Raw genomic sequence first — 72,089 nt, forward strand, 5'->3', positions numbered from 1 at the left:
TTAGAGTTACCACTCTCTGCTCTTCTGCATTGTTTCATAATGAATCCTAGTGACATTTTAACTATTTAAGCATTTAAGAGAGAAGATAAATGGTGTGTAAATCCATTTTTGCAAAGTGCAGCATACATTGTGGGACTTGAAGGCGTTGGGAAATCTGAGGGCTGTGAGAAAGGATGCCCATTATTAAAAGTGAAACCTTCATATCTGTCATAATTTTATCGCATTTGCTCCTCTTAAAATTCCTCTCAAGGACTTTTTCTTAAAAGAGCCCACAGTGTTTACCTTCATTCACGCAGCATTCGTTCATTCACTTTGCACTTTTGTGTGTCAGATGCTAATGAAATAGTTGAACAAGACACAATCCCCTCTTTAAAACAAAGTTTTTATCTACTACAGAAAAAAGATAACTACATCAAGAAAGGCAATGCAGTATTCCAACTACTGTCTCAGCTTTTTCCCTTGAATATCCTGCCATTTAGCCAAACTGTTCTAGCGTTAATGTGGAGCTGTGGGACAGGACTTTTAGCAATAACGGCTAGAAATAGATTCCTTCAATTTGTCTGATTTGACATACTGCTACAAATAGGGTCTGTACCCTATCCAAATAGTTTAGTTGAGTCATTCAATATAGTGTATGCCAACCATCCTGGCACCAGACGTCCCACATGCAGGCCCTGCGTTTGGAAATCACAATTACGATGGCGGCGAGGCGGTAGGAGAAGAATGTAGTTGGGTATCGAGCGTGTGGCTAGGTCAGGAGCCAGAGATGAGACTCTTTAAGAACTGAGAGAGTGGGAACCGGGAGGGAGGAGAAAGGTCATGAATGAAATACAGCAGCAGGATAAAAGGGGGGTGGGGAGATAAAGAGAGATGGAGTGACGAGGGAAGTGGTTCCTAAAGGGGGGCGGGCAAGTGGTGACCCACAGGTGGGGGCTGTTGCTCATTGCCACCCCCATCTCTCATTATGGGGTGCTCCCAGAGTGGAGTCTGCCCATGACAATGACAGCGGTGCTGAGAAAGCCAGAGTGGGACGATGCCGTCCCCCCACCCCCGTGACATCCATCAGAAAGGGCTAGCTTTTGAGCACTGAGAGAGGGGGGAAAATAAGCAGAAGTAATTTATTCGGGATCTTTGAGAGGATAATAGCCAATTATTTGTTTATAACACTGGTTAAATTTTCATTAGGCAGATTAATGGAATATCATGTACTGTCAACATTGGACTGAGGGGTGGTCCGTAAGAGATAAACGGGCAAACAGGCGCCGTGTCTCTCTGAGTAAATTAGTTTTTGCTTTCCTGTTTTTCATATGAAAATGGGAAAGGTGGGCAAGGTGGTGCATTTTAAAACAGGTCTCGAGATGGGCCAAATTGGTTAAATATGAAAGCAATCCTGGTAATAAATACATTATAATAATTTAGCATCATGGCCGTAATTTTGATTTCATGAAAGTCTGGGATAATGTCGATTTTTAACCTGCTCTCTTAATACACATTCCCTCTCCCTGAACTCAAACGCTGCATGCTGTGAGGTGAAAACATATTACTTTGGGGGGCTGATTTGTCTGTGTAATGCGCTCAGCGTTCTTCTGAGTTGAGGCATTGTCATCCTGGATGGCAGGAGTGGCTGCCCACCCCCGCTGTCACCAGGATCAGAATTCCCTGGGCTCCAGGAACAGAGGGAGTTGCTTAACACTCTGGAAGTAGACTGGGAGGTTTGTGATCAATGATTTATTTGATGCTAAGTCTCCGGGTAGGGTTGAGGCTCTAAATGGGCTGGAAAAGGGCTAGGGTCTGAGTCTTGACATTATTCCATGTAAGAATCAGTGGATCAAACTTTAGAGTCCAAAATTCTATTAGCAAATTGCAAATGACTCTCTTGCTCTCTCCCCTCTGAAATTGTACATTTCCTAACAATTGATATTCTGCAGTTTAGAAAATAGTAATTGGCAATTAACATTTTTAGTTTAATTAGCATTGGAAAGTCATTAAAGTTCCCATATATAGAAGACAACTAAGAATATTCATTTGCAGCTCAACCCTGGATTTTTAAAAAATGTCATTACTTAGAAGGCAAATGATAGAATGAAATTTCTTTGTATCATCATAAAAAAAAAGAGGGAGGAAGGAGAGTTAGAGGAAGAAATGGAAGGAAGGAAGGAAGGAAGGAAGGAAGGAAGGAAGGAAGGAAAGGAGGAAGGAAATGAGTAAAGAACATTTGCAGTGATGTGGAAAAGCAACTAAATGCGATCCGTTATTCTTTTTGTAGGATGCCAAAATTTGCCACCTATATGTCTGATAAAATCTCTTTCAAAAAGGTAAGGTCATTACTGTGACTTTCCTTGAATCATTTTACTGGTCTGTATAGTGACTTCTCTTCATGATAATACTATGCCCCCAAAATAATTCCCAGTATGATCTGGGTAGAAAAGTATATTTGTTTTCTAAGAAAGAAAATTGGTGGAGCTTTTCCTACCAAAGACACATCCCTTCAGTTCACCCCGGTCCACTCTGAGGCCCCATGGTGGGGAATCTGCTTCCTGTGCACCTCGGCCTTGAGGGAGGTGGAGGGGGTGGCAGCTGCAGGGGACTGGTCGTGCCAACCCTGCTTTCCCTTCTTGCTCACTCTTCTCACGGGCAGTTACCTGGCTGGACAGAGAGCTGGGGACCGATGTGGCTGGGGAACCAGGGACTTACGGGGAAAGCTGGGCTTCCCAGCCTTCCTTCTGAGCAGTTCTCATCCTTGCTCAGTTGTAGATTTGAGGTCAGAGAATAAGGACCCGTATTGGGAGGGGATAAATTGCTCTGAAATGGGGAGAAGTGGTGCACTGAAAGCCACATTTGTTTGGAGGCTGTATGAAGTGGCAAGAGCCCTTTCATGGCTGCTGGCCAGGACAATGACCTTTCAAAGCCTTTAGGGAAAGTCATTTCTTCAATATCCGACATCCACGTGTCGCATATGGATCTCCTCACCACGGCATCTTGGCCACAGATGCTTCCACAGTTGGGCAGCTTTGGACAGAAGTGGTACAGCGTTCACGAAGAGTTCAGTTGGAGGGCCAGGTGGGTGTGGGACTGTTTTAAAGTCTCTAGGTACTTTGAACAGTGTAGTAAAACTGCCGTTAGATACAGCACCCGTGAACCTCGAGTCTTAGGGTCTGGGCTGCAAGAGGCCCTCTTAGGAAGGGGTTATTCAAGAACCAAAACCCCTTTGGCTGGAGGGTCCCAACAGGCCCACCACACAAAGAACGATACTCTGCTTTGACTAATGTGTTAAAGGCAGTTGCAGGGAAGAACGTATTGCTGGCCTTTCCTAATTTGAGATAGAAAAGATATTCTCTGGGCTATTGCATCCTTTTAGTGAAGGCAATTCACATTCTTTTGGTGGTTTATCCTACTCATAATGATCAAATCCTAGAGTCAGAACTTCTAATGCAAACCACTTTTCCAGCTGTAATTGGATCTAAGGCAAATGCAACCACCAAGTGGCCTAAGACTCCCTGGCAATGTTCAATCAGGATATGATATCACTTATGAAAGTGATATCTTACTATTGGTACTTCTCCCAAGAGCAGCACAAATTAGAGACATACTCAAGTGATTCTGAAGCCTCTCAGACAACATGAGAGCATGCCCCTGTGAAAGTGGGAGTTCTCAAACACAGTATGATGCACATTTCATTGTGGTCATTTAATGGAAACTCTATGCAAGGGTTCTGCTGGGTTGGGCACGGGAGAAGATCTAACATTTAGGAAACCACATTAAATGTGGTCCTTAAGAAAATTCAAGAACTGATAAGGCTAACGGCATCTGAATGCAGACTTTGGGTGACGATGGGATACATGGTCTCAAAGTGAAAACACATGGACTTCCTCACTGCATCCACTCACACGGGACCCTGCTGTAAGCTCTTGTGCACCCACACTCACACGTTATACACAAACACACACATGTGCACACACACTCTCCAGATTCAAGGATTTTCAGACGATCTCTGAGGGTGCAGAAGTATGAGCCCTATTAAGGAATGGCTTCAGCTTCCAAGGAGATCTCAGATGCCAACATAATAAATATCAGGTGAGGGTCTCAGCCCACAAATTCAAGCCTGTAAAGAAATACGATTTCTGTATTTATGTTTCATATATTTTAAACATCCATTTTCTACATAATTTCTGATTTTAGCATACTCCAATTTGACCTCCACCCTCTCCCATTCCTGGGTTTATACTATAAGTTCAGAATCTCAAGTGGAGATGTGGAACATCTGGTCTACTTGTCATCAGTCTACAAATGTTACAGCTGAGACATCTACTGTTTCTCCCGAATGGCTTCTTTAGGCCTGAGATAGCATCCTTGGGACATGGGAAATTTTGCCGGATTGTCTTTGGTTTTCTTTGCCTAGACACATCCTACAGCCATCTCTCTCTAGAGTCTTGCTGTCTTCTAAGAGGCATTCCCAGGAGGTGGGGCCTCTTTCCCTCCTGCCACAGAAAGAAGTCCTGCCTGTTACTTTAACTTTTTAAACCTCAATGTCCCCATCTGTACAATGGGAAGAATAATAGCTATGTAAGCACTCAATAAATATTAGAATTTTAAAAATCATTATTGACAGATAAGTTTGAATGGCCATAAATAGAAGCAAAACCACCTAGTCTCAAAGGGCTCCCTGAGTCATTAATGCTATGCGGTCACATCCTTTTATATTCAATTACTTCACTGGCATTATTAGAAACAATGCACCTGCTTACTGAGAATTCCTGAATGCTGCTACAGTCTTCTTTTATGACTCTTTATGTTTTAACTTTCCATTCAATTATACTATATGTTGTCGTAACATTAAAAATTATGAGTAAGTGTATAGCCCAAATACACTTGTGTAACCAACACTCAGAGCAAGGAACAGACATAACTGGCTCCCCAGAAATCCCTTCATGCAGTAGGCTAGTCACTGCCCCTCCTCTAGCGGTAACCAACCACTGTCTAGACTTCAAACAGCATAGATATTAGCTTAGCTTTCTTACTATAATACTTCATATACGTGGAATCATATGCTATGCACTTTTTGTGTCTGGCTTCTTTCACTCTGTAAGATTCAACCATTTTTTTTTTATGTCTTTGTAGACCATTCATTGCAGTCTAGTACTTTATTATAAAAGTATACCTCAGTTTACTTATTTTCATTTTAGGACATTTATAAGCGACAATCTTGGAGCTTGGTGTCCCTACCCGAATGAGTCTGTGGGTTACTAGTGAGCCCAGTCATCACGATGCAGAGGTTTCTGCTTGCATGGATGGCTCTGGGTATGTTGGAACTATTTCCTCTGCACCTGAAGATGGGCAGCGTATTATTTCATCAGCATCAGTCCTCCTGCTGTGTCTCTGAGCCTGGCTGTGCACAGTAATCCTGGCTCTTCCACACAGCAGCTCTGTAGCTGTGATGAAGACCCTGGAACATAGTAATCAATAAAGGACACTAACGTTTATGTGATGCCTACCATGTGACATGCATGTCCTGGGAACTTAAACATGCTGCCTCATTTAAGCCTCACAAAATCCTGTGTCATAATTAATCACTTTGTCTTCGTTTCATGCATCTATTGTCTACTATGGAGTCTACCATGTCAACTACCCAACCCCTGTGCTCAAAGCTCACCGTTGGGTGAATGAGACGCAGGGACAAATCAGCCAGCACAGTAAAGTCAGACAAGTGCTTGGAGAGAGGTGAGCAAGGCACTGTGCAAGAATCCAGCATGACTGTGGGGTCAGAAAAGGATTCCAGGAGGAAATGACATTATTCTTTCCATTCCCTGTTCTATATTGTGGCTAAGAGTAGCATGTCCAAGACCACAGAGCTAAGCAGAAAATAAAACCCAGCTCAACCTAGCCCCAACATGGCTTCTGCTTTTTCCTACTCTGTGTGCCACCTGACTCTTGGAAAGAGTCGTCCTAGTCTAGCTTTTCCTAATCCATTGACGGAGTCCAGCGTGGGACATAGGGAGGAAAAGGCATTTCCAGGAGGAGAGAAAGCAAAGCCCAGATGATAGGAGGGAGCCGCAGGGAGCAATGAAGCAGACATCAGCCCCGCGGCTTGACTCAGCCCCCTCCCTTCTCATTTTGAAAATCAGAAAAGTGGCTGAGAATCCTAAAAGCCTGTTATTGGAACTGAAGTTCCACGTGACGCTTCAGATACAACTGCAGAAACAGTGGTGGCAAATTCCTCTATAGTGTTTGGGACTAGAAATGGAAAAAGAGAAGGACTAGGTTTGGAGTTGGATCAGACTACACACGTATGCTCCTTATTCTTTTAAGTTTCCGACTGTAGACATAATACACTACTCATCAGAAAGATGTCAAGCAATGCTGTCACTTGAAAGAAGAAAGTAAAAATCCCCTAGAATACACCTCCCACCCCAGAAATGACCACCGATAACCACTGTTAACAATTTGATGTAGAGTCACCGAGATCCTCGATCTCCTCTCTCTCATATATATACATATACACACACATATATATAAAAATACATATATATAAATTTCATCTATCTATCTATCTATATGTCTCCTTATATGTGTAATGTTTGGTCAATAAAGCAGAAAGCCTGTCCTCCGGGTGTTTCAAAGCATGGCATCTGAGTCTCCGAAAGCAAGGGACTGCCAGTGGTCTCAGCCCCATAGGTGATGTCATGGAGATGATAATCTCCAAATTGCCTCTAATCCTATAATGGCTTCCAAACCACATATTACACCACACGTGACAACCCAATTACTAATACCACCATTTTCATGTATGCAAAGGACAGCTAGTTTTTCAGCCCGGCGATTAAATGAAAGCACAGCTACAAATTAACTGGCAATTTCAGTGCAATATGAGGAAACAGCCATTCTTATCACATTTCAAGGAAAACCATAACCAAACAGCCATGGTGAAAGCATACTTGTCAATCAGCAAGGAACATGCATCTCCGGGGCCCCAGACTGTGCCCTGAAGGAGGAAAACCCTCTGGTTTTTCATTTATTCAGAAGGCTAGCAGGACCAACAAGCATCAGAATTCCAAGATTGCAAAACTAGCAAAGTACAGAATTTCTGAACCAAATTTTTCCAACTCTGATACTTAGAATAAAAAATATTGGAGGAAAAAAATAAACACTTCATGTCACTATCAGAGCTGGGACTATATGTTAATAGTCACTCTCTGACGGGCCTTGCAGCTCATCTAGTCCAGCCAAGACCCAGAGACGAGAGGGTGCTCGCATACAGCTGGGAAGAGCCCAGCCTCTGCCGTGACCCTGGACTTCTAGGGCATCACCCAGGGGGCTGCCAAGACAGCCCGAGGGCTGGTGATCAAATTTGGAAAAGCAAAGGAAGGAAATGACCTTCCACAGGAGAACAGCTCCTCCAAACTCCTCCTCCACCCCCCAGATGTCAGGATGGTCCTCACTTGGCTTTTACCAACCTCCCTTTGCCTGCTTGAACCAACAGTTCCCCAGTGGAGGCGTCCACGTACTCCTCCGCAGTTTTCCAGCCATTCTCCACTTTTCACCTACATTTGTTCTCACCTTTTACGGCTCCACCATGAAATTGTCCCCTTTGTCATCCCCAGGGAAGCCTGACCATTCCTTCCCTCCCACCTAGTGCCCTTTAAAGAGATGCCTCTCTTCCCCATGAGATAATCAGCTCTGATGACCAGGGCTGTCTTGTGCTTGCCCTTGTGTTCACACAATCCATGGCACATGGGAGGCACTCAACAAACATTGTCGCATGAATGAATGGTTGAATGAAGAAGGAAGGAGGGAAAGAACTAATTGCACATTCCATTTATGTGTCCTGGCCTGATTAAAAATCAAGTGGACATGACTGCCTTTTCACAGTCATCTTCTAGTCTAGAACTTTCTTCTTCTAGAAGCTTATACAGATGTTAGACTTCAACATGTTCTTCTCCCTTAGAAAAATATGGTGGCCCTCCGGCTGCAGGAAGGCGCTGTGTTCTTTGCATAGTGGATGTATAAAAATAGATTTAAACTAGAGATGGATGGTCCCAGATGGATGCGGTTGGGGTGAGGAAGAACATCTTGAACTATTTTTCAAACATTTCAGTTTCGGCAAAAACCAAAACATGTTTTGCCAATCACTTTCCCTTAATTTTAAAACCCACGGATTTCAAAGGAAATTTAATCTGAATGTTTCTACTTCATTTACTCCATCTCTTCAAAATGTTCTCCTGAAAAAGTGAACTAGAAGTTTAAAGGACTTTTTATAGTTTGCTGGTTTCTTTTAAGCAAGGAGCCACTTAAAATTTTGGCTAGGGTCAGGGGAGGGGGGTCAAAAGCCCTAAATTTTGAAGTAAAAGAAAAAAAAATAGTGCAAGTTGATTTGAATTTGCATGTAGGAAATAAGCAACGTGCTTCTCATGCTGAAACAAAGAAGAAATGGTTAAAGTTAAAAATTAAGGGAAATATAATTCTGTAAAAGGTGGATAAATTCTACATGATCAATCAACAAAAATAAAGCTAGAAATTATTACAGACATTGGTTCATCTGCAATAGAGATTATTACAGGGATTCCAGATATTGGTTTATCTATTCACTTTGGTTCATTTGTGATGGAGTCTGAGTGTGTTTTGTCAATAACTCCTTAATCAGAAGTGTGCATGACCATGACTGTGGTAGACAAATCATGATGAAGCTGGAAAGGGAAGGGACATAGCAGAATGGTAGGGGCACAGCTCTCTAAACGCCTTATAATCTGCCAATTATCCCCTGCCTATCGCCCCATAACCTGATCCTTAGTGACACTTGGGCAGGATTTGTCGACAATCTGCTTCCTGGTGTGTTTACACAGGGGAAGCCACTCCCCTGCAGACCTTACCTGATAAGCTTTTGTTCCACCAGATCCTTCCACTGTGTAAGTTACAAGCTGGGAACAGCTTGGGCCCCTGGGGCATGCATCTAATTCATCGGAGTCACTAGGGGGAATTTAGTGCACAGCAGAAATCCAGTCAACACCCTCGCTCCGATAGTTAATATACTGTTTGACACCACTGTGGCCAACAGAAGAATCAGTCCATCTCTCCAGACCACCCACGCGACTAATAGCTAATAACTAACACATGGAGAGACCATAGCTAATGATGTCCCTGGGTTCAGTGGTTCCTTGTGTTTTTATTTCTTTTTTTTTCCCCTCTCTTTATTAGCATTCACTCATTCAATTAACAATCATGGAGTGTCCACTGCATGTTAGGTGCTGTGTTGGGCATTTTAGAAGAGATATAAACAGCAGGGAGCTCTGGCCAGTGCTCTCAGGGACCCCACAGGCCCATGGTGTCGTATTTGCACTCTCCTCCATGCACTGCTGTGGTCAGTGCAGTATGTATGGGGGGGCGGGGGTGCCTTCCAAATTGGGCACTTCTGCAACTGGAGAGAAGCCCAAATGGGGAGGCCCGTTTTGCTTCCCAAAGGAGTGAATTATTTAGTTAGCCTCTTAGAACCAATCAGCACTGACATATTCATTCAAGGAGACCTCAGCAACACGCACATTCCATGGGTTTACTTAGGGGTAAAATGAAAGCTGGAGGCCTTCTTGAGGTACCTTCTGAAACACCATGGGGGTGCTGGGACTATGAAAAAGCCAATATGAATAAGGAAAAACATGAATCATCAACTCCTCAAAAAGCTGACGAAGTATCTCCAAATGCGAACAGATAACAGAGTTTCCCCCATCAGTCAAGCATCTGTCCTTAGACCAGAAGTCATGGACTCCTAAGCGCTTGCCAATCCTTGTCCCGCCACATTAACTTGCCTCCCAAACAAAGATTCCAAGAACCACACGTTTTTAATTATACAAAGTAAAGGTTGATGAATGATTCATACAACTAATCTAAACTTGGGCCAGGTTAAAATAATACTGTGTAATAACTTATATTTATACAGCTCACAAGAGCACTTTTCCTCGGAGCTTAAAGTAGTTTTCAGATACTATCTCGTCTCTTCTCACAACATCTTTGTGAAATAGACATGGTGCGAGTGTCCTCCTTTTCTTCCACGGACAGGGCAATAAAGGGCCAGAAAATTTCAAACCCGAGTCCAAGATCACACAGGACGGCAGACACAAAGCCAGACCACATCTGCACTTAGGAGAGACGTCGCCTCGCAGGACAGTAGCACTGGCGCTTGGACCAGGCCTCCTCCCTGAGGGCAGAGGAGGTTGGGACCATCACAGCCCTGGGCCATGGGATTCCCTTTGTCGTAGCTTTTCCAGGATTCGAGGAAGGTTTGAGGTACCAAGGACAGTGCAGTAGACACCGGCTCCCTCTCCAGCTCCCTCAGACCTTAATGGCTCAGTCTGCTGCTCTCTGTGTCTTGGCTGCGGGCTTTCTCTCGAGTTCTGGAAGAAAGGTGTCTCGCCCACTTCAGGCAGCCCAGAGTGCCTGAAGGTTAACTTCCCCCTGAATAGAATTTCATGCAAGTATCTGAGCCTGTTGTTTGGGTGGAATGACTGGTAGCGAGGTGGCCTGAGGAGTGACCCTAAAGCTTCTCATAATCTCCCTGTGGGGTGCACTTCAGGCCCCGCTGTGGCTGCTGGCTGGATTACACACTTTCGAGTCGCCTTCCCAGCCCTGCCTCACTTCCCACCAGAGGACTAGCCCAGAATTCTTGCCTCCCATTCTGCTGCTGGGGGAATTCGAGCTATGACAGTTACCCTCTCTGACATCATCCTCATTGTCATCAGGGGCCACCATCCATGAACCACGCCTCTATAAAAACCTGTATCTGTACCTCTCTTGGGATGCCAATTTCCCCAGTTTCCCAACACGCCATGGGAAGAAAAGAGTATTATCAAGGCTGGGACGGGCCTTGAGCAAAGAGGAATGAAAGTTTAACAGAAGTGTGCTCTGAAAGCCGGAAAATCACTTCAGATTTCATTTGGATTTCTTTTTTAAACGTCTGGTGAGGACTGCATCAGGAAGTTAGAAATGAGTGGACTTTTGAAATTCATATCTTCATTCTTTTTAATGTAGTTTAGAGGAGTTTTTTATTCTGCTATGGTATGGTCAATGGCACATGTGAGAGCTACAAGACTGTTTGAATTTATTTTTTTAGGTATGTCAACCATATGTGACACACTGGAGACGTGTAAGTCCGTACGATGAGTATATTTGCCCTCTAGTGGCTTAGTGGTTATTTGCAGGATGTAAATTCACTTCATTCATTCATTCATTGTCAGTCAAGTAATCACAGAGCCCTTACTTTGTTCTAGATGTAGTGTGAAAGGCTAATGACATAACCGGCTTGTCCCTGGCTTCACAGAGCTTACAGTTTGGAGAGGGAGATACATATGAAGGCAAATTAACACTAGTAGTCAAATCATTGGCAATTGATTGTGATCAGACCTAGCAAGGAAAGCAACAAGGTGCTTTGAGAGAAGAGCAGGGCATGTCTGATCTGAAGCAGGACAGACTCAGGGAAGATCTCTCTAAGAAGTGATATTTGAGCCAGAATAGGAAGGCCGAACAGTCAGGTACAATGTGGGGTGGGACACTCTTGGCAGAGGGAACAGCATATGCAAAGGTCCTGAGGATGGAAAGAGCTTGAAACACATTCTTGGAGAAAGGACAGCCTCGAGGTTAAGAATCCTGGCAGGCTGGGTCCAAAGCATCCTATCTCTGTTCCTAGTTCTGTGACCCAGGGCAGGAAATTCCGTTTCTCTGTGCCTCATCTACAGAATGGGGTCTGCAATGATAGTGTCTTGCAGTGTCCGGCACTCTTCGAGGACTCAAAAACATTTACACTGTTAGAGTTACTTCCCGGAGCAAGCAGGCTGAGTTGGTATAGAACTGGCCAACTCAGTTCTTAGGAGACCAAGGCTTAGGAGACCATTCCCACCACACCACACACACACACACACACACACACACACACACACACACTTCGCAATATTCCAATGCTGCACTATCTTGAATGCCCAAATTCAATGTTCTTTAGAGCCTTCTGCTCAGACTGTGGCCCAAGGGCCAGCAGTGCCAGCACCACCTGAGAGCTTGTTAGAATTGCAGAACTTCGGGTCCCACTGGGACCTTCTGAATCAGAACCTGCACTTAGTAAGAACTTAGAAGATTCTTCTACACATTCAAGTCTGAGAAGCACTACTTTAGAGGCTTCAAACACCAGGCTACCCAAGGTCGCAACACCAACACCACATGTCCTTACAGAAAGTGCTGCCAGCTGACATCTCTTCCTTATTTTGGTCTGGACACTGTCACCTTGAGCAAACAGATGGAGCCTAAGCTCCAGAGAAGAAAACTTTCTCCTCCTGTGTACACAGAGGCCAGAAGGCTGGGGACAGGCACTTCACTGGAAGATTTAGGCACTGGATGGTAGAGTAGGCAAGGGGAAAATAGTGATGTCCTGGGAGATAAAAATCTAGGAGTGCAGCTTTTCTTTTTTTATATAACCTCTGATTTTTATGAGAGTTCTCTCTAAAAAGGACTCCTTAAAAAGTGACTGAGAGGTCTCCCTTCTCTGATACGTTTGGTCGTCACTAAAATGAAAGTTCTGTCCACCCCCACCCATCCAAAACTTGTGATTGACATCACTGTGTTGTGATGTGATCATGTTTCATTATGTTGCTATGAACATATTTATTAAAAGATGGTGAGCATGTGAAAAAGTAATACAAGACTGAAAAATATAACTTTTTTAACTCATCTGATTTTTGATCTCTGTTTTATGAAATAATCCATGGCTTTGGGATGCTTCTAATATTATTTGCAACACAGAGAACTAAAACACAAAGGCTTATAAGCTGCTCATATTATCTGAACATCAAGCAAGAATTTTTAGCAACCATTTTCCTCTTAAATGTACAATTTAGATTTTGTCATATTCGTAATTACTTTGAACATTTCATACACACAACACAAAAGATTTGGATGCAACATTTTCTTTGATAGCCCTATTATGCTCAATGTGAATTCTAAATCAAATCTTGTTACCAAACAATATTGCACATTAGAGGTTTTCAGAGTTTATTTGCAAAAAGTAAAAAAGCCCACAATTATCTCAAATGGAAACAAATCAAGGATGCATTCTTAACAAATTTGTATTATGTTTGATCATTTTTATGATAAGATTTAGGTGCCCTTAGCAGAGAGAAATTGGATGAAAAATAATTTACCAGCTGGACACTCTCTTCTTTAGTCTTTTAAACAAATGTTCTGAATAACATCCATTTGATGATGGGTCTCTACCTATGTTTAAAGGCCACTCATGGGATGATTGAAGGATTTCTATTAGGAGCTCTTAAGAAAAGATCCCTCCATCTCACCAGGAAATAAATCCAAGTCTCCATGGCAGAAGATGTCGAGAGCTTCCAAATTGTTTAAATTTGAACATACTTGACCCTTTCCTCTCCTGACCTCATGCTGGAGTCTTTTGGGGCAGTGCAGGGGATGTGTGCACGAGGAGGCGGCTTGAAGTTTCAGAATTTATTCATTAAAAAATGTGCATCATTCAATTAAGGGAGCTGAAGAAAAAGGTGGGAATTATATTAAAACATAAAATATAACCCTGTACAACATTTTAAGAAACCTTAAAAACTGATACAAGGAGATGTTGAGAAACTTCCCCCAAAGTCACACCATCTCATTCAGAGGACCACCTCTCTAACCGTTCATTCCTATAGAACAGTAGCTATCTTACTGGGTTTGCAGTTTTGTGAATGTGCCTGCAGCTCCCTGAGGAAAGATTGCCTTCTCTCATCCATCTTTGTTCTTTTAACATCTGGCTCCAAGTGAGTGGTCAATAGATGTTGGTGGATGGATGGATGGATGGATGGATGGATGGACGGGTGCGTGAATTGCAGCCATAGATAGTAATTCCTCTAATGGGTCTGGGCAAAGTCAATCGAAAACCTTCTGAAAAGGACTCACCATTTGAGATGCCATTAAGAACGTTCGTGATTCACTGGAGGAGGTCAAAATATCAATACTAGAAAGAGTTTGGAAGAAGTTGATTCCAACCTTCATGGATGACTTTGAGGGCTTCAAGAATTCAGTGGAGGAATTAACTGCAGAAGTGGTGGAAATAGCAAGAGAATTGGAATTAGAAGTGGAGTCTGAAGACTTGACTGAATTGCTGCAATCTCATGATAGAACTTGAACGGATGAGGAGTTGCTTCTCATGGATGAGCAAAGAAAGTGGTTTCTTGAGATGAAAACTACTCCTGGTGAAGATGCTGTGCACATTGTTGAAATGACAACAAAGGATTTAGAATATTCCATCAATTTACATGATAAAGCAATGGTGGGGTTTGAGAGGATTGACTCCAATTTTGAAAGAAGTTCTACTGCGGATGATACACTGTCCAACAGTATTGCATGCTACAGAGAAATCTTTCATGAAAGGATGAGTCAATGGACGTAGCAAACTTCATCGTTGTCTTGTTTTAAGAAATTTCCACAGCCACCCCAACCTTCAGCAACCACTACTCTGATCAGTCAGCAGCCACCCACATCAGGGCAAGACCCTCCATCAGCAAAAAAGACTATGATTCACTGAAGGCTCAGATGATTGTTAGCATTTGTCAGTAATAAAATATTTTCAGTTAAGGTCTGTATGTTGTTTTTTAGACATAATGCTATCGCACACTTAAGAGACTACAGTATAGCATAAATATAACTTTTATATGCACTGCAAAACAAACAAAAAGATTGTATGACTTTTTATTGTGGTGGAGTGGAACTGAACCCGCAATATCGCCGAGGTATGCCTGTACTGAGTTGGCAACACTCAGACATTCCTCTACCAGGGTTCATTCAGCACGTGTTTAAGGCAGCCCCGGAGTGTATGATTTTTCAGCCAGAAACTGAGCCTCAGAGAGCAGGCTCCCTCGCGGGGGACTGCCTTTTGCAGCCAATCACGACAGAGGTTTACTCTGCAGCTGAGTGTAATTTTAATTCTGTTATGGAAATTGTATGAGTACCATGCAATAGAATTCCAAATGTTTTGCTTTGTAGTAAAAAAAAAAAAAAAAAAGGACCAGAAAATAAACGTGTAGGCTTCTTAGGGAAAACTTCAGACGCCAAAAGAATGGAGACTATTTGAACTTTGGACAAACAATAGTATCCGAGCCCAAGATTCCTCCTGTGGGCAGCATACTCTCCCCCGCAGCCCCAGGAACGTGCCTGGAGGACCTACACCTGTCCTTGCTGTCTGGTGAGACACTTGCTGCACAGCTGGCTGTTAAAGACCCAGGTGATCAATAAAGCCACAGCCACCGCAATCCTCCTCCAAAAGGCCCGGTTTCTCCTTGCACAAGAAAATGTTTCTAATGTCACCAAGTATTCTACCATAAATGATAGATTAATTCCTGAGATGGGGACATAGGAGTCCCTAGCAATTCAAGGATTACTAAAAACTCTGGGGCATCTCTGCAAAGAGGGACACAAGCTCTTCACTGACACTGACATGTGTTAGCAAAAAGGCCAAAGCAGGTGTCTTGCCTTTCTGATTCCGCACAAAGGAGAGGATGCGAGCATTATGATAACAGGCCGTTCATGCTGCTGTAGGCTATAGCTGTATGTTCACACTTTCATAATAAACCTATTTTCAGGGGCTTATAATTCAACCGTAAAAATCTGCTCCATGCACAAACTTGGCAGAACAAAATCTCAGACTCTGAGCTCAAAATCCCTCCCTTACTTTAAAATATTTTTTAAAGATGTGTTTTGGATGAGTTTAAATTTACAGAGTGCCAAAAAATATTCAGGATTTGAACAGCTATTTTTCTTTAGTTGATATCTAGAGACAACTAATCCATTCCTATGTAAAAGGAGTCTTGGCTTTTTTTTTTTTTTTATCAGTTTTGCCTGAATGGTTGTCGAGTTGGAAAGAAGTTAAACACCAATCTGAAATGAATTAGAGAGCATTAGACAATAATTAAACTGAAATTAGGGCATCATTTATTCATCAAGTCATCACTAAGAAAAGAATCCAATTCTCATAGATACCTTTAAAATATTTAGATCTTAATCTTAAACACCTTTGCAAGTAGGGAGAGAATGATGGGATTGTTTCTGCTCAGAGGGGTTTGCTGATGACAGCGACTGAATTTTAAATGCTGCCGAGCTCTGCGGGGAAAGTGGACGGTGAAGCTGCCCCTCCGAAAGCTGCCTTCCACTTGTGTGGACAAATGGAAATGATGCTCGTAGCAGAAAAAATCTCCTATCTCTCTAGGGTGTCCTTGGTCACATCCCCAGGATCAGGTGGCACAAAATTAGCAGGTGGGTGACATGTGCCCCTAGTTGCCTCCTATGATGTCACTGCTGCAGGCAACTGGAGTTTGTCCCACTGGATGCTCTGAGGAGCCACCTAGAATGTGCCTCAGAATTGTGTCTCCAAAGGCAGAAAGGCTGAGTCATTCATTCATTCAGAGAAGGCAACTCATTCTGGTTCCTGAGCCTGGTTTCTCCCTCTGAACAAAGCAGGGGTTTGCAAAGCTCAGATCCCAGGGCTCAGAGAAAGCCTCAAAACAGAAAAGAGAGCGGCAAGAGCCCTTGAGGAGGGACCCTGTCAGCGCACCGGAACTGTCTGCCACAGCTGCAGCTGAAGTCAGAGACACCCAGAGGGCATATGGCCAGGAGGGTGCCCAAGTCGTCCTGGTTGGCCCAGGACTTTCCCGAGGTTAGTGCTGAAAGTCTCACTTCTCAGAAACCCCTCTGTTGTAAGAAAACTGGACAGTTGTTCACCCTAGTGATGGAGGGACAATGGTACCTGCTAAAGGGGGCTGAGAGCCCCCAGGGCACTGTCCCAGGCCCAGTAGGGGCTTTGGAAACTGTTTTCTAACAAGGATGAGTCCACTTAGCTGCAGGGTTGGCTTTTGTGAGTTGGGGCCAGCCCTAAATTGCTAGGACAATAAAGGTGACACTACTTGGGCCTGGGGTGTGGTTCCCACTCTGTCTACCTTCCCCTCCTGCAATATTCAACCTCTAACCCGAATGAATGCTTGGAAGATACGAATGACCATTGGTTTGGAAGAAATGCAATTCCGTCTTGCCCACATTTCCCCATTATCCCTGTCCTGTCTCCCGTGGGGCTCTGCCACCTCTCTTCTGGGGCCTCCCCAGCCCACCCCGCTCCAGGGCTCAGGCTGCCACCACGGGTCACACTGAACCCTGCCCAGGTCACTCTGCTCCCTGATCTGCACACTCACCTTTCAACTCAGTCACCTCCTCCTTGAAGCCCTCTTGATATGCTCCACCCTGCAAGAACTGGCCACCACCTCTTTTGTGCCCCACCCCACCGTTATACTGTCCCCTGTCCATTGGAGCCTCCCCACTCTTCTGCCACCTCCACCAGATGGGAAGCGCCTGGAAGGCAAGGACTGAATCTTAGCTCTTTTCACCAGTTCTGCCTCTCTAGGCGCTCAATATAAACGTGTCAATCGATGGATGCATGAACGGCGAGTGCTCCCTTTTCAAACGCATCTTAGATAGTAAGTGTGTATTAGGACAAATGCAGATCAGTGAAGGACAAGGGCCTGGATATAATTCTGGAGCCCACGGGTCTAAGAGAAAACACCAGTGAGACCTCCCTGCAAATCTGCCCTGCATTTCAGTCTTCTCTGGGGTAGCTAGAAACTGTGGCTCTTCCTCCCCAGAAGCTTTGTTGATTTTAATGGCTCATCAGAGTGAGGGCTGGAGGGGGCCCTGCAGGGCTTTACAAACCCCTCCTTTGTTCAGGTGGAGAAACCAAGGCACAGGAACGAGAAATGAGTCGCCTTCGGCACACAGCCAGTGAAGGGAGCACGCCTGCTGCTCGTTTGCTCACAGACCCCTATTTCTTTCCCCAAAATGATGCTCAATCCCATAGACACTCAGGATCGCACAGGACTTTAAGTCACCTGGACCTCGCTACTCTAAGTGTGCTTCCCAGACCAGCAGCAGCGCCTCACCCTGGAGCTTGTTAGAAACGCGGGATCTCAAGCCCCAGCCAGGAATCTGCATTGTAGCAACACGCCCTGGCGCTGTGTGTGCACCTTAAAGTGCGATTCGCACTGAGCAGGTCCCCCGGGGCTCCTGCGCATCAACGTGCCCCACAGGTGATTCCAGTCACCTGAGGAGCTTTTAGAAATACTGATGCCTGGGCGCGTAAGTCCGTCCCAGGCAGGTATGGCCAGGAAATAGGAAGTGCTTTAAGGCTCCCCCAGTTTAGACCAACAGGCAAGAAAGTTTCAGAACTACTAATCTGGCCCGTCGTGTCCAGTAAGTGTGTGAACCGGGCCAGTGGCAGCAACCTCACTACTTCCGTGGACAGCCCGGTGCATCTTTGGACAGTTAGATGTTCTCCCTCCAATGGTAGAAAGGCCTATTTTGAAGGTGATCCCCTGGCTGACTTCGCAGTCACTTGCTTTGGTCCACGTCACAGAAGAGTCAGTCGCCCGTGGAGGGGCTGCACACCTGACACAGGTGCACCGCGCTCCGGTTTACCTCATATTTGCGTGATGTGACTTGCATGGGTCATGCTGTATTTGAGGTACATGATCTCTCTGGTTGGAATTACCCTTTTTTCTTAGAAGACAGTTTTATTTCTAACTCCTGTGCATATGGAATGGCCCTGTCCTGTAGGAACTAACTAGAATAATGGTGGGGGAGGCATTTTATCTATGGTTTTAAGTTTAGCGCTGTTTGTGGTTTCTTTGCTTTCAAAAACACTATTTAAAGTAGATGGATTTCCTAAGAGAGTCTTTATTTTTGTGTAGAATCTTCTCATTATGTCACTTTGCTTTCCTATTGTTATTAATCATTGATGTGATTAGAGCTTCATGACTTATCTTGAAACTAACTCGAAGAAAAGCTTATGTGATGGAAAATACATACAGTGAGACTCAGTTGGAAGTGAAAGTGGGTAAAAATAGCACGCTCTCTTTCTCTCTCTCTCTCTCTCTCTCTCTCTCGTTCTTTCTTTCTTCATTTAGTGGTTTGCTGGCTGTCTTTCCATGCTGTCACTTCAGTTGCTGAATTGTACGCGCTTCCTCGTGCGGGACGTAGAAAGAGAAGACAGTCCCTTCTGGAGAGCTGAGAAAGTCCCCTCAGATGATTAACAGATGAGAGCTAGAAAGTGTAGCATTTCAAAGCTGCCAAACTTTGCAGAATATTTTACATTTTAGTGGATTCATCTGTTTAGCAGCCATTGTTGCATTCCCCTTCGAGACATGTGCTTTTGGTTTGGGTCTTTATTGGTTTTGTTCTTTATTTCCACTCTTCCCTTTACACAGGCACATAGGAAATCATGACTGAAATTATATTCATAAAGTGGTATATGGTGTGAATCGAAACAAATATGCCCTTTCTTCTGAGGAAGAGACAAGTCTAAAAACAGTTCGGGGCGAGTGATCGTCACGCTGCGCCGCTGCTCTCCATAGGTGTGGAGGAGGCGACGGGGACCAGCCCTGATTAAAGACCGTCTTCCACTGCGCTCCACGAGACCGAAAAGGGTTCCAGAAAGTTTAAACCACGGTAATAGCCATGCAACTGCCGTGGGGGCCACGTTGATAGATTTTTTTTTAATTCAAGCATAGATCCAAGAAAAAGCTTCTCCATTTCCTCCCCCCAACTTAGAAATGTTTTAGGCCATGTGGAAACTCGACTCTTTAAACATATTCATTTGTGCCGGGCTAGGCATTAGTTTCAGTGGCTCCCGTAGAAAAGTCCAGGCTTGTCCTGTGTGTGCACATGACTTCCACGGACACAGCAGGCGGAGGGAAGGGGCAGGAATTTCTGCTGGGGACAGAGATGTTACAGAGAACTTGGCGAGAGAGATCCCTGATTATGGTAGGAGGAAGTAAATAATATATCTCTGTGTGTGTGTATGTGTGTGAGCAAGAGATAGAGAGAGAGACTGGCTATTCGAGATTGTGCACCAGTAAGGAGGACTGGACATTTCTTTTTCATGAGCAGCGATGACAGTCATTCAACTACATTAACATCCTATATTGATTGGCTCATTTGGCAGCAACAAGAAGTTCACAGGCCAAAGTACATGCTAATCTCCATCTCCACTCCATACACTCTGTGTAAAATAGAACATTATACCTGCTGCTCATAAAATTAGCTGTCAATGTTCCTATTCCCTGTTCTCCATGAGCACGTCTACCCTGCAGGCTGGGTGGTGTGGGCGTGCTCCAGACTGCAAAGGCAGAGGCTGGGGGGTGGGGGGCACGAGGACAGGGTGGGGTAGAGGGAGAGGCCCTTTACGTGAAGATATGGGGTCCCCTATAAAATAAAATGCAGGGCTTGGTCCCCTCGGTTTATGGTACCTGGTATTTCAACAGCTTCTCCTTCATCTCCACACCACCCCCAAATAGGCAAAGATCATACTGAGTTATCATATACAAACACAAATGCACTGATGATAAATGTATGGCTTGATGACATTTTACACAGGTCTGTCACTTAGATGGTGACATAGATCATGTTCACCCCTCAAAAGTTTCCCTCATGCCTCTTCCCAGTCAATACTCCCATCCAGAAGCAAAACACTATTGTCACATCTGTCGCCTCAAATTGATTTTGAAATGACGGACAGTTAAATATCCTAGACAGAGGCAACCAAGATAAATAAATTCATTAATAATAAGAATAGTAATAGAAACCATTGATTGAGCGTTTACCATGTGCAGGCCCTGTGCCAAGTGCATTATTTTAACATCATAGTTGATATCCTCATATTGACAGTATGAGGATGGTATTACTATTACCCCCATTTAGTAGGTGAGGAAATTTCAGCTCAGAGAAATTATATCATTTACCCAAGATTACATAACAAGTAGGAGGTAGAGCCAAGATTTGAACCCGGGTTTATTTATCCAAATCTTGAGCCCTGAACCACTATGCTACATCACGAAGAAGCACCATGCTGGGGGGAGCTCAGATGAATATAGGAAAATATTCTATCAAGCCACAGACCTGAAATATTAAATATTATCTTTAAATTCTGGACCAGATATAGATTAGGTTAAACCATATGAAATTATTAATATCTGTGTATATCCTTACCTCAGCTCACGTCTCCCTCCACACCAAGTTTGTGACAGGTGTGCTTCTTGAAGATCTGCCCACTGGGAGGAGTTCCCTTCACGTTATTTTCAGGCTCACCAGTGAGTGAGAGTATTCATTTCAGCTTGCCATGATCTGTTGATACTGGGCTGACTCATCTGTGAGCCCAAGAACTGGGTTTTTCCTCCCCATCAGCTGTGCCTAGGGAACTTCCCCTGTGGTCACAGGTGTGAGCTGGGGAGAGGAGAGGTAGCTGGGGGATTTTTACTTCATCTCCCATCAGTCTCCTAGAAAATGTTAATTCCCTGGCACTTCAATGAAAATGACAACCTGGGAGCACTTAAGCAGGGAGGTTGCAGGGATGTGGGCCAGCACAACAGTGTCTGCCACGCTAGCAAAAACCAGCTACAAAATGGAAATGAAAAAAAAGTCCTATTCACCATATTCACCAAGAATAAATTTAATAATAAAGGCATAGAGCCTATATAAAGAAAGCTATAAAATCTTATTGAAGATCTTAAAATAAGACCTGAAAAAATGGAGAGACATATTATGTTCCTGGTATAGGAAAACTTCATACTATAAAAACATCGGTCCTCAAATTGACTTAGAAATGAAATGTAATTTAATTCAGCATCCTAATGCCTCTTTTGCAGGGGGCTGGGAATGCATTAAACTATTTTAAAGTTTATAAAGTAATAACTATTTGAAAATGACCAAGACAAGTTCATGGATTTTTCTTACAAATTATGGAACTCACTATACTATACTACATATTCTCATATACACACATACATATATATAAAAAACACTGAACTACACTGTAAATAATATGTCACTGACAGAGGAATAAAGTAATAGATTGAGAATAAAATATATTCAGAAATAGATGAGTCTATATGGGATCAAAATACATGTAAAAGGTGGCATTTTGATTCAACACGAAGAGGATCGTTTGTATACTAATTGAGGTCAGAATAACTGGCTGGCTATCGGGGTTGGGGGGAATGCAAGATCTCAAACCTCACGTCATAAACAAAAATAAATTCCAGATGAAAAACTCAAAAACTATGAGTTTGGAAAAAGTTCACTGCCTCCCACCCGAGGAGTAGGTGTGCTGGGCTCTGTCCTCAGGCAGGGAGTAACAAGGGCCTCATTGCTTCAAGCTTTGAACTTGAAAGCTTGAACTTAAAAGTTTCCCTAGCAAACTCCAAGGACTGGGATGGTGAAGGAACAGGTACTGTGTCCCAAAGCACTTTGCTGAAGTGAGCCAGTCCCTGCCCTGGGACAATGCGTGTTTTTATCCCAGCCTGACCACATTAAACTTTGTGTGCCTTGGCAAGTTACTTAACATCCCCAGACCTCAATTTCCTCACCCATAAAAGACTGTAAAGATTCAATGAGAAGATAAAGGTAACACACCTGCAACAGTTCCTGGCACATAGTAAGCACCCAGTAAGCGCTAGCTATTATTATTGTCATTAATGTGGTCCTGTTCTCCTCTGTCCAGGTATCAAGTAAAACCAACTGGTCATCACCAGAAAACATCCTCCCCCAACATTCTGGGCATGAACTGCTTCTCATCTAAGCATCACTACACAGGCACTGGGCCTGACAGAAGCAGCTAAGCTAGAGGGTCACGGCTGCATCCTTTCCCAGTAGCACCTGCTCTCTAGTATTTATTATAGTTATTATTGTTCCACCAGCACCATGACTTTAACACGTGGCTATTCATTTTCCATTATAATTTTTTTCAAAGGCTGCTATCTCATTATTTGTGAAAATCCAACCTAACTAGGTCTACCTGGAGCCTATCATTTGCTAACAGTTTTTATTCCTTTTTTTCCGTTAAAGAAATTTTCTCCACTAACTTAAGGAACAAACAGTGTCTTGGTTGACCCTATCTAGTTAGACTAATCCTCATACCATATCATTCTCTTTTCATTAAATTTTCCAACAGTTTTCCCAGGTCCAAGCTGAGACTCCTCGGGGATCTGTGAGATCTCAAAAAGATTTTTTATAAACTAATCAGAAATTCTAAAACCTTTGCTTTTACCCTATAACTGCAGACCCCACCCTAGTGGGAGACCAACTGTGGCCCCTTATACATCCCAGACTTCTCCCCACCAGATCTGAGTGGTCATTTCTTAGGCAGTCTGAGCGGTGCCCATTCTTATGCTGAATTGGGAATTTTAGATTCTCTTTGTTCTCTTAGATGTCATGATCTTTATACTACCATAGATCAAGTGGAATCGTAGCTAAAATGTCAAATTTACATCGTTGTGTTCATTCTTCTTTTGACAATTCAACCATGTAGCTATATTTATGGCCATTTTGTAAGTTATCACTACATTTCCAGAGGAATGAGAAATGTGTCCCTCACTATGCCACACAAGCTTATGTTCCAGGGAAGAAACTGGAAAGCAAAAAGGCAGACTGATAGGTAAATGGTCCTTTAACCGCAGTGGAAATTAATGGAATTCTTTCCCAGAATGAATGACAATGTTATTTTTCAGGGCAGAGGCTGCTGGTGGTTCACCCAATATTCACCCTTTCCCTTTTCATACTAATAGAACTTTATTTCTCAGCCTTCCCTGCAGCCAGGAGTGGCCATATGACTAAATTTTTTTAAGTGTATGTAGGCAGAAGTTACTAGGTGAGGTTTTTGTCCTTCTTTCTCCTCTTTTCTTCCTGGGATACAGATGTGATGGTTGGAACTGTAGCAGCCAGTTTGCAATTATTTACTATCTGAACATTTTGAATCTCAGCCCAAGTTCCCTCACTTATTAGTTGAGCAGTTAATCTAAATTTACTGTGCCTTGATTCTGTAGAAGTAGTAGGGTTAGAGGTAATAATAGTAACCAGAGTAATTCTATTAACAGTAACAATTATAAAAATCAAGTGAGCTGAGGGCAAAACTAGAAAGCACTTAAATGCTATTATGAGGAGTTTGGATTTTATTCCATGAAAAGAACATGTTGAATAGCCTTAAGCAAAAGAAAGACATTACTCCATCCAAGCTATAAGAAAGCTCTGGATGGATTCAGTGCTGGAGATGGAATTAACTACACTTGATACCAACTGTTATATTGAGGGGCAAAGAGCATTAAATGAAAGGAAGGATGATTATTTGCTCAGAAATTAACTAATGTCCTCAGTAACGTTTACCAAAAGGGTAAAATGGGGTGGGAGAGTTTTTTTTCTTTTTCTGAATTACTCTGTTCCCAAGAGGTTGATTATGCCTTGAGTAGGGGTTCTATTGCACTTGTCCTTGATATTCCTTTGCAGGGTGCTCTGGGCTTGGCTCTCTTTGAAACCCCCTAAAGCAGGGTTTTCCTGCACTTTCAGTATAAACATAGAGAGCAATTTTTTTAAAAAACTCTCTAGTTGGCCACTAACTTACCTTAATATTCTGAAAAATTTTCAAATTCCAACTACAGCAACTGCAACTGATTTAGACATCAAATTACCTGGGTTATTGGCATTAATGAAAAAAATATTATTTTATAGTCATCTTTGGCTTCAAAACGGTGGACTATAAATTGCTTCCAATTTAGAAACTGCTGCCTATTCCACCTTCCAGGAAATGGTGTGTGTGTGATTTGCTGTGGAAATGTTCTATATAAAGACTATAAGGCCTTGATAGACCTTCCCAAGTTAAACTGCATAAAAACCATTATTGGGCAGGAGTTTTTTTTTTTTTTCCATACTTATTTTGATATAATCAGAAATCCCAAATTACTATTATTATTGTTAATTAAAGATTGCCCCAGCTGATAAAAAGCCTAAAGAAGGATTTCAGCAAATCACCAAATAACACATGCTGCTTTTGCAAATTCATGTGTTTTCCGACGTTTGTGCTTAGACCACTTTCAGCCACTGGGGCACCATATGCTCAATTCCTTCTTCCATTCTAGGGGGCCGTCCTACCCGATTCTCCCTGGTGGCAGAGCAAACCAATTAGGTGCACTCCAAACGCTCACTCCTAAGGCCTGTTATTATAGAAACCAGAAAAGGGGAAACAGAGTCAGTAAAGGTTTATACATGGACCAACACTGGCCAACTAGTAGTGTCTTTCGGGAAGCCCATGCTGAGAATTCTGAGACTGTGTGTGGATTCAGAGGGATGACGGATCTGATTGGTGAGTGGGGCCTGCCATGGGCCCAGGAGTGAGGAACAACCCCTTGAAGGCCAGGATTTACTGTGCCTGAGGACCCTGAATCTCAGAGGAAGGCAGCAGGAAGTGGAAAGGCTATCAAATCAGCTGTTTATTTATAACTGATCTTGTTCCAAAGAAGGTTTAAGGCAACTTATAAAGATATGCATTAAATACATGTTAGAACCCAGGACTGTTAGATCCTGGGGCACTCCATGCTCAGGTGTTTACTATCCTTTCTTTTATAAAATATTGGAGGGGATGAATGTTGTTCATTGCAAAATAAAGAGCGACAAACCCTATTTGGTAACCTGAATGTTTTTTAAAAAATCCACAAACATAAGAATCACAGTCCTAGAAAATATATTTAAATATTTCAGTGGATACCTTCTTCTCCCCCAACCCTACCACTACCCCCATCCCTCCTTAAATTAAAACAAAAGTTGGCCTCACTCAGTAAGGTACATCATGAGTCAGAACTCAGGAAGTGAATCCAGCCTTGGATCCGTGCATTTTGATAAAAGGTAGACAGTCATGGAGTCAGGTTAAATAACACACGGTGTCCCATTATATAATGTGCTAATTTTTTTAAACAAATGATGATATTCATGATTAACAACCCAAACTGGCCATATACAGAAGAGTTTCTTAGACATGTGCTAGACATGTGATTCTCAAATTTTAGCATGCCTTACAATCACTTAAAAGACTTGTTAAAACCTAGATTACTGTCTTAACCCTAGAGTGTGTGATTCAGTAGGTCTGAGGTGGGGCCTGAGCAATTTGCATCTCTAACCAACTCCCAGGAGAAGCTGATGTTGCTTGCCCAGGACCACAACTTGAGAGCTACTATTATAGATAGAAATTGCTAGAGAAAATGTGAGTCACAAAAACATTTCTTGCAAAGAAAAAAAAATATATGTTTGGTTTAGTTTGTCTAGAGAGTATGTGTACCGCCAGCACGAATAAATCATTTGAAAAGAATGATTTGCAGGGATCCTATAAAATAATTTGTTTTTAAACAACATCATATTAGCTGAGAATCCTTGGGTGGGAGGGGGACTCCCGTATGCTGGAGCTTGATGAGTAATTCCACAGGGTAGTGGTCCCTCTCCCACTCCATTGGGCCCTCTGATTCACATGGCAGCTCTAATATAAGATGCGACCCTCCCAAAGGTTGTCCCTCCAGGCCGCGCTGTCCGGTGCTGGCGACAGGCCCGCTGCGATGAATGGAAGTGGACAAACCCGACGCAGCCCCACTTCGGGGCACACCTGCAACCCAGCGGCCAGCCCACCAGCCTCCCAGTGGTTCCTGGAAAAATTAGGCTATCTTTCATTAGCTATCTATCATGCGGCCTCCACCGGCTGCAGGATATGAGGGCCATTTAATTAGGCCCTGCACCACTCTCGGGTGTGAAAAGGCTCTCAAACGCTTTGATTCCCCACCGCTTCGCAGCAGGAAGTTGTTGGCGATAATTGACATAGGATTTCCTTGTTAACCAGCAGCAGACATGCCGGATTAAAGCGACAGAGATCTCCAGAAGAAAGTGAAAGAGATAAGAAGCTCGGGAAGACTTCTGCTTATTTGGCACTTGAGGATGGGAGGAAACAGCAATAAACCACTCAAGTGGCGACTCCGGAGTGGAAGGGCGTCCCCTTATCAGACCCATTTCAGCTTGGCTGATCAAAGATTGACTCCCCGCAAAATCACATAGGCCTGGGGTTTGTTAGTTTATTAAGCGGCAGGTTTTAGAAATTATCACAGGTTTAAAGATGGATTGCAGTGGATGTGGAGGGGGAGAGGATTATCGGGTTTTCATCGTAACAATTATAAAATATCACAGCTGAAAGCTTGCTTGCAAATGACATAATTTTCCACTGCCAACTAAACAGGTCATTGTGAGGCTGCATGTAAGCGCACTCGAGGAGGAAGGAAATACAGGCAAATTAACTCTGGGGAGGACGGGGCACGAGGGGCCCCGGAACGCCTTGTTCCACTTCGGGAGCCGGTGTGATCTCATTTGCCCTGTGCGATTCCGTAGGTAATTATATTTAATTTCTTACCGGGGCCGTCTAGGTCGCCTTGCATTAAAAGAGAGGGATGAGAGAAGCAACCCACTGAGATGATTCCTAAAATGCGGCTGTGATAAATGATACCGAAATAGAGCCACGTGAGTGGAGTGAAATAAATGTCTACTTTGGAGTAGAGACAATTATTATATATCACTTAATAACGTAACCTTACAAGAACACATGTGGCATTCATAAAAGGCTGGGAGCTGTAATGGCATGTTATGGGACTTGCTTTTGACAACTATGTGCAGGTCCTGGGATACTGGGAGACAGGTATGCCATTCTGCTTGCCTGTGGGTCCCTGCTTCAGATAAATACATCATCACAAGGGCTTGTGTCCTTGCTGGTTTAAAAAAAGTAGCACTTGTTTTGGTTTTTTTTTTGGGGGGGGGAGTTGTTTTTATCAAAGAAATAGGTGTTTGTGGCCGAAAATTTAGGAACTACAGCAAAATATTTAGAATGAATAAAAATAATCTCCCCCCTCCACCCAGTGGTAAGCATGGGTAAAACCTTGCAGATTTTATTACACATACACAAACATGTCATTTCTTGTAAAATCAGGCTCACTCCTTGTATTTTTTAAAAAAATGTATAGTTTACTTAATAAACCATAAATTTTTCCTACATTTAGGAAACAGTATGTGAACGTATAATTTTGAGTCATGGCATTATGTATGATTATATGATGATATAATTTACTTAGATAATCCCCAATAGTTGGTCATTTAGATTATCATCAATTTTCTCTACTATATTCAAAGCTGAAATGATCAGCCTTGAACATAACTCTTTACCTGTTTTACTGCTTCCTTGACAGAGTTAGAATTAAACATAGAATTTCTGGCTTACAAAGCATGGGCATCTTTAAGGACACTGATCCCCACTCAGATTTGCAGATTTTCGTTATAGCTTGAAAATAGTTTTCCTGGTGTTGAAGTCAGAAGCATTTTGTGTCATCCGTCCCGAAATGAGAGCAAATGACAGCAGCTGTTTTATTTAAAGACAATCAGTCATTCTGTCTGCATCACTTGGGTTCTTTCCTTCTGATCTGACCTTTTGCAGTTAAGCACTGTGACAATGACAATAAACAGTGGCTCAATAATCAAGTTAATAGGGCCAAGCTCTGAAGATAATCATGTCAATGTTAACGACTTTAAACATCGAACACATCTTTTATCCCAGAAGTTCAAGTTCCTCTAAGAGCACCAATTCATTATCATTCACAAGTGCAAAGAGAATTGGTTGAAAAAACAACAAAACCGAAAACCTTTAAAGCAAACTGAAAAGGAGGCAGAGAGAGGAAGGAGGAGAAGCGGTTCTGAACCAAGCCTTTTAAATAAAATAACCCTCGGGGCCTGATATAGTATAGAGAAAATGGGTTTTTGGTTTTGTTTTTAATTTTTATTTTATTATTCTGGTTTGCTGCAAAAAGGCTGGGGCCTGTGAGCTATCAACTCCTTGAGAATCTCTCTTGAAAACAACAAAGCAAACATCATCTTTGCTTTCCATGCCCGTAACATCACTCTCGCTCAAGTGGGGTTTCAGGTGCAAAAGTCCAATTGCTACTCTTAGATAATGCTGGAAAATGTTCAGCATGCAGGTGGCAAAGATGCTCTGGGCATTGTATTGTTCCTGAAGGAAAGGAAGTCGTCTGCAGAGGTAAAAGTTTATGCTGCTAAAGGATTTTGCTGCATAATTTGCTCATGGAGAGGATGTGAAAAAGATGCTCTTAATTAACCATAGTTCCTTGGAAAATATATATATATATCTATGAAAAAAATACTCTTTTCTATATGTCTATAAAAATAGCCCTATCTATATACCTATGGAAAAGATTAATTGACCTATAGTTCATCTCTAAATGTATATTTATCTATGAAATTAATTTTTAAAAACTCAGTGCAAACATTGTTTCTCTGATGACATACTACAAGCAATATTTATTTAACTCTTCATTATTTTGAAGCCATTTTTATTTTTCCTTTTATGAGCAAAGTTATGAAATGGTTGCTTATGTCTCAGCACTGGAAACTAAAGCTCACTATATTGAAATCACATTGAGCATGAACACAGGGGTACCACATGCCAGAAATTAGCCTGTTCTTGCCCGGGGAAAAACAAACTGTCATGAACTTATTTGTCCCAAATTTTCTTTTCTTGTCCTTTTTATTTTGAGTAATCCCTAATTATTTTGTAAGGCAAAATGCAATGAAGTCTTTATCCATGGTGTAACTCAGAAGACTGAAGGCGTTTATAAATTGTGCTTCTATAATGATAACCCAAACTTTCAACACTTTTCCTCATCGAAAGGGCTGAAGAGTAACCAGCCTCCTTGCCTCCCAATCCTGCTGATGGGAGAGACTTAGAAATCATTTCAGCAGCCAGGGCTGCTTTGTTCAGAGAAACATCTGTCCAAGGGAGGCAGGCAAACCAGGGAGTGTCAGTAACTGAAATAAAATACAGCAAGGACATCACCTTCTCGATCTGTTCCCGGACTGTGCCTGGGGAAGGATTGTCCAGGACCCCTTGTAATTTAAGGTACAGAAATCAGAGTCAAAAGGATCTTGTTGTAATAGTTTTCTCATTACCATCTTGGGAAATTTCCAGCAAAGGTCTGGGAAAATAACACGATGCCCCTGATGCTAGTAATATAGTCTGACTCGTGATTCCAGTTTTTGTAGCACTGTGCACATGAAAACAAATTTCTAAGCTCAAGATTGAAACTATCTACAAAGGATATCCACAGAGAATGTCAGAGAGCTCTTTCTAAATATCAATGGTCAACCTGCTTTCTCAAATAAAGAAGAGGGAAGAGTTTGTATTTCCAATCTTATACACAGAAGAACCCCAGTGCTTAAATCCTTATAACTTTCCTTTGGGGCCTAACAAAACAAGATTTGTTTTAAAAAATCCTTCCATCAAGGAGAACCTAAGGCTTGCCTTTATTTATTATTAAATTGCAAATCCTTTATCCACAGAAGGGAGCATCATATATAATATATGGTCTATATATAGAATCAGTATATCAGATGGTATATACGACATAATGATATGTTATAATGATGATATATATAGCAAAAGAAGAACCAAAAAAAGTGATGTGTATGGGCATTTTATAAATTGCTATTTCTGATTTTTTTTTTAATTCTTCTGTGGAAGATATCCTGCTAGAAGATTCATCTGGGAGGCTGCAGGTACATCTCCAGCAGACTAAGCCAAGAGAGCTCTCTTAAAGGTGAGCTGATTTTCTCAACACCTGTAATGAAAGTCAGGCACTCGAATATATCGGGGGCTTCCTGTGTTGTATCAGGCATGGTTTTAAGTGCTTTGTGTATATGATCTCATTTAATCCTCACACCACCCTACGTGCAAAACAGATTTCCAAAACTAGACCTCTACATTTATTCATTTCTTTTGAAATAAACACTTGTTAAGTGTCTACTATTGGTCAGGCTGTGTGTGCACGGAGCGTTGAGGATTTGGAGGCGAAAGATGTTGAGTACCTGTGAGGAAAAGAGGCCCATAAACAAGTAGCATGACCAGAGCACAGCCAGGAGGGGCAGGGTGCAGAGCAGTTGGCGCAGTGGCTTCTGATTCAAAGGGGTTTGAGGTGGGTCCCGGCTTCATCATTTCTGCTGAGTGTCCTTGGGCAAACCATGTGATTTCTCTAGGCCTCCGGTGCCTAATCCATAAAGGGGCAGTAATAATACTGATTTCACAGGTTGTCGCAAGGGTTAAAAGACACTTACACGTCACCCACACAATAAGGAGCTGACGTCTAATATGTACTTAATAAACAGTCCCCTACTCATCATTACTGTTAGTGCTGGAACAATTTAGTTGAGTGTTATAGAATTACAAAAAATTTCAGAACAAGAAATTTCCGTCTCTAACATCGATCTAGCACCTCACAGATTTTACCAGATTTCCCAGTGGTTCTTAAGGATTGTGTGCGGACAAGCGCTGACAAGTGACTGCAGCTTCCTCAGTCTGTGGAGAGAGCAACCTCGTGCCTTTTCTCCTAGGAAGTCATGCACTTTCTTTTCCCTGAAATTATGGTCTTTTTTGAATTTTTTATATTCTTTTTAAATTGCATATTTGTGTTAAAATACCCTTTCTTCATAGAATGAGGAAGACAATACATAAATTTATGGAGAGATCGTAATGAGTTCATTTGGCAAAATAAAGAATTGTCAATCCTGTGTAGAGCTTCCCCTCCCCAAATTTTCAAAAATAATTGTATCACATCACAAAGTCCGGGAACCACTGAATTATATGAAGTGTCTCTTTTAGCAAAAGCAAAAGCCAACTTTTGTTCTAGAAAAAAAAAAATGCATTTTTGGGGTCTGTTTTCATTTTTCAGTGGCAAGTAGGGCTTTTGTGATGCCTCTTTGAATAAAAGACTCATTTTTCTAAGTGATGCATCTGCTTTTAATGTCTTAAATTCTGGGATAGAACAGACATGTTCCTGGTCTGGGTTTTCTTAAATAGCCAGAAGTCTTCATGATAAAGACAAGCAAGCATCTAATAGAGAAATAACTCCAAGACAAAGTGCTGTGGCTGCATGATGTCACCTCCCTGACAACCTATAAATGGAACATATTGATGAAGTGAACAGGACTCTCTCTGGTCATTTTCAACTAGAAACTAATAACCCCCGTCATGATATCAGGCATGCAATAACCCTGGTTAAAACTAGGTTCATCAAATAAATCACTCAGGAATTTTTCTATTTCTTTCTCTGGACATGTTGCACATCTGCTCAATGAAAGGAAGAAAGAAGCAATATTTCTTTGATCAGGATTTTTTTTTAATATTCTTGTATCTGTCCCTTGGGATGCTATCTTTTCAGGTGGGTGCAGATAATACATCACTTTCTAATGAATGTGCAGAATTTATGAATTTAAGCTATAAAACCAAATATGAGGGATTTTAGTTTATCTCAATCTATATTTTACATTGTCATGAGAAAGTAAGGTGGACCACAAAGCTGTATTGTGCCCAGTTCACTAAATCTCCTGATCTCTCATGACCTTTTCAGTGTGTTCCATTTGCGGCCACATGTGGGAGGGGATACAAACAGATGATTGCTTTGTACTTTTCCCCCAATATGTCTAAATACATGTTACACTTTTCATACCCTCTCTGTCGTGAACACCAAGGGCTTGGCCAGAGCATAAGACATCAGCCTCCGCTGGTATTGTCATATGTTAACATCTTACTGATTCTGGTAATGCTTTGTAGCTATTGGATGAATTTTGAAATTTGTAGTGATACGCTTGTCATTCTGTGTCCTGCGGATCTTGAAAGCCCTAGGTCAGCTCCCTGAGTCTTAAGGAATTATGGATAGAAGATGTCTTTTCTGCATGTAAAATAGAAAATAGTAGAAACTATACAGCTAGGTAAGCTAAGCTGTCCTGAATATAGAACAAAAAGTGAATGAAAAGGCAGAGCCTTCAGTCTGTTCTTGCTGGCCTATTCTACCAGTCAGTCTTAAGCCAATTATGGGTAAAGGGAACAGGACTGGAGTCCCATAGACCCAGTTCAAGCCCCAGCTCTGCCATCTGTACGCTGTGTGGCAGAACAATTACCCAAACCTTGAGTTCCTCATTGGTGAATTGGGGATAATGGTGCTGATCCAGTAGAATGGTTGTAAGGAATTCAATGAGTTAGGTTCAGGAGCCATTTGACACCTTGTGCACCTTTTCTTTTCCTGGGTTCAAAGCCCAGCCTTGCAACTTGCTTGCTGTGTGATCCTGAGCATGTTTTTTAACCTCTCTGACCCTCAGCTTCCTCCTCTATAAGATAAAGACTATGATAAAATCTATTTTGTAGGATTGTTATGAATGGGCATAAAGCACCTAGGACAGTGCCTGAGATGCAGTAGATATTTGTTACTATTACATTTTTAAACTCTTATTGTTATTCCTGTTACTTTAACTTTACTATTATTTTTCTTCTTCTTGGTTCTTTTTTCTTGGGCTTCTGTTTCTTCATCTGGAAAATGAGGCGATTGGGCCAGATAAGCTTCCATCCCTTCTAGCTCTAAACTGCTAGGATTTGGTCTGTGAAATAACATTTGTAGGAGCCATTTACCATCTGTGAATTGCTCTGCAATGTAAGATGGCAGGTTAATAATTTGCTTTCCTACTGATGCTTTTTTCCTCAAAAGAATAACAATAGTCATTATTTATTGTCTACTATGTACCTGGCATACTTATTTTTTAAAATAATTTTTAGTTTGAAGTAATTATAGTTTACAGAGAAGTTGTAAAGAGAGGACAGAGTTCCTGTATAACTCTTCACCCTGTTTCATTTTCCATCCATTACTATCTTGTGTTACCAGGACATGTTGGTCTAAACTAAGAAACCATCACTGATGTATTACTATTGGCAAAACTCCAGATTTTATCTGGATTCAGCTAGTTTTTTCACTAATGTCCTTTTTCTGTTCTGGAAAAACTGTGACTTTCTCAGTTTTTCATGGCCATTCGTCTTGAGGGGCACTCCAAGCACTCAGGTGTTTTATAGAGTATCTCTCAATTTGGGCTTGTCTGATAGTTTCCCCTTGATTAGACTATAGGTTTGGGGAGCATACCAGAGGGGTGAAGTGTCGTTATCATATCAGTGGACACTTCATGATGTGATGGGACATAATGAGTGGCATTACCTGGTATACCTTTAATGTAGCCCAATGCATGGATCTAGCACAGGTTACCCATCCCACAGTTGGGGGATATTTGAGTTGTTTTCAGCTTCTGGTGATTATGAATAAATCCTCTACAAACATTCACATACAGGTTTCTGTGAGAACATGTGACAAGTATGTGCTTAAAACAACAAGAAACCGCCAAACTGTTTTCAAAAGTGGATGTACCATTTTGTATTCCAACTAGCAATGCATGAGAGTTCCAGTTCTCTGTATCTCTGCCAACACTGGGTATTATCTGTTTTTTTCTTTGTAGCCATTTTAAGAAGTGTATCAAAATTTTAGTTTTAATTGGCATTTCCATAATGGCTAATGATGTTGAACATCTTTTATAACCTTATTTGCACTGTATATCTTCTTTGGTGAAATTTGTATTCAAATATTTTGCACATCTTTAAAAATTTTTTTCTTATAATTGAGATTTGAGAGTTCCTTATATATATTCTGCATACAAGTCTGTTATTTGACATGTAATTTGCAAATATTTTTTCATAATGTATGGTTTTTTTTATTCATTCTCTCAACTGTCTTTTAAAAAGCAGAAGTTCTTAATTTTGATGAAATCAAATTTATAAATTCTTTTTTGCATGGATCACACTTTTGGTGTTGTATCTAAAAAAATATTTGCTACCCAATGTCATGAATATGTTCTTATGATGTCTTTTAACAGTCTTATAGCTTTACATTTTATATTTAGATCTATGATTCATTTTGAGTTAATTTTCATGTAGAATGTGAGGTCTGGATTGAGGCTATTGAATTGCTCCAGCACCACTCATTGAAGAGATCATCCTCTCATCACTGAATTGCCTTTGCTCCTTTGTCCAAAAAAAAAATAATAATTGGCCATATATTCATGAGTCTGTCTGCACTTTTTATTCTGTCCCATTGATCTATATCTCTGTCCTTTCTCTCTCATTATTTTTGTTTTGTTTTGCTTTGCTTTGTTTGCACTTGGGCCAGGCTTACTGGCCTATTTACAGACAAGCAAACCTGTCTCTCAACAAGCTGCTTCCACTCATTAGCCAGAACCCACACGTGAATCTCACTCGGTCACTCTCCACCAGTGGGGAACTTAATCTAAGTTTCAGTTAAACTAAGCAGTCTCATCACTGAAGTTCTAAAGAAATCCCATTGCTTTTAAAAATACAAAAAAGCCCGCAATGTTTTTGATAATGTAGTCCCACAGTGGAGCAGAGTGGAAAGTGGGTAGGGCTAGAGCATGGAATCTGCAGTGTTCATTTCCTCTGGCCTGCCTCCTTCCTGCCTCCTTCTTGCCTCCTTCCTGACCTCTTCCTGCCTCTTCCTGCCTCTTCCTGCCCTCTTCCTGCCTCCTTCCTGCCTCTTCCTGCCTCCTTCTTGCCTCCTTCCTGCCTCTTCCTGCCTCTTCCTGCCTCTTCCTGCCCTCTTCCTGCCTCCTTCCTGCCTCTTCCTGCCTCCTTCCTGCCTCTTCCTGCCTCCTTCCTGCCTCCTTCCTGCCTCTTCCTGCCTCTTCCTGCCTCCTTCCTGCCTCTTCCTGCCTCTTCCTGACTCTTCCTGCCTCCTTCCTGCCTGCTTCCTGCCTTCCTTCTGAATACCATAAAGGCAGATGCCACGTATTCTCCCTGCAATGAAACAGGGATGTAAGAGCCGTGACCCTGCAAGGGTTAACCGTGATGGCTGTGCCATTCCTCTTGTAACCATCAAGAAAGAATCTTGAGCAGGACTTCATAAGGAAGGAGTGTTGGAAGAATACCCACAAGGACCTCAAAACTCTCCTTTGGGCACATTATTGCATTCAGAAAATTGTGCCTTTTAAATTTAAATATTGTGGCCCATATAGATTCATTTGAATTGATCTGGCTGGACCATGCGTAGAAGCATTCAAGCTCATTACATGTTTATATTTTAAAAGTAATATTTGTAGGTATAGTTATTGTTTTCCACCACAAAGGTATTATTCTACAATTTAACAAAAACCTCACATTCATATTTTTTCCTGCAAAGCAGCTGCACCAGATAACTTCCAGTAAACAATTTAGAATATAATTTTAGACCTCAAAATCCAGTCTATGGTTAAGAGCTTTCACCCAAATGAGCCCATTCTAAAAGGGAAATCTTGCCACATCCAAAGAAATAACAGTTTTTTAAAAAATTGTTAAATATTCAAACCTCTCCAATATGCATGAATGTTAAGGAAAGATACATTTTTATCCTTTCGAGTTCAGGGGGGGCCCTGTAACAACATCTCTTTGCTTCATATGGATTCTGCTATAGTGTGAGGCCAAGCGTGTTTTCTGAAATTTAAGCATTTTCAGTAAGAACCTGATATGGCCCAGCTGAGCTCTAAAACACCTGTTAGGCCTGTCCCCCAACACCAGGATGACAAAGGAGGTCTGCCAAACACAGAGGGCCTTGAATTAGTCCAATAGAACACACCTTTGTGGGGGCCCTTGGGGACTCTGGCTTAATGAATAAAAAGGAGTGATTTATAATTAGCCCAGCAATTGTGCTGAATGGGTGTTTGTAACGTGATTGCAATGTGTGCCTAAACCAAGTTGGAAATTGCTTATAATTCTAATTACATGTTTTTTTTTTTTCTGCTTGGAAAACCTTTTTCTATAGACAAAAGAAAAGGGAGTGGAAAGTGGCTATGTCTTAAGAACCTACTACGTGTTCAACACGTACTGTTCATCACCTCACCTTAACCGCACAGAACATCCGAGAGGTAGATAGGAAATTCCAAATGGGTGGAGCTCAACATGAGGTTTACTATATTTTTATTTCTCCTAGAAAAATGATGGCATTCCCTAGGATCTCTACCTGCCTCACAGGGTCCTTACAGCCCATGGTACGTGCTGTTCAAGTGTCAATTACCAGACACACCCTGGAACTTCAGCACTGTGAGTCTCCCTCCAAGTTTGGTAGCCCAGCTGTCCCCACTTCACCCAGGCCCTTTGCCCTCTGCTGGATGAGATCAGATGTTTTTATGAGATTCCAACTGAAATCTGGCTTAACATCCCCCAAATTTAACAAGTAGATTCTGAAGAGCCACCTCCAGAGAGTGGTGAATTTCCGTCCTGTTGCCTACGAGCAGCTGTACCTGCCCATGGACGCCCATGTCACTCCCACTTAGAATCCCGCCTGGCTGCCCCATCCCCACTGAGAATGGCGTGCAGCCCCTCTGCCGTGGCCTCCCAGGCCCTGTGTGGTCTCGCCTTATTCTCCTCTGCCCCCCACTGCCCCAGCACACCAGCCCCTCCCCTGCCCCGGGGCCTTGGCACACTCTTCCTTCCACTCCGTCCTTTTTTCCCACCACACTTCCCTTCTTACCCATTAGCTCTCAGCTTAAATGTCACCTTGTCCAAGAGTCCTTCCTTGGCAACTTCAAATAGGAGCCTCTCGTTACAGTTTCACACCCTGTTTCCCTTATAACGTTTATTACTATTTGCAATTATATAGTTATATGTTTGTCTACTTACTGGGGTTTTTGGTTAGTCTCTTCCCACGAGATGGAAACCTCCATGGGTCAGGATGTCTGTTTTAATCCCTGGTTTATTTCCACTACCTGGGCCACCTGGCACACGGCAGACTCCCATAAACATGTAAGTGAATAAAAAAGAGAGCCGGTGTGCTGACGTTGCCGAGGGACAGACAGAGCGTCCAGCACCAGAGAAGGGCTCCACGTTCCCCGGGAGTTTCTGTGCGGCCCCTCATGGGTGTAACTGCAAATCGTTCCAAGTTGAGTATGTCACCTTCTTGCATCACTGCAGGCTCTGGCCGCAAGCATCCCTCCCTGGGACGGGGGCTCCGTGGCTGTGACCGCTGCAGCTTTTCTCTGATGGGGAAGGGAGCGTCTCGCCACCCAAGACGCAGCCCCTGTTTGCGCTTGATTTCCTGCTTTCAGATCCAAGGAGCTCCGTGCCCAGCCACGGGAAACCACCTCATGTCGGCGGAAACAACACGCTTGTGCTGGGCGCAGTACCCAGAGTGCCCAAGGAAAGACACCCCAGGAGCCTATTGAAAAGAAAGGGGAAGGGAGCCTTCCAGAAAGAAGGAGGAGAAAGAGAAGATGGAGGAGGAGGAGGAAGGGGGCAGGGTAAGAGAGGGGAGGAAGAAGAGAGGCGCTACCACACCGCATGCTTTCTATGTTCAGTGCACCATGCCAGAAACTGACATATATATTTCATGTATGTTCCCCAACCCACTATGAGTTAAGAGGAAACCGAAGCTGACAGAATTGATCTAAGGTGCCTGAAGTCAGCCGGTTACTAAGTAGCAGAGCCAAGATCAGATGTATTTAAGATAATACAATTTTTCAAAGCAAATCCCTCTTGGCTGAGAAGCCAGCAGAGCCGTTTGCATACTGTGCTGCATCCTCTCAGCTCTGCCTTCTCACGCACGGCCTTTTGTGGAGCACACCCAGTCCGCCCGGTAACTGCAAAAGGAGCTGGAGAGAAGACGCAGGCACCAAGGGGCTGTGGGGCTGAAGAGGCCCAGTGGAGGAAATCAAGGCCAGGATATATTCTGCGGCAACTTAGCCTCCCTACTCCTGCCAGGAGGCTGGCTGCAAAAATGATAATGATGAGTGATGGTGATAATTCTTTAATTTAATCAGTATTCACTACATGCTAAGCCCTGGCAGTGGAAGCTACTAGTATTGGTCCCATTTTATGGATGCACAAACTGAGGCAGGGAGAATCAAACAGCTAGAAGGCAAGGAAGGCTTAGCACCTACCCTGTCTACTCATAGTAGGAACCCAAATCACCACCCCACAATGCACCAGGGGAGTTTTCAAAAGGAAGACTTGTGACACTGACAATTGTGGTTGTTGCCTGAGTGTACCCTTTCTCTGGACATGGGTCCTCCAAGGTGCGACATTCAGGAGCCAGTGGTCCCAGGCTACATGCAGCCCCCGGAGCAGCTGCCACCTACTCCTGGAAGCTTTCCCAGAGCCCCTGCTGGAATTAACTCCTCTCTCCTGTGGGCCCAAAACAAGGGGTGACTTGCTCCGGTCTACTCATGTTTGTCTGTCATCTCCTCCTCCAGCCCACAATCTGGTGGAGGACACAGGCCATGTTGTTTTCACTTTGATATGCTCTGCTTATGCCATGGCACACAATGGGTGCAATAATAATAATAATAATAATAATAATAATAATAATAACCTCTGTGTGTACTGAGCTCAGGAAGGGATTGAGACACAGCACCTATCCAGAGTGAGTGGCCGCCATTTTGCTGACCAGTGGTCCAAAGTTGTTTCTCTATGATGACCATGTCCATGGGCAGTCGGAGCACCAGTGGGTTGGCTAATACCATGTGTCCCTTTCACTGGGGCCATGTGGTATGGGCTTTGTATGTGACCCACTCCTTCACGGGGGCCCTGTGGTATGGGTTTGCATGTGATCCAGCTAGACTCGGACCCTACTCTGCCCCTTCCTGGCTTATTGGCCCCAGACAGGTCATTTACCTTTTGCTTCTCAGTTTCTTCACCTGCAAAAATGGGCAGCATGATACTTGCCTTGTAGGTGTTGTGAGGATAAAGTAAAGCCATGTATGTGCAGCAAGAACAGCACCTGGCTCATAGTCTGAGCTATTGACGTTATCTGCATATGGAGCCACACCAACCGTTCTGTCCCCAGGAAAACCCGAAGGGCTGGGTGGCCGCCCCCACTAGGAAACCTGACCCAACACACAGAGCTCCCTCCACACTCTGTGGCCCACAGCAGTGGCTGTCTCTCACCTTGCCAGGCTCACAAGCCCTGTATTGTTATGGTTTTGATTCCCAGACCAGGAGTGAGGCTGCCCGTCCTGCCCAGGGGGAGAGGCTGCTGCCAGTCTGGGCTGCAGGAGTGGGAAGAGGAGGCTGCTGCTGAGTGACACACCTGTGGGACCCACCCTGGGGGAATTCCAAGAGTGAATTTGGCCTGACACTTTTTGCAATGGGGGTTTGGGAGCTGGGGTTAAATGACAGATCAAACCAGACAGAGGGTGAGGAGGAGGCTGAACTTTGTTCCTGGGTAACTTTTGGCACCATCTGCAGTAGATTCATTCATTCGTGTCTGGAGCCCTTCTCAGGCTGTTACTGGCCATGTGCCAAGTAACCCCCAATTCAGAAGGGGAGAAAGGCAGGTAACAAACAACTGCAATCATGTGGAGAGGTGAGAATGATTTAACTGATGGGGCAGGAAGAAGGCAAGTATGAGAGTGGGCTTCCAGGGGGAGGTGCCTCTGAGGGTGCAGCTGATTCACACACAGGGAACAAGGAGAGCCACCCCTGGTTGGTCCCACCCACCTGACAACAGGGCTTTTTGCTGGGCGTTAAGCACCAGGGGTCTGGAGTCAGGCACACCACGTTGAAATCCCTGTTCCACTGCTTCCCAGTTCAGTGACCTTGGCCAAGCGGCTTGGCCTCTCTGAGATTCCGTGCTGTCATTTATAAAATTGGGACAATGGTAGTGCCTGCCATGCCACTACATGAAATAATGCCGGCAGCGTGCAGGCATGTACTAAAGGCTCAATAAATGTACGCAGTTATTATTAGGAGCAGCAAGCCAGCCCTTTACGGCTTTAAATAGGTTGGGCGAGACCCAAACAGTGGACTTCCACCGGCAGAGCTGTGGGACCCAGCAGGCCGGCTGAGCCCAGGGAGGGGCAGCGCAGCTGGAAGAGCTGGAAGGAAGACCCCGCACCTTCCAGGGGGTGGGAGAGAAAGGCTTACGGAGGCCAGATTGGAAATGATGGAGTGAGTGAGAGAAGACAAGAAGGGGAAAAAGAGGAAACTCCAGAAAGAAAGCAGGAGTGAGTCGGGGAAAGCACAGTGCATGGAGACAGGGGTGGACGGATGAAGTGTGATAAGAAGATTATGGGCTGCTGAGAGCCGGAGTGGGCAGTGAGGAGGGAGACGGTGTTGAAGAGAGGTAAGAACTTTGCTGCGATAACCAGCTGGATCAAAGGTAATGAAGTGCCAAGGGGGGGGTGTGGATGTGTGGGGAGTGAGAGAGAAGTCCCGGCCGTGCTGGCCGGTGTGGCCCGAGATGTCCCGCAGAGACTCTGGTGCATGTGGGCTGGCGCATTTATCAGTGTGCATGTGTTAATACATGCAAGCAGTTCTCAACTACAGGACCTGGTACGTATCATCTCAGGTGTCCAAGTGTGACTCGTGCTTTTGCATATAACAAATATGATAATAACAGCAGCAACAATAACTATCATTACTAATCACATATGCACAGTGAGCTTTAAATGCACCATCTCAAACTTCGCAACCACCAGGTGGAGTTGGCACCATTATTTTCCCATTTTAGAGATAGGAACCGAGGCTCAGGGAGCTTAAGTTATGTGCTCAAGGTCACACAGCTGCAAGAGGCTGTGCCAGAATTCAATACTACATCTGACTGAATACATAGCTGGTGCCAATATTAAAAAAAAATTCCAGGTGACAAGCATTTAGCCAGGCGTCCAAACTCCCTTTAGTTGATATTCCTTTGAAATAATTTCTTAGTGGGAAAGTAAATATTGCTGGTGAATGCAAGAGGTGAACAGGCTGGCCAAGGTTTTGCAAGTGAGGACCAATGTTCTGCTTGGTCCCTGTGGAGCTCCATGCTCTGAAAGTGAGTGATGTCATTTACGGACATTGACACCATTCAGCGGATACGGGCAGCAGCCAGGTCCGAGGCTGTTCTTCCATCATTAAAGAGTGAAGCCATCAAGGCATCAACCAGTTCACAGGCTGCCCTCTGCCTGTCTTGGTGGCTACTGGCAATATGTATTTTAACACAAATGTAGTTATACCCATTAAGCATAAGAAAAAAACATGTTTTAGTGATGCAATGCTGCCTTGTCTGAAAGGGCATCAAAGGAGGTGCTTATAGGATTTATTTTATTCTGGGGGCTGTAGAAAGAGCTATTCTAAGCCCAGTGTTAGATAGCAGAAAATTGTCTGAAGCAACCTTGGAAAATCACAGCTTTTCTATCCTGAATCCCATTCTGACTGCAGCTGCTGATGGTGGCTCGCTCTTTCACAGTCTCCACCTTCCATCGCCACCACTGTGTGGCACTTTGCCCAGTGGCACCCAAGCTCCGCCACATGCACATGGTGTCTCTTGGTGTAGGGGTGAAGTACGGATGGGTCAGATCCCAAAATCATAATGATCACGAATATTTTTTAATCACCAGCCATGAGTCAGCTGTGCTGAGTGTGCCACATGGATTGGCCCATTCTGTCCTCTTCTCAATTTCCCAGATGCAGGGGGTCGTGTCTCACTGTTTGACCTTCTCCTTGGGGGCCCATGATTATCCTCTGAGACAGCAGGGCACAGGAATAATTGGCACTTGGCAGGTTGGGGGCAGAGATTCTTTGGGGCATTGAGCATGGACTTTATGGTATAGCTTTGGGCAAACTGACAAATGGGGACAACAAAGATACCAGCCTCACAGGGCCACTGAGGGCTAGTATGAGACAGTCTATGGCAAGGGTCCATCATGGAGCCCTGTGATGGTCATTTGGTCAACAAATGGTGTGTATGGGAGGAGGGTCATCATAATTTGCTTCCTGACGGTGGTTTTGGTGTGTTCTTAGCCAAGGCTGTATATTGAACTCACGTCTAGTTAAAAGTGTGCCAGTATTTTGATTTCATTATGCTGTTATGGTTAAGGGATTGGGCCAGAGGTGCTAAGGACATGGAATATGCCTTTAAAAAGGTCAATTCTGATCATGGAAAAATCTTGACAAATAGCTGTAAAACAAAGCTGCGAGAACATTACAGAGTGGGGTCCATGGGAGGGAAAGACAACTTCTGCACCAGACAGTCAGGGAAAGCTTCCTGGAAGAAATGGTCTTTGAGTTGACCAGAAAGAATAAACAACATTGCCATGAATGGAGGCTGCAGTGAGGGGAGGAATTCCAGGACTAGGAATGAAATGACCAAAGGCACAGAGGTAGGAATCCCCTGGTTACTCCTAGAAGTCCAAGGACTCTGTCCATGAATGACTATTCAGAAAATCCAATTTTTTCTGCCTTCTCCATAGAGTTTTTCTCAAAATGGATTCCGGTGCACCTATATTACTTGGGATAGGTGAGTCACTGTATAACAACCAACCTCACAAATCTTAGTCGCTTAATACAAGTAAGTTTGATTTCTTGTTTTGTCACAGCCTGGCGGGAGGGGAGGGCCGTCTGTCTAGTGGCTTTATTGTTCCCCAGAGCCCAGAGAATTCCACCGGACTGCATCTGGCTGACTAATGGAAGAAACGAGTATGTGGAGTCCACACAGGAAGTGTCAGGGGCCAGGTCCGGAAGAGCTCAGTCACATGGCCCCCCCCTAGCTGCAAGGGAGGCTGGGAAGTGGAGTCTTCCTGTGCACCCAGAAGGAAAATGAAACATGCTTGCTGAGCACATGGTATTCTCTCTCCCTGCCAGTATCTCTATAGATAACTTGGATCCATCAAGCAACTTGCAGATGAGAACAATAAATCCTTGAGTTCATTTGAGCATTCTTTTGAGTTTACAAAGTGACTTTGCTGTATGTTATATTCTCATGTGAGAGAGAGTTCCACATGTCTTGTGTACCAACTGTATACAAGCCTTGTGCAGACTCATTACAGAATATCTGTCATTTAATTTCCTGAGATGTAGATAGGACAGGTGTTAATACCAACCCTACTGAACCACTGGGGAAGCTGGGGCAGAAGCTGAGCTCTGGTCTCAGGACTGAGCCCACTCCACCCATTCAATGAGGAAAGGTGGCCGTGGAGGGGATCCCATCCCCAGTCTGTGTTCTGCCTTTAGAGTGATGGTTCTCAAATGGGGACATCTGGCAATGTCTGGTGACATTTTTGGTTGTCCAAAATGGATAAGGCTGCTCCTGGCATCTGATAGGTAGAGGCCAGAGGTGCTACAAAACATCCTACAATGCACAGAACATGCACAACTAAGAATGACCCAAAATATCAATAGTGCTGAGAAACCCTGCTTTCAAGATGCCTCAGAGAGAGACAAAGTGAAGTACCAGAGACTTAAAAATGTTTCACATTCCAGCTGATTTTCAAAGAAAGGCAAAGGCCAAAAGAGATGTCTACAGCCAGGGAATGGTGCGGTAACTGCAGCCAGAGTTTTGACTGTTAGGGCTCGATCAGTGCCTGGCTGTCATGGTGGGAGCAGTCAGCGTCTGCCGCCAAAATGCTTTGTCAGACGCCCACACAGCAGGATTAGAGTCCCTACTGCCAAAGCAAACATGTTAGTAAGCAAGTCAGACCTCTCGGATGATGTGCGTCCCTGAACACAGACGTGCTCAGGCTGTGTCATGCAGCTCACAGTGAGCAGGTTGTACAGAACCTTCTAACTTCTGTAAAGATGGAAGGAAAGAGGACTTGGAGGCCATGAGTTGTGAAGCTTGGTTGTTTCCGAAGGATGAGATGGTGAGTGATTTTATTTTATTTTGGCTACCATGTGCTTTTCTGAATTTTCCAGAATCACTAAAATGAGTCTGTATTTTTTTACCTTTTATTTTAATGTAATTGCAAACTTACAGAAAAGTTGTTAGGATAGTACAAGAAAGTCCCATCAGCCCACGAACTCTGGACCCAGATCTACCCGTTGAGTACATTCATCCCCATTTGCTCTGTTATTTCTTCCTTCCTTCCTTCCCTTTCTCTCTCTCTCTCTCGCTCTCTCTCATTAGAGAGTAAATTGAAGACATTGTACCTCCTTACCCCTAAATACGTGAATGACACACTTATCCAAATCAAGAATTTCAACATGTGTAGTTCCCTTTAACCTAGAACAGTTCCTTGACCTTTTTTGTGTTTCTTGACTTTGACATTTTTGGAGATTATATGCCAGTTGTTTTGCAAAATGTCTCTCAATTTGTGTTTGTGTGAGGTTTCCTCATGGTTAGATTCAGGTTATGCATGTTTGGCAGGAATACCACATAAATGATATGCTGCACTTGTAAGATGCACTATTTTTTAAGTAAAAAAGAAAATAGTACGAGAATGGCTTGATCAATGGATCTAGTCCTCTGCCCCGCTGGCAAATCCCCACTCCCTACCTCCCCCAAGGACAGGGGCCGTGGCGTGTCTTACTCCTCTTGACGTTCTTTTGTGCTTAGCATTCATCTCTTTGCCATTTCATCTCCTTCATGTGCTGAACCTTTCTAGAACACAAGCTCTGCAGTGAGCCGGGCCCAGACTGTGCCCTGAGCACAGTAGGCAATCGAATACTTGCTGAATTGAATCGTAGTTTCTTGCTTCATCCTAGCCAATGGGTGCAGCCATCTAGGGTGTGTTTCCCTCTTCAGTGGCTCCACAGCTATGCTTTCCTACCTCTGTCACAGTGCTTACGACACGCAGTTAAAATGATCTGTCTGACTTGTGTCTGAGCTGCCAGAGGAGAGAAACCACATCGGGTCCATCTCCAGCTCCAGGAGCCTCTCCCAATATTCCTGGTCAGTGCTGGATACACATTTCCAGGATATGTGGCATCTAGAGAACCACCCAGTAGGGATAGGTGACTTTTCACCTGAGTGCATTGACTGAGCATGCTCATTCTGTTTAGCTAACGATCCTTAAATTATAGTTATAAAGAGACGAATAGCCACCGAAACAGCCAAGACCAATACACACACACACACACACACACACACACACACTTGTTCTTTCGGGGGGGTCTTTGGAGTTACTATCCAGTTCAAGGTGTATTTCTTGAATCAAATTCACCAAATTGTGCCCCAAACTGGCGAATTCTGTGCGTCAGGTAGCTGGGAAATGGAGCATCGTATTGTGTTACTGCAGCAGAGTAACTGACAGTAGCAGCCCCCGGCTGCCGCCAGCACACAGAGCCCACGGTCTTCATGTTGTGAGTAGCAGTTGTCCTGGTAACTTCCTTTGCTTTTTACTCTAAAACCATGAAAAGTAAATGGGAACGAGCCACTTTAAATTAAATACGAGAAACAATTACATTTTGACAGTTTAATTGCATTCTTTCTTCCAGTCTAACTTTCTAAACAAGATACTGAACATATCAAGTATGCCAATTGTATTTTTAGATTCTTTTGGATTAAGGAAGTACCCCTAAAAGAGATAAAATAATTGGTGGACCAAATGGTTATTTCTTGAGGGAACTATATTAAGGAATGAACGCTGAGCCATTGCGTCCATAGTAATTAGCTTTTTTTTTTTTTTTTTTTTTTTGAGACAGAGTCTCACTTTGTTGCCCGGGCTAGAGTGAGTGCCGTGGCATCAGCCTAGCTCACAGCAACCTCAAACTCCTGGGCTTAAGCGATCCTACTGCCTCAGCCTCCCGAGTAGCTGGGACTACAGGCATGCGCCACCATGCCCGGCTAATTTTTTGTATATATATTTTTAGTTGGCCAGATAATTTTTTATTTCTATTTTTAGTAAAGACGGGGGTCTCACTATTGCTCAGGCTGGTCTCGAACTCCTGACCTCGAGCAATCCACCTGCCTCGGCCTCCCAGAGGGCTAGGATTACAGGCGTGGGCCACCACACCAGGCCGTAATTAGCTTTTAAACTGCTGCAGACAGATGGAAACTCCTCCTCAAAGACAGGATCCTAGTCTTCAAGCTGTCCCTCTTGCTCCAGTTGCTGACCTAGTCACGTGTCAAGAGCTGCCTTGGCTGGCCAGAGTCGAGTGGGCTCATTGCCCGATGGTCTGGGCAAGTGCCCCAAGGTGGGCTCCAGAGGTGGCCAAATCGGTGTGACCGCCCAGGCAGAAAAGTTATCCAGAAATGACTGCATCTGAGAACCATGAATACCTTTGGAATATGATAGGGCCACTGTTAAAATTTAAAAAATATATATTCAAAATATACAGTAGGACAGGAGAGGGGTATATACAGTTAAACTACCAAAGAAAGGCATGATAGTAATTGACACAACCTCAGTTGGTACCACTGAGGTGCACCTATGTTGAAGAGAGACTGGAAGGTCCACGTGCATGCAAGCATTAACCACTGGGTCCTGGGCTCAATGGTGAGGTTCACTTCCTTATTCTTTTGTTTTTATAATCAGAAAAAAACTAGGTGTTTCACATATCTCTATAGGGTAGAGTTGAAATAGTGTACAGTTGAAACCAAATTTGGAATGGTAATTATAAGAGTGCCTGTATTTGATGGCACATGTTATAGGCTCATTTATGTCCCCCCAAATCCCTATGTTGGTGTCCCAACACTCACTACCTCAGAGATGACCTTTTTTGGAGACAGAGTCTTCCGAGAGGTAATTGAGATAAAATGCGGTCATCTGGGTGGGCCCACATCTATCATGCCTGGTGTCCTTATAAGAAGAGGATATTTGAACACAAACACACATAGAAGGAAAAATCGTGTGAAGACACAAGGAGACAATGGCCATCCAAGCCAAGAAGAGAGGGCTGGAACAGATTCTCCCCACAGCCCACGGAAGGAACCAACCCTGTCCACATCTTGATCTTGAACTTGCAGCCTCCAGGACTGTGAGACAATCAATTTCGGTTCAAACCACTTGGTTTGCAGTGCTTTGTTACAGCAGCCCTGGGACACACACACAGTGCGCTCACAGAGTTCGGTGTATTGGTGGTGGTGGGGGGGGGTCTCCTCCGCTGCTGCTGTCTTAAAATTCTTAAGTTTTGAACAAGCTGCCTGACGTTTTCATTTTGCACTGGGCCTGTAAATTATTTAGTCAGTCTCGATTGTACCATAAATTCATGTATGTCTCCACTCTCCAAGGAAGGCTGAGTTGATACTCACCTACTTACTAAGCATTTATTGAGCACCTACTGTGTACCAGGTACTTTGCTCTGAGACACAGAGAAGAAGTAAGATCAGATCTTGCCCCCTAGGAGCCTGGGTTGAAGCAGGAAAAAAAGACTTGAGGACAGTGCCCATGAGAGGAGGACACCAAGAGTCATGGGAACAGCAAGGACGGGACATCCTCAATTCAGATAGCTCCCACCAGCCTCAGTCGCAGATTCTACCCTACATCCATTCTAGAGACAAGAAAGTCGGGGCTGACTTGCCCAAGTTCAGCCAGCTGGTCAATGACAGGCTTGAACCCCAGTCTCAAATCCTCTCTTTCCACGATGCCCTGCTGCTCCCAGAAGTGCTCCATGTGATTCCTGTATAGTTAACACAAACACCAAGGGACTATCGAGCAGGTGCATGGGATAGTCACACCTGAGGATTAGCAGAGGCTGCAGGCACTTTGTGAAGCAATTTTAAAGGCTTATGTTTTCAGCATGGGGTTACTGAATCACACAGGGTAGAACCAGCATGTGAGTGTATCGCCCAGTGTGGGACAGAGAGCCTGAAGCCGGGGGCAGAGATTCCTAAAAGGGAGTTTGCATTGGCCCTGGATATTTTAAACTGTTTTAGAAGCAACAGTGTCCGGATCTGTTCCTGGGGTCACAGGGGCCCCTTGTTGGAGAGTAATGAAGCCCACTCTCTCTACCAACTCTTAAGTATCAGCTTAATCATTTCCTACTGTTGGCAAAATAACCGATAAAAAGAAATTCTGTGCCCAGAAATTATAAGTGAAGGCAATGTAAAGTCTGCATTATCAGCAAACATAAAGTAGATGGTATTATTTCCATGAAATAGAAGACCCTGTTTACCGTGACCGCCCTCTGCTCCCCAGTCTGATGGGTTTTGTTCAACATCTGAGAATGTCTTTTTCACTTGGCTCAGAGAAGTTCTGCCACTCCAATAACCTAATTATTTAAGATGCCCATTATTTTTAAATATGGTTAAGGGATGGGTAAGATTAATTGTTTTCCAAACTTTCAAGCAAGTGAAAACTTTATCATTTCTTAAAGCAGGGCTGAGAAACCATCCGCATTTGCCTGCACTGGCCAGTCCTGGAATCAGTATTCCCCCGCAACAGAAGCGCCGTGGGTCTCCTGCACCCCGCCGGCCACTTCAGCACCGTTCAGCTCACATGTCAAACTCACTCAGGCTGTTAGCCTGAATGCCCCACAGGCCGTCAAAAAGAGGTACCAGACTCCATTATAACGTCTCTTAGCACTTCCTGCACTTGCTCGCCATGCTGGTGGGATACCTGGCTGCGCGAAAGGGGACTGCAAATGGGATTAGAGACATAATGTCACCTTGCCTCCCCCTCCAGCCAGGCAAGGGAGAAGGCAAGTCACACCAAGCAGATGGGCACGTCCTTTGATTTTCTCGGAGGTCTCGTACCAGGCCTGTGGCCCCTTAAGTTCCACTATGATGAATGAACCAATGCTCCCCAAGCCAGGGCTGCCACCTGGGGCCCCTCAGCTCAGGCAGTGGGGGAAACTGAGTCAGGGTGATGTGATTCAGAGCACCTCTATGCACAAGCTAGGTTCTGTCACCGTCTTTCAGGTTTTCCTTTGAGTCAGGGTGGTGATGTGTGTGTGTGTGTGTGTGCGTGTGTGTGTTTGAATGTTCTCTTTCAGTTCCTTCCAGAAGAAGAACGTGGAGGCATAGAGAAAGGGTACACAGTGTTCCAGGGAAACAGAGGACAACCAATCGATCAGGGCATCTGGGCCAGGCTGGCAGAAGAAATGTCTCAGCAGTTTATAAAAGACAAAAAAAAAGAAAAGAAAAGAATAGTCTGAGTCATCAGCCTTGCCTGAGTTCACCGGAGAGTTGACAATCCGGAGCTTCACTTCATGCCATTTGGACCTTGCCTGAAACCTTCCAACTGTCCCAAGCAGGAGAGAATAGGCTCTCCGCTAATTACCCCAGAGGCCAGCTTTCTGCTCCTTTGAAGAGCTCTCTTTGATGTGATGCAATTCCGCTGCCAGGCCCGGCTGTGCCCAGATTAAGCACATAATGAGCAATTATCAGCCGGGCCCTAGGAGTGTGGCTGAGGCAGCCGAGTGGAAACCCGGCCCGCGCTGCCGACGATTCCACCAGTTCCCTCTGGGGCTGGAGTAATTCACTTACCCACTTCCCTCCACACCCCTGTCTTCAGTGACATCCTTCCCATCTGTAAAATGGGGCCGAGGAGGCTCGGGGGCACCTCAAGAAACTCTTCTTAGAACACCCCCGGCAGCTGGAGAAATCATTTTCCAGACACGCCATGCGTTAGCAAAGATGCATGCGCTATGGTGTCACTTTGAGATACAACCTAGGACAGCACAGAGCCCACGAGGGCAGGCTCCGCAGTCAAAGCCATGGTATTAGCTGCATGACTTGGGCAAGGGATTAATCTCTCTAACTTTAGTTTCCTCATCTGGAAAGGCAGGGCCAGAGAGCGTACCTGCAGGGTTGCTGGGAGGAGCTCTGTGCCTGCATCTAGCTGCTTCTCAATAAATGCTCGCTGGCATGTTGCGATTGCGTTCACATGTGTAGCTGCATGGGTTCCTAGCCCCCACCGACAGAGTGGGGGGGAGCAGTGGGCTCATGATAAGAGAAGACAACCATGGGCACAGACAGACCAAAGGCCAAAGAAGGAGATTCTGGAGATGTTTCAAGGAAATTAAAAGGGAGCAGTGGGCACTTTGGTGGGATCTGAGTCCTGCCTCCTTCAGAGGGTCTTTAGGGGCAGACCTGCCACAACAGAGTCCTGTACTGGCAGCTTTCCCCAAAGCACAGGCCAGGGCTCCCAAGGAAAAAAATCTAAGCAGAGGAAAGAAGCTTCTCTGTTCACAAGGAGCACGGGCTTCTCTTCCATGTGAGGGTCCCTGTCCTTCCAAGAGTCTTCTTTGCTCCTTAAAATTCCTTTTGCCAGCCACCAGATCTCAGGCTTGACAGACAGAGCTCTCTGGAGAGGGGCACAGGGCCACCAGGCCCAGGTGGTCCCCTGAACCTATTCCCTGGCTCCCATCTGCAGAAAGCCACCTGCCCTGGCCCACCACGTGGTCCCTGAACTCCCTGAGGGCCTTACCGCGGGGGTCTTGCAGATGATTCTCCGGGGGCAGTTTAGGGAAGCTGTGAGCACCTTGGGGCAGAGACCACATCTTACTCGTCTCTTTCCCCCACAGATACGTAGTAGGAACTATTTCCTTTTAATTTAAGCCAAAGGCCTGTGATTATTTCTTGAGAGCAGGATTGCTCGAGAAAATGTGGGTGGGAGAGACAGCCACAGTGGGAAGTGCTGAAGAGAGGCTGCCTCACAGTCTTGTATAAAGCCAGCCTTTGCCATTTTGGCAAGTTCTAGAATGTTCTGTCTGCATCACCTGGGGGGCTCTGCCCTCAGCTCAGCCCTCCTCCCAGACCCTCAAATAAAGCGATGGCTCTCCACCTGTCCCTGTTCCTTCAAACATGCTGCTCTTCCTCCTGTCCTCTAACTACTTATTTCCAACTCACGTCCTTCGGAGCTCAGCTCGAAAAACCCTCCTCAGGGCAGCCGGGGCAGCTAAATAGGATGCCCCTCCAGTGCTCATGGGCCCTTTAATTTTCCTTTGTGGCCCTTAGCCCAGTGTTGTCTCCAATGCTTAGTTATGGGACTATCTGATGAAATCGTCTCTCTGCCGCCTGCTACTCCCTACAGGTCAGGCCATTTGACGTCGACAGTTCCCCCAGGGCTGGGGACCCCGCAGGCCCTCAAAGATTTGGCGACCCAGTGAACACACAGGGGTCCCCAACGTTGCTTGGGTCAAGCTACCAATCTGCCCTGAAGCCAGGGTGTGTGGCATAGAAACCGCCAGGGAGGAACGGATCTGCGTCTGCCTGCCCACGTGCGAGCCCCCCAAATGCGGGTGAGTCTCAGCTCCTGCCAAACCTCTCACTCACAAGAAACCCAGGTTTGTGTGCAAGCAGGATTGTAACGACAGCCAAAGACTGCAAATAGTCTCTTGAAATAAAATGCCCTCCTTTTTCCCCAAGGGGACCGTTTCTGACATTCACCACCTTTGAGAACAGTCACCCTCCCCTGGACCCCCTCCCCCAGGGCAGCTGAGTGACCAGAGTGGCCTTGCCTCCCACCAAAGCCAATATCACAGCCAGGGCGGCAGGGCGCGCAGGGGGAGGGGGCGGCAAACGAGCCGTTTTCACATCTCAGGCTCTGAAATGATTGCCTTTCCATCTCCTCCCCGTGGGTGGGGACGTGTGTCATGAGCTGGTGACTTCAGGCTGGGCCCGGAGAGGGAACGAGCCACTCGGCTGTCAGGAGCAGCTTAGCAAGTCCCTCCGCACCCGTCACAACTGAGGCGCGATCAATCCGCAGCCCATCAGTGGGTATTTACCAAGGTCCGCCGGGCGGGGGCCGCGGGACCGAGACCCGGAGGGGGCTGCTCCGCAGAGATAAATGCACAGCATGGCGCCGATGAAAGAAAAGGACACAGAAGCCCCTGCTGCCGTGTGGCCTGCTACCAGAAGGGCCGCAGAGGAGAATCCCCATGACAGCCCCCCGATACGGGGCAGAAAACACATGTCTCCCATAAAATCCCCTCTGAATGTCTGTCCCTCCATGCCATGACACCAGGGACAGGGCCTGGCACACAGAAGCTTCATGGAGCCGTAACACAAAGGAGAGATGCTGAATTTGGGTCAGATGGCTCTGGGTTCAAAGCTGAACCTGGTCACTTGCTGGCCAAATGACCTTAAACCCTTAATCTCCCTTCGCCTCATCTTTCCTGCAGGTTAAATACAACCCCTATGATGTCGTTGGGATAGTTATGGAGCCTGGAGCCCGCTATAATTCATCTGCACATTCACTTCCCCTGCATATCTTCTTAGTTTATTAGTGGATAGAAAAATTCCAGCAAATAATTAAGATGAGAATGGATGACAGAGCCTGAGTTTTGCAAAGTGCTTCCTAGTTGGCAAAGCATCTCTGTGTACAGTATCACTTGACAAACAATGAGTCTGGCTGGAAGGCAGCACACAAAGCAGGTAAGAGCAAGGAAATAAGTGGTCTTGGATCAAACCTTGACAGCGGGAAAGCAGCCCCAACCGTGCAGGAGTCACCTCTGGCTCAGGTGTTGTTGATGTGGCTATGCTGGCTCTGCTGGCAGAGGCCAAGGGCACCTGGTAGCCTTTGGAGATGCTGGTGTGTGGGTGGGTGGAATGAGGGGACCCACAGTGATCACCAGCTCCCTGAAACTCCATAGTGGGGCAGTCCATGGAGCTGCTCTATTGCCATTGTCTGTTTGTTTGCACCCTGCTTCTTCACAAAGGATTTGGCATGGCTTACCAAAATAAATACATACACAGTTCACCACAGAATAAAATAAATGGATGAAACTGGGATGAAGGGGAAATAGAAGTAGTAAAATCAGATCAATCGAAGAATTTAGGCCATGGAATCTGGACAAGTGGGGCAACTCTGATATTAAACTATGTAGGAGTGGGGAACTGGGCTTGATTTATACTCATACAAAGACATGCTTTTATTTCACCCCCAAATCCCATGCCCAGAGCTGTTGGGACATACTGCGGACACTGATCACAAATCCCTGTGTGGCAGGTCTTGCCTTACATCACTGTTTTATATTGAGTTTATTTCCCAGCATGAAACCCAAACACTCCACCTTTAGAGCCATGGCCTAAGTCACTTTTCCGCTGGGGATTTCTTAGCCCAGGTATCAGACAGCTTCCAGATCTAGGGAAGCACCTGCCTCGGCCTAGTGAAGAAGACCAGGCTAAGCATCTTTGGAAATTTTGGACACAGAAGAAGAGATAGTTGCTCAGTGAGATATTGCTGCTCAGATGGCCCTAATTCTGCTGCGTGCTCACAAGCCTGAGTGCATGTATCCATGCTATGGACTAGCGTTGTGCTTCCTCTGGATTCGAGAAAGAGACCACTCTGTAATCTACAGAGAAATCAGTGCATCCACCGACAAGCCACGTGGTACATTTTCCTTTTGCCTTTTTAATGTAGGAACAAGATTACTTCTTATCCTAACAGATTCTTAAAGACAAGTTCACTTGGGGACAATAGGAAATGAAAATGCACAGTTTCATCACTTAATAACAAATCCAAATTCAGCAGCCTCATCCTTTATTTAGTGGCGTGGGCAGGGGCGCCGTGGTTTCCACCCACGCCTCTGGCACTTGCTGTGGCAAAGCTTAACCTCCTCACTTGTAACAAGGAGTAATGATACCCACATAATAAAGTTATTGGGAGGATTTTAAATGAGAAAAGATATATTAAGTGTTTATTTGTTTCTGACACTCAGTAAACGTTTACTGATATTATTCATATTATCATCGTGATGATGACAATGCTTTAAAGCAGTGGTTCACCAGGGACCATTTTGCCTTCCAGGAGACACTTTTGGTTGTCATAACTGGGTGTGTGTGGGGGGGGTACTGGCATCTAGTGGGTAGAGGCCAGGGATGCTGTTCAACATCTTACAACGCACAGGACAGCCCCCACGGCAAAGAATAAGAAAGTTCAAAATATCAGTAATGCCAAGGTTAAGAAACCCTGCTTTGAGGTTAAAAAAAAAATCTTATTCGGAATTCAATTCTTGCCTTTCAGGAATTCTGTTACATCAGCTAGAGAGATCACACTTTAAAAAATAAAGGTGAGAAATATCTTTGCCCTTTGCTAACTGGCAGTATAATTTGACTTAGTTTTATCATCTGTAAAATGGCCAGGTTGTATTCATTGATTTATAAGTTTCCTTCTAGCTCTGATCCTCTCGGACTCGGTGATTCTAATCTTCAACCCTCCCCTTTGGTGCACTAAGGAAGAGTGGACGGGCAGAACCCTGCCATGCTCTGGATAAATCCCAGCACAATAGAATTCCTCATGGAAATAAATCATCTTTTCATATAAAATCTTCTGAAGACCATTTCAAGAAGAGTAATAGGTCTGCCAGTCCAACACCTGCAGGGTGGGTAATAATTTACTTAGCCCACTGACTTGGGGGCAGGTCCTGCTCTTGATAAATGGCCCAATTAAGCATCTGTTAATCACAGCATTATCTCATCGGAAGGTGGAATACCTATTTCTCTGGAGCAGTTTCTCAGTGAGATAACATCACAAATTCCTCGAACTGCGCGAAGAAAGGACATTTAACCACACTGGGAACAATGCACTGCCCCTCTCCGGAGCTCTGGCCCCGACCGTTGCTGGGAATATCCCTTTGCCCCATCCCGGCCCTTCCCCCAGCAACCTTCCTATAACCTCGGCTCCTGAACTCTCGTGTTCGTCTGAGGCCTTGATAATAAAGCAACATCTGCAAAACCTACAAGAACTTTACTGCAGTTAATTGAGTAATTGAAGCAAGATGCAGGGAGGGGTGATCTATGGGCCTGGGTTGAGGGCCGAGAAGGGAGACAACGGATTTATTGCAAAGGCCGTGGGCGGCCTTGGGTCCAGGCCCTGGTTCACGGGAAGTTTGAGGTCATGTGGGATTAAAATATCTTTAGAAACAAATGGAATAATTTGACTGAAATATCAGGAGCACTGTGCCAGTTTATGCCAGGAGATCAGGTGTGATTTTATTTACCTTGTGCCCAACACATTTTTTTGATAACTGCCTCATTAGTCTAAATTTATAGACTATCGAGCAAATGGGTATCCCTGTCTGTGTCTGTCTGTCTGTCTGTCTGTCTCATTCTGATTGTTACATGAAGCTGGGCTTTGCGTAGTTCAAGATAAATAGAGTTACGCCTAAAGGGGCTGGGGGTCCGGAACTATCCAGGTGGTAAGCAGGGCCGAAGATATTTACAATCCAGCAGTTGTATTTGCTCAAAAATGGCTTGTTAGAGCAACGTGCCATTGGTGGTAACATCTCCTTGTAATCTGAATAAATCCATAAATCTACATTTAAGCACAATTCACCACCTTGAAGTCATTGGGAATGCTGTAATTTATTTGCTAGCCTTGCAGATGCCAGATCTATGTGTTACAGATACATAAAGTTGCCCATGTGAGCACCTGGCATCGAACCTGGCCGGGTGACCAGCCTGAGCACACGCCCCCAGCATGCAGGAGGACTGGCTATTTCCGAAGGTTATTGCTCCTTTTGTAGTTTCTCTGCTGCTTTATTAAATCCCAAATTCCTTGCAAAACTGTACAATTTTAATAACTCAAATCCGTGCGGATCATAAAGCTGTCTAAATATACCTGACGCCCTGGGTATCAGACAGATCCACAGGTGATGATGTCACTGGGCCTGATTAACCGGAACAGGTCACCCGACAAGATTTTATTACAAGTGTCATTTAGATTTCTGACAGTTTTACAAGGCTTAATGGCTTTTTATTAAATACATTGTGTTCCAGGAAGCTGACAGTTGGGGATGCCTTGTAAATACAATGCAATGGAATTTCCTTAGAAGCTGCATGAGAGAAAGCAGAAGGATCGGGGACATCCCTCCCTGTCCCAGTGCCACAGCTCAGGAGGCCCGGGGTTCATTGCCTCCCGAGAAGACAGACAAATGACCCCCTGACACCACCCCTGCCAGCTCTCCAAACCGAGCAGGTCTGCTTCGGGTCGGCCCAGATGTTTTCATCTGCAGCTCTCCAGGGAATCAAATTCCTCGGTTCGGGGGGTGACTCAGTCTACCCCCACCCCACATCCCTTCCCTAAGACTGGCTTCCTCCTAGGACTTCTTGGAATTAACGTTCTCTGTGAACTGGTAAAGCTAAGTTTTATTTGTTTCTTTCCAGCAGTTTGGTGGACCCATTTGGAAGGAAGATGGGAGGAAAGATGGGTGGACTCACTGTCTTACTGTGCCCCGCACTGCGTGCCCAGGTGCTGGGTACTGTGCTTGATGCCCTTGGTAAATCACCTCCTTCAATCTGCACGAACACAAAGTACTTACTCCCAGATTGCACCCAGAAAGGGATTTGCACATAGTAGGTATTTAGCAAGCACCTTTTGAGGCAGTTTGAAGTCAGGAGAATGATTGTTGGTATAGCATTTGGATATGGGATCTTGGGTATCTCTGGCCTTGTGTATCTATGAAAGGGCAACGCCAGCCACCTCGCTGGGCTACAGCAAGCGTGAGATGAGATCACATTGTACGGTGAGACCTTAGTAAACATTGGCTACCACCATTATTGCATTTCTATTACTGTTAATAGTAAACCCGGAAGTTAGGTCCAGCCAGAGCCCTATAGCGGCTGAGAAGGCTGCAGATCCACGAGGTGCAATGGGCCCCCCAAGTCCTACACATTTCACAATGCACGTGAAAGTAGAAGCACATGTGTGATGTTCCAAACAAAAGCAGCCAAACCAGAAACTCAGAAATATTCCAGGAGCCACCCCAGAGAGAATTTGGGGGTTAGACAGGAAATTGCTCCCATTTAATGCAAGTCTGGGTCTCCGGGAACCCCACTGCATCTGTCCCCCACAGTTGGTGGCCATGCCGCCTCAGCCAGCCTTCATCGTTTCTGAAGCCAGGCTTTGCACAGAGGCGGGAAGAAGAGCCAGATGGGCCAAGGGGTTTTCCTTCCTTTCCGCTGCCCCCTGACCCACAGCCTGGAGCAGGGTGGCTGGCCGGGGTTTCCCCTTGTACTTCGCTCACTGTTTCTGATCTCTGGGGCTTGGGAGTGCAATTTTATGTGCAGGCCACGTTGCTCAAACTCCAACTGAGCACAGACTCCATTTCAAGAAAAAAAGTCTGTAGTTCTGGAGAGTTCATCTTGGACCCCAGTTGGAGACACAACAAAATGAAAGTCTAATTTCTACCACTAATCCAATTATCATCGCAGCAGAAAAGATGTGTCTGGATGTATGGTTAAAAGATTCTTTTGATTTTATTGAAATAAAAACATGATTTTAATAATTCGTATGGGACTTACGGCTTCCCAAGGTTATGTCTATGGGCTGCACTTTGCAAGTCACCGAACAGGGGAAAACTGCAGGGTGGAGGTGATTTGGGAGGGCCAGGGCAGCCTGTCTCATTCATCCATCCTGTCACCGCTCTCCCTCAGGGAAAGGACACCTGGCTTGGGCCCCTTGCCTACCCCCAGCACTGGGGTGACAATTTGGGGCTAAGTCCCACAGAGCTAAATCTGCCTCCCTGCTTGGCAAGCCAGGACCTGTCCTCTGTCTCATTTGGGAGCAGGTAGAGTTTTCCTGTTTGTTTTCTTTTTCCTCCAGAATAAATGTCACCTTTGGATCCAAATCTTAATGGTGGTAGGTTGAATTTCAAACTGGGATATTTTGGAAATATGCCATGTACTGAAAGTTAGAAAGTAGACACTGCTTTTTTGAATAGCAGAATCCATCTAAAATGATCAAAGTTTGTTTCCTAGTACATTTTTATACACCTTCTATAACAGACCCCACCTGCCCAAACCCTCTCTGTTGGGTAAGGCCCCACAGCCTCACACGTCCTCAAGTGCAAAGATCAGCCCTTGGAATGAACGAGTGAGCACCTGACTTCACCACCAAAATTTTGGACAGCGTGTGGAACCTGTGACATGTGGCTCATATTAGCTAGCACAGAGGTGGCCAAGAGAGCTACATGGGATAATCAAGGTGCCAAGGAAAGGGCCAGGCACAGAACACAGGCTAAATCTCCCCACCCCTACCCACCGTCACCCTGGAACTCGCTATGAAATCACAACAGCATCCATTCTCTTTCTGGTCATCCCAGGGCAAAGCAGTCTGTTTGGATAATGCATATGAAAGCATGCTAAATGTCCACTTTTTGGAGCTCATGTCAGAGTGCTTTGATTTGGGCCAGCTCAATGGTAGGCAACACTCCTCCCCATTTCCTTCAGCTCCTCTGGGTCCAACATTCAGCATCAGCCCCTCTGCAGCAGCCTCCCAGCCCCATGGCCTTGGGAGTCTCTGCAGAGCAGACAGTGACAGTAGAGGTGCAATGTGCAGGTCTGTCCTCTTGACTTGCAGCGTCTCCAGGCTCTATGGGCTCCTCTGATTCACCTGCCGCCGACTCACCATGGGAAGTAGAGGGTGGGCCAGGTAAGGCAGCCTTCTTCCCCCTTTACCTGCAGGTGGTACCACACTGGGTTCATTCTAAGCAGGGGGTAAGTGCATGCATCTAAGCGAGCAGGGGTGTCACAATGATAGGCAGATGTGCAGAAATGAGGACCATCTACCCAAGCCGACGGGTACGGGAAGGTGCTGGCTGACAGGGCCAGAGAGCAGCACACAGAGTGCTCCTAACCGCTCCTGGGCATCCTCACACCTGCCGCGCTGCTGAGCACCACTGCAGAGCTGGACACTTCTCCAGCCTCATCTCCATGTCCCCCCAACCCTTAAAGGGTGTCTCAGCCATGGCTGGATGACTCTTCCACTTACCAGACATGTGACGTTGCACCAGTGAGTTACTTTCTCTGGGCCTCAATCTTTCTCATGTCAGTGAAAACGGACACAATGAAGTCAACTTCTCAGGGATGGGGAAATTAAGTGAATTAACACGTCAAAGTATGCAACAGAGCCAGCGCATAGTAAGTGTTCAATTAATTTTTAAAAAATGATTAATAGATGAAATTCACATTAAACCCCTTTTTGGAAAGAAAGAAAGAATAGTCTCCAACACTCAGGCCAAGACATCTTGATGCTAGAGAGAAGTTATATGCTGTCCAGGGTCACCCACTAGTGCTACCTGGTTGTGTGCCCAGCCTACACAACTGCCCATGGCTGCCCTGGGCCAGCTCTTACCTGATGCATGTCTAGAGTCCAAGGAAATTCTTTCCTTGATTTTCTTCCCCAAAGCTATCCAACTCCAACAGTTTAAATAAATCTATGAGACTTGAGAAAGGAGTATTTTCACTGCGCCCCTATCTGTTCTCTGTACTCACTCTCTTCTCTGTTAGTTGTCTTTATTTCCCTGAGAGTTTCCACCTCTGAGGAGGGGCTATGTGGGTTCAGGCTCAAACAGAGGCTGTGGGGCGCTGCCTTCAGTGGCCCTGGGGGGCTCCTCATGTTTGAGGGCCAGGATTCCTGGCAGCATCTCCTCTGCACCCCCTGGCAGCACACATGCCGAAGTTAGGCTTTGCTTAACCCCAGCTGCCCCCTGGCAGTGTCCCTGCTAACGATGGACTCCAACCTGGTCTCCCAGCTTCAGGTCTCACCTGCAGGTCTCACCTCCCAGCTTAGGCGTCACCTCCTCTGGGAAGTCTTCCCTGATGCTCCTCCTCAAAGGTCCTGCAGTTCCCTGTTTGTCCCCCTCCAGGCACATATTGAACCCTGTGTGCTAAAATTGCCTATTCACCAATCTGTCCAACTGGCTGTAATAATTTACTCCTGCCTCTGTCCAGTGTCTAGCCCAATGCTGGAAACATGTGCAGAATTAATGAGTTAACAGATTCATGGTGACGACTCCTAGAGACGCTACCAGGAGTGTTCTCGACTTCAGAAAAACAAGCAGCTCAGAGGTCTCAGAACTCTCTGGCCTGTGGCCCAGCAGAGACCTCTGGTTTTAGTGCTAGTGGAAATTGAGCTGGCAGATCAAAGGCAATGGCCCCTACACTCCAGATTGCCAACAGCTAGCGCTATCTGAATATCAGTTGAATTGGTAATTCGAAATTAAGTGGGTTAATGATTGACGTCAATTTGTAGGACCTGGCCTACTACCTCCCTCCTGCAGACAGGGCTTTTCCTATTCCGGGTCCGCGGGGAGAGTGGAGCTTCCCAAATGAGAGTTAGTTTAGCTGCAGCCATGCCTCGGCCCCACCCCACCCCTGATTTTAAAGGGCCTCTGTTCTTCAACGTACACCTGTCCTGTTAGACGTCCTAGAAAAGTCTTAGCACCTGAGATCCCTTTCAGAAATAAAAACTCACAAATTTGAGCCAAAGGGGAAAAGCCTGGTGCAACTTTGCACCTGTAATACATGAGTCACTTGATTAAAAAAATACTCAAAAATCAAGTTCGTGATTCTCTCTGTGTGGGCAGGGAAGGGGGGCACGTGTGGAGGGTGAGAAATACCTTCAGCTGCACCAACTTACAAATCCTAACCACTATCTAAATATTCTGAGGCTGTCCACATTTTGGAAGACGACTTTTTCCTGTTCGTGCTTTATTTGACGGTCAGAGGGAGACCGAATATGGAAACAGCTGCCGGAGGATTTCAAAGCCACCTCCAGCAGGTTAGGCTGGTTCCTTCACCTTTATTCAGAAGTTGGGGAGGGAAATGGGGGCCTCAGGAGGAGGGTGCTGGGGTCCCACAGTGTCAGATGAGGGGGACTCTGCAGGGGCCAGGCCTCCTGCAAGTCCTCTGGTTGACAATCTAGGCATTGTCGACACTCTGACAGGATGCCATAGGAGGAAAATGTCCTTTGCAAAGGCAGCTAACCCTGCTAGGGGCCTGCTGGGGCCAGAGCTGCAGGCCCACATAAGGCACACACTGTCCGGTCCATCCACCCCTGGCAGGCCTGGCAGCATAATTCAGAGAAGGCTGACCCAGGCTCAGGACGCCCCCTCTGCCCCAGAGGGAAGGACCAGGACAGCCTGGGGCCAGACTGTGGCTGCTCTGTTTCTTCTGTAACGTGGGGAAGGTCCTGCTTCCTTCAGGTGTGGTCAGGACTCAGGTCATCTGCCTAGAGCAGGTGGCCGAGGGCCAGGCCCAGCAGGAGGTACCCGGTACCCAGCCCTCTCCAGATCTCCAGGCACATGAGTCCCGATGATTGTGACTCCCACATCACTCAGAGTCACTCTACAAACGCTTTTTCCCACTGTCTGTCTGTCCTAGGCTTTTCTGGGAGAGAGGCAGAGGAGATGGAGAGGAGGAGGAACGAAGCTTCGTTGTCACATCAGGTCTCAGGAAACAGGAGACCTGGGGGCCAGGTGGGGCTGGCCCCTGCCCAAGCTCTGCCCATTCGCCTGACTCCTGCCTGGGTTGACTGGCGTGGACCTGGGAGGCTGGGGCCTGGGAAGGTGGGAGGCGGAAGGTCATGTCCAGCCTCCCCCGCTGCCCTTTAGCCCAGTGCTCCTTCAAGTTTGTTACGAGCAAGAGATCCTAGGCTGCATATTAATAAAACAATGGAATTTTTATTTCTTTTTCTCATAAATTACATAATTCAAACCTTAAAACACCTTTAATGAACAGTGACTGGGCATGTGACACTTAATAAAACTGGGCTCAGTTCAGTTTCTGCTTGACAGGCTACCAGCCGAGAATGTGCCTTACGAGTCAATGATTAAGAGGCGGAGATCTTTCCTGGGCTCTACTATTAAACACTTCAAAGGTTTCCAAAGTCAGATAAAATGAAAAGCAAATGTGTTTCACTGCCTCTCAAATGCCTCAAATGTTTTAGCAGGTGCAAGCAATGAAACCTTCCATGGTGACAGCATTTTAGGGTCTGCAAAGTGCACCAGGCTGAATTCTGGGAAATCTAGGCTGGCTTCATAAAAATTCATGATTTCCAAGGAGGGAAGATGGTCGTCTTCAGAGCCCATCTACATATGTGGCACAGAAGGAAAATATCACCGGGTCCTCTGGGTCACGGGTCAGCTTAACGCTTTTTGTTCTGGAAGAGACCCCCGCGTGGAACGCTGGAGGACCCCAGCCGGCATGATCGGCTTTGTGCTGGCAAAATGGGGCCAAATCTCTGGGTTGGCCTAGATTTCCTGATGGCACATGAATGGTCAGGTCAAACCCAAGTTCTGTTTTGGGGGGCATGGGTACATTTTGATGTGACCTAGGAACACATCATAGACAGTAAGAGCCAGCAGGCTTGGCACATATAGATGCTATGGTTTTGTGCAAATTATTTAACCTCTCTGTGGCCTGGTTTTCTCATCTGTGAGCTGGGGATAATCGTAGCACCTACCTCACAGTTTTGTGAGGATCAGATGGGTTAACATCGTAGAAGCACTTACGTGCTATAGCAGAATTCAATACATGTTCGTGGTTCTTGTTATTGTATTGTCCCATTAGGAAAAATGAGTATAAAAAGTTAGCATTCTACAGCTTAGCCGTTTGGGCTTTTCATTTAAAATTTGCTATAACTTAGATTTATAAGTCAGAGTAATCTCTCACATAGACATATAATATTTTATAGTTTACAAAGGACGTTCTGAGACATTACCTCACTCCAGCCTTTCGACAGTGAAGCGAGTAAGGCAGGAACTGGTCATCCGTGGACAAAGGATGAGCATCCAGCTCTGCTGAAGCTCTGTGTGGGGTTGGACCCGTTGCCCGCACCTCTGTGTCCTGAGGGCCCCTGTCTGTGAAATGGGTACAGACAGGCTCCCTCTGCATCACAGCACAAGCCGCCTTAAGACCCAGAGCCACCGGCCTCTGCCAGGCATCAGAGCTCACTGGCCCCATTCTCACCCCACATTTTTTTTCTAAATTCATGAAGGTGCTCAAATGCTCTTTGCATATTATCTCAGCAATCTTGCAAGCACTTGTTTATGAGACCTGGATTTTTATTCTTCCCCTTTTCTAATGAGGTGGGCAATGAAATGGCATTCCAAGAGTCAACGAAGGAGAACCTCTTAGTTCTTTCCTCGGGGAATAGCTGAGCAGCGATTGTTATCAGAGAACATTCTCTTGATTTCCAGGCAACACCAGATTACTCACCTCCCCCTTGACAACACAACACCGGCTACTCAATGCACGTCTCTGAAACCTTTTGCGGGCTCTGGAGCCCTTGAAATTGGGACACGTCTCATGAGCTCTTCCCCCCACGGCAGGTCCAGAGGACACTAGTATGAGTGTCTCACTGGCCAGCTCTCTGGCCGGTGAACGCAGAGGCAGCAGAGCCAGGCCGAAGCAGAATCTCTCCTCCCCACACACCCGAAAAACACGTTGGACCCAGCATGGCCTCTTAGTGCACACCACCCGTTTATAACTTTCTAACCATCACAATTAAAGACGTAATTTTAAGATGTGTATGAAGAGGGTAATTACCAGGATGTTCATCACAGCATTATTTATAACAATGGAAAATAAAAAACATTGTAAATGTGTAGCATTAATAAAACGTGGAGCACTCATAGAGTGAAGAACTTGGCAGGCATTTTAAACAAGGTTGATAGTGACATGAAAAAATGCACATGGCATATTAAGTTAAAAATAAGTATACTGTAATGCTCTATGTCTAGTATGGTTTCCTGTCTACTAGAAGTACATATTTTACACATAAATACTAAGAGATATGTATGCCTATTTTAAAAGGCCTAAGAGGCTATGCCTACTATTCAGAAATATGATTCTGGATTTAATGTTTTTTCAATTTTCTTTCTTTGACCTACCTATATTTCCTGATTTTGGTATAAGAAACACGATTGCTTTTGTTATGTTAAAAATTTTATTTTTAATTTAAAAAATAAGTCGGAGTTTCATAGCTGAGACTGGCTATGGAAGCCATCTAGTGTCACGGCTCTCATTTCCAGGCAGGTAAACTGAGGCCCAGAGAAGTGACATGCCTGCCCGAAGGTCCTCAAGCTATTTATTTGGTGGCAGAGCCATGATGAGACCCAGGTGCTCTCACTTATCCCTGTTCTTTCCGTGACATTCTGGGATGTCTTTGAGACTTTTTATAAATGTGCCAGAGACCTTTGCCATGGAACTGACTGCGCGGAACCACCTTTCCTCTCCGTGAAGCTAAGGATTCCTCAGTTGGCTCAAAAGCCAGAGTGTCTCATCCTGCCCATCTCTGCCCTTTTCCCCCAGGTTACAGTAAGCAGGTTAAAACCAGTGGCATCCAGTGCAGTGTCTGTGCCAGGACGTGGGCGAAGGGTTATGTCATAGTTCATCACATTATTCTTGTCCAAGCTTCCATTCTTGCTATGGCCTCAAAGTTTGTGTCTCCCCAAAATTCATATGTTAAAATCCTAACTCCCCAAGGGGATGATACTTAGAGGCGGGGCCTTTGGGAAGTGATTAGGTCACAGGGGCAGAGTCCTCATGAATGGGATTAGAGCCCTTATCCCAGAAACCCCCAACAGCTTCCTTGCTCCTTCCTACGTGTGAGGACACAGCAAGAAGGGGCCATCTCTGAACCAGAAAGCGGACCCTCTCCAGACACTGCCGGCGCCCTGACACTCCCCAGCGTCCAGAACTGTGGGAAAGAAATAGTTGTTATTTATAAACTAAATAATGAACCAAGACAATTGCACATGCGGGACAAGCAATTGGACACTGGCCTGTCCTCACTCTGCCCCACCCCTCGGCTCCTCCTGTGCAGCTATGTGGTTAATGAACATTGCCAAGTGAATGGGCTGAGATTGTAACAGCCTGCTTTACACAAAGATTTATTTTTTCTAAGGCACCCTGAGCATTTGTGAGTTTTCCTTCTCTTCCATCATGACTCGTTCACTTGATGATGCTAAAATGGAAGGTGGTTGTGCTGCTCAATTGCAGTAATTTTTTCCCATCAAGGAAAAGAGAGAACCTATGTTTCAAGTAGTCATGTTAAGCAAAGCTAAATATGCCAGTGAGGACACAGCTGTATGTATGGATAGGAGACGAGGCCCGGGTAGGAGCTGAGCTTCTGCAAGGCCACTGAGAGAGCAGGTTCGACTGGCGCTGACAGCGTCCAGCCCTTGCCAGGACATGGCGGTTTGCAGCCTCCCAAACTCCACCTCCTAACGGTCTCATGGGATCCTGCGGCGGCACTCTGTGGCAGACCTGCTAGATTCCCTTGCGGATGACGGGCAAAGATAGGCAGAGAAGCGGGACGACTTTCCAAGGAAGGGTCCCTGTCTCCTCCTGCAGTATTTGTTTTCCCTACATGAGCCTCAGTGAGAATGTGAGTAGTTGTGGGTCCCCACTGCTCTATGGGAGACAGAAGGGACACTTTGAACCATTTAGGAATGAGGGTAGAAAAATGAAATCATGGACAATGTCCCAACTTTAGAAGCTTGAAGTTTAGGGCTTGCATCACAATCATGATTTGTTTTCCTTTGCTATTTTTTTCCTTAAATTTTTAAGCCTTAAATTATCCCAAAGTTTCAGAATTTTTACCCCTGGGAATCTATTCCATGGAAGTAGGAACACAATTACCTAAAGACGTGAATCTACATATAAACACATAAGGGTGTTTAGCACAGCACTGTTTGTGGTGGCCAAAAAATAAAATTAATGCTCTGAGTGGGAGAATGTTCAGATACATCAGCATTCATTCCCCCCATGAGAGCATGAGAGCGCCATTATTTGACTTAAGGGGATTTGCGTGACGTGTTGGTGAGTGAGAAAAGCAAGATGCAGTAGTGCATATAAAGTGTGTGTATGTCTTAGCCGTGTGTTATATTTGTATGTCTGCATATGATTACATGAGCACAGCGTAAGGCACAGAAAGACACAAAGCAGGTTGCGAACATGAATTAGAGTTGGGGGGGAAAGAGTTGGGGGGAAGCAAGTTTGAAAAAAGGCTACACTTAAAAACATAAGATCTTAAATGTGCAAATTATGTGTGTGGGTACATATAAACGTCAACAATAACAAAAAGATTAAAGTAGATTCGGATTCACTGACTTAGAGCCATCAAGTACACAACGCCAGACAGGTTCAGAGAAATTTACAAAGTAGCATTCCTCCTCCAAGAAAAAAAGTCAAATTCCCAAGCATGTGTGCATATGTTAGAGCCGTGTGGGAGGCCCCGCGCCTGTCCAGCGCTGAATGCTTAAGGAGAGGGTGAGGGGGTGATGGTGACGGTCAGCTTTTTCTTTACCCATCTTTGCTTTGTCTCGCTTAATGCTTTAAAAACCAATTTTTGCCTGGGAGAGGCATTCCGAAAAGTATCAAATTGACACAATTTTTAATGCTCCAATGTGCTTATTCTCTGGTGATTTGAAGTGAAGCATCAAGTGATTCTCTGTTGCCCAAACAGGTGGCCTTCTGAGCTGCCGGCTGTCCTCGCGTGTGGGGAAGGCCCAAGCTGGGACTTTCTCAGGATCCCAGGCCAGGCAGCTGGGACCCGCCTGGGGTAGCCGGGGCGAGGGGCCGCAGGTGTCTCCTGTCAGGGGCTAGGTGAGGCCCGGATGTGGTGCAGGCGGAAATGCATTCCTCGTGCAGGCCCGGGGAAGGCAATATGCCCTTTGGGGACCTCTGATGGCTCGACAAGGCCAGCGTGGCCCATTTCCCCCACTCTGGCCACCTGGAGCCACGCGGCTGGCAGGCCCAAGTCTTGGGGCTGCGGAAGGCCCAGTCTGAGGTGCCATCTTCTGAGGAGCAGAGTCGGGGTTCTGAGTGGGGGATGTGGGTCCCTGCCAGTCGGCCTGGGTGGCTGTAGCTGTGATACCTGCGGGGCAGGCGAGAAAATGGGCAAAACGAAGGGCTCATGTTTGTCCGAGTTCCCGGGAAGTTCTCGCGCAGAAGGAAAAGCGTGAAATAACATTCTCCAGACCCCACTCGGGTAGAAACGGAAAAGGAGAAAGGTCGTGGTCGGCCATAAGCTGTCCCTAACTGTCGTCAGGGAAGATGTATGGCCATCACAGGACTGCCGTGGTCCTCAGCTGAGGTCAGGACTTGGAGCTCTGCTCAGGCCCAGGAAGGCACAGGGTGGCCCCTGCCCAGCCCCCGCCACTCTCTGCCAAGCGCCTTCCCTGGCACCTGCCACCGTCCGACACGCCACGTGTCTTACTGGGTTATGGCTTGTTTGCTCTTTACTGAGTGGGAAGCTCCCTGAGGTCGTGGGTTTTTGTCTGTTTGTTCCCGGCCATGTTGTCATTGCCTAGAACAGTGCACAGGGCACTGCTCAACAGTCACCTAACAAATGAATAAACAAACAGTGAGTAAGTGAGGATGAAGAGGACCAGAAATTCGGTGAAAAACTAAAACTGTAAAGGTTCCAAAGTGGGAGTAGGGACATTATAAATAAAGTGTGGTACAGCCACTTAAAGGAAATTATACAGCCATCACAAACATTCTGGATGGTGGGATGTGCCCCAAACGACCCACAGCGATTATCTCCGGGGATGGGTTCATGGGAAGAGTGGTGCCTGCACTTTTCCCTATTATGTAGTTCTGAAATATTTCAATTTTGCGTCACTTTGTACAGTATTTCAGTTGTAAACAGAAATAGAAAAACATGTTATTTGATGTCAAAAAAGGTTTGAAGATTTTTGTAATGACATGAAAAATTGATTTTGCAGTGGGATTAAGTTAAAAAAAATCAAGGTACAAGCCTTTCTACAGAAAAATTCTATATGTTAATATCTGTGTCCAGAAAAGAAAGAGTAGGAAGAAACTTGAAAAGTGATTATATCAATTTTTTCCTTTTGCTTTATACTTTTCTGTATTTTTCAAATTACCTACAATAAGCATATCACCAGGAAAAAAACTTTATTTAAAATTAAAAATTTATCACTATATACAGAAATTAACTCAAAATGGATTAAAGACTTAAATGTAAGCCCTGAAACCATCAAAATTTCTAGAATAAAACCTAGGAAAAGCTGTTCTCGACGTTGGCCTAGGCAAAGAATTTATGACCCCAAAAGCAAATACAACAAAAACAAAAATAAATAAATGGGACTTAAAACGTTTCTGCACAGCAAAAGAAATAATCAACAGAGCAAGTAACCTACAGAATTGGAGCAAATATTTGCAAACATTTGCAAACTATACATCTGACAAAGGACTCATATCCAGAATCTATAAGAAATTAAAAAATAATCAGCAACTCCCCCCCAAAATAATCTCATTAAAAAATATGAACATTTTTCAAAAGAAGATACACAAAGGGCCAAGAAACATGAAAAAATGCTCAACATCACTAATCATCAGGGAAGTGCAAATTAAAACCACAATGAGATACTACCTTAACTCTGTCAGAATGGCCATTACTAAAAAGTAAAAAAAAAAAAAAAAAAGAAAAGAAAAAATCGATGCTGGTGAGGATGTGGTGAAAAGGGAACACTTCCACTCTATTGGTGGGAATGTAAATTAGTACAACCTCTGTGGAAAACAGTGTGGAGATTCCTCACAAAACTAAAAGTAGACCTACCATTCAATCCAGCAATCCCACAACTGGGTATCTACTCAAAGGAAAAGAAGTATTTTTATCAAAAAGACACCTGCACTCGTATGTTTATCATAGCACAATTCACAATTGCAAACATATGGATTCAACCTATGCGTCCATTAACTGATGAGTGAACAAAGAAAATGTGGTATATATACCGCGGAATACTACTTAGCCATGAAAAAGAACAAAACGATGTATTTTGCAGCAACTTTGATGGAATTGGAGGCCATTATCCTAAGTGAAGTAGCTCGGGAACAGAAAAGCAAATACTACCTGTTCCCACTTATAAGTGGGAGCTAAGCTACGGGTACACATGGTCATATAGAGAGTCATAATATGCACTGGGATTCAAAAGGGGGAGGGGAAGAAGGGGATTAGGGATAAAACGTTACCTATTGGGCACAATGTACACTATTGAGGTGACGGGTACACTAAAAGTCCAGATTTGCCACTGTGAAATAAATAAAAATAAATAGAGTAAAAATTTAGTATAGCTGTACTTGACTATGAGAAATGTGAATATGTAGAGATATAAGATAGGAAACAAGAAGAAAGGGTTTTTGTTTTTATTAATTGTCCGATCAGACTGTTTCTGGTCTGCAGTGAAGGCGTCACTCACTATGCAGAAGAAAGATCCTAAGGGTTCTCAGGAAGGGACAGATTCTACAACCTCAGTCAGAGGATCATTGCCATAATAAATAATCTTTACTTCAAGACAGCCTTCCTCAGATCTAACTTAATTTCCTCCTGCTTCAAATAAAATAAAATAAAATAAGCCCACCGTTATTATCTGTGGAAATGAGTCTGGGGAGCCAAGTGCTTATAAAAACCCTCCGCATACTTGAAAATGGTTACTTACTAAGTCTCTCTCCATCGCTCAGCATCTCCGCCCTCCCCTCTCCTCCCTCCCACAAAGTGCAAAATACTTCTAGCTCCTTTGATTCTGTTTTGCAACAGTCCCACGTGATTGTCACCTTCCTCTGGCCTCTTTCCAGGATTTCTGCATCATTCTCCAAACAGGGCGCCGGCGACAGAAGTCAAGAATGGAGTTGGCCGACGTGGAAACGGCTGAGCAGTTTACTTTACGAGTCTTGCAAAGTCCCCTCCTGTGGATCTGTTCCCATGTCACTGACTCAAAAGAAAACAGCACATCACTGTCCATAGGACCACTTCCAGATTCTCCAGATAGCCTGGCATTTGGGGATTGCCTCAGTGTCTCTCCTTAGCAAGGCCTCAGAAGTCTGATCCCTGGGTCTCTCTGCCTTCTGGGGTTTAGGATGGCTGCATTCACATGGTCCCTTTCCCATGGTCACTGCTTGCCACGGTCCTCAGCCACGAATTCTGCCCCACCAGAACAGCTGCCCCTGAGCCTGTGCGCATATCCAGGGGCCCCATCCCGCTGGCCCAGGAGGGTCAGACACACTGGGCAACTGCGCCAGGGCTGCCGCTCCCCCCATCCCGGGCAGACGACTGACACTGACATTGAAAACAGACAGCGTTTTCTGGGTGGGCAGGTGGGCGCCATTCAAATGCAGAGCGGCCGGCTTGTTTCTGAGTGGTGATGTTGAATTGTGTGTGCGCGCACATGCACACACACACTGCTTATTGTTGCGTTCAAAAACAAATTTAAAACACATTTAAGGAGTTAACAGACTGTGAGAGTTCTTTTTGTTTTAATAAAATTAATTTGTAAAGGTTTCAAGATGTTAACAAATGACCAAAGAGACTGTTTCATAATTGATTTTAAAACTTCATTAAGTACACAGGGTGGCTTTCTTATTAACTTCTATTTTGGCTTCCAGCTGGACTTTCGCTGCAGTCAAGTAGATCCAGGAAGAGGAATTTCCGCGGTTGCCCAGGTGTGAGCCTCACCCCGGAGCCCCACACTTTGCTTCGAGGCTGTGGGCCAGGATGCTGATCCAGGATCAGGCTTTGCTGCCCTTCATGCCAGTGAGGAAGTGGGGTTGGTGGTACCAGGGATGCAGAGAATCCTCTAGGTGCCACCTGAACCCGTCTCACCTTTCCCAGCATGTCCCTCATGGGCAGCGGGCAGATTTCAGGGTGAGGCCCTCACACTGCCAAAGCCCACCTCCTTGCTGCAGACGGGAGCAAGGCTGCCCTCAGCCTCCAGCCCACCCCAAACCTCCCAATGACACCTTTGCATCTGTTCATTCATGTGTGCAGTAAACATCTAATAATCATTGACTGCCCCTACGTGCCAGGCACTTTGCTGGATACTGAGAATCTCACTCCCTGTTTCCCTCTCTTGAAGCAGGAGCCCAGGGGTATCTATAAAGAGTGGAATGTCAGCTGGTGACCAGTAAGTACCAGGACTGCCTGCCCTTTGGAAAAAATTCTGGGAGACAGTCTGCAGGCTCCTCAGAGGTCCTGGTGGTGGAGCCCCCATCGCCCATCACTCTCCCCTGCCACCGTGCTTTATTTTTCTTCATAGCACTTATTAACCCTGACATGTTCTACATTTATTTGATTTCTTATTTATCATCTCTCTCCCCACCCCATCAACAGGTAAGCTCCATACATGCAGAGATTTTGTTTGGTTCACTGCAACTCCCCTAGTGGCCACATCAGTGCCTAGCACAGGGTTGGCAATTAAAAATATTTGTTCTGGGCCGGGCGCGGCAGCTCACGCCTGTAATCCTAGCCCTCTGGGAGGCCGAGGAGGATGGATCGCTCGAGGTCAGGAGTTCGAGACCAGCCTGAGCAACAGTGACACCCCGTCTCTACTAAAAAATAGAAATTATCTGGCCAACTAAAAATATATATAGAAAAAAATTAGCCAGGCATGGTGGCGGATGCCTGTAGTCCCAGCTACTCGGGAGGCTGAGGCAGTAGGATCGCTTAAGCCCAGGAGTCTGAGGTTGCTGTGAGCTGGGCTGATGCCACGGCACTCACTCTAGCCCGGACAACAGAGCGAGACTCTGTCTCAAAAAAAAAAAAAAAATTGTTCGGGGTGGATGGATGGATGGATGGGTGTAAAAACAGACATGGTTCCTGCCCTCGTGGCACTTTTAGTTTTATGAAGGAGACTATGAATTAAAGAGTCATGAAAACTATGTAAAATTACAATTACAATTGTGTCAAATGCCACAAAGGAGAAGTACTCAGTGTCAGCACAAAGCTTCACAAAAGGCCTGATCTTGTAGGGGGAAAGGGAGCCCACCTAAAGGAAGTGAGGGCTGAGCTCAGATTGGGTCGTGAGGAGGAATCATTTGCAGACACAAACTGTCCCTCCACACAGTTTCAAGTTGTGCAAGCCTTGCTCCCCACGTCTCCCTCTGCCTGTGTCTCCCCAGGAAGGGGTCCTGAGCAGGAACCCGGGCTTCTCAGGA

At 45.0% G+C, this 72,089-nt stretch overlaps 3 long non-coding RNA genes across 3 annotated transcripts; all 3 read left to right on the forward strand.

Moving 5' to 3' along the window:
* The first annotated feature begins 27,145 nt into the window (after positions 1 to 27,145).
* Positions 27,146 to 39,082, forward strand: LOC123649802. Its single transcript, XR_006739146.1, has 5 exons — positions 27,146 to 27,246; positions 30,437 to 30,512; positions 36,759 to 36,868; positions 37,873 to 38,064; positions 38,839 to 39,082. It is a non-coding gene; the product is annotated as an uncharacterized LOC123649802 (long non-coding RNA).
* A 4,984-nt stretch (positions 39,083 to 44,066) lies between these two features.
* Positions 44,067 to 55,087, forward strand: LOC123649675. Its single transcript, XR_006739100.1, has 6 exons — positions 44,067 to 44,385; positions 48,782 to 48,955; positions 51,439 to 51,646; positions 52,529 to 52,781; positions 54,373 to 54,418; positions 54,525 to 55,087. It is a non-coding gene; the product is annotated as an uncharacterized LOC123649675 (long non-coding RNA).
* Positions 55,088 to 65,420: 10,333 nt separating this feature from the next.
* On the forward strand, positions 65,421 to 71,106 carry LOC123649986. Its single transcript, XR_006739202.1, has 3 exons — positions 65,421 to 65,520; positions 70,542 to 70,598; positions 71,012 to 71,106. It is a non-coding gene; the product is annotated as an uncharacterized LOC123649986 (long non-coding RNA).
* The last annotated feature ends 983 nt before the right edge of the window (positions 71,107 to 72,089 follow it).

This window comes from Lemur catta, chromosome 14 (assembly GCF_020740605.2).
Source record: "Lemur catta isolate mLemCat1 chromosome 14, mLemCat1.pri, whole genome shotgun sequence".
Lineage (NCBI taxonomy): Eukaryota > Metazoa > Chordata > Mammalia > Primates > Lemuridae > Lemur > Lemur catta.